Source organism: Sorghum bicolor, chromosome 2 (assembly GCF_000003195.3).
Source record: "Sorghum bicolor cultivar BTx623 chromosome 2, Sorghum_bicolor_NCBIv3, whole genome shotgun sequence".
Taxonomy (NCBI): Eukaryota; Viridiplantae; Streptophyta; class Magnoliopsida; order Poales; family Poaceae; genus Sorghum; species Sorghum bicolor.
In genome coordinates, this window is record NC_012871.2 from 52,316,216 (window position 1) to 52,388,304 (window position 72,089).

At 41.4% G+C, this 72,089-nt stretch overlaps 4 protein-coding genes across 4 annotated transcripts; 1 reads left to right on the plus strand and 3 right to left on the minus strand.

The window, feature by feature from the left end:
• Positions 23,938-27,206, plus strand: LOC8065479 (pentatricopeptide repeat-containing protein At4g02750). Its single transcript, XM_021454038.1, has 3 exons — positions 23,938-25,980; positions 26,239-26,295; positions 26,861-27,206. Exon 1 carries the CDS (start codon positions 24,046-24,048, stop codon positions 25,855-25,857), a length of 1,812 nt encoding a protein of 603 aa, XP_021309713.1. The 5' UTR covers positions 23,938-24,045; the 3' UTR covers positions 25,858-25,980; positions 26,239-26,295; positions 26,861-27,206.
• Positions 28,142-32,246, minus strand: LOC8065480 (rab3 GTPase-activating protein non-catalytic subunit). Its single transcript, XM_002462135.2, has 8 exons — positions 31,757-32,246; positions 30,824-30,958; positions 30,502-30,690; positions 30,263-30,324; positions 29,786-29,943; positions 29,563-29,711; positions 28,608-28,751; positions 28,142-28,453 (listed from the first exon to the last, which is right to left on the minus strand). The coding sequence occupies exons 1-8, from the start codon at positions 32,141-32,143 to the stop codon at positions 28,271-28,273; spliced, it is 1,407 nt and encodes a 468-aa protein (XP_002462180.1). The 5' UTR covers positions 32,144-32,246; the 3' UTR covers positions 28,142-28,270.
• On the minus strand, positions 36,275-38,907 carry LOC110432411 (plant cysteine oxidase 5-like). Its single transcript, XM_021452778.1, has 6 exons — positions 38,677-38,907; positions 37,661-37,919; positions 37,360-37,508; positions 37,048-37,195; positions 36,672-36,875; positions 36,275-36,577 (listed from the first exon to the last, which is right to left on the minus strand). The coding sequence occupies exons 2-6, from the start codon at positions 37,779-37,781 to the stop codon at positions 36,462-36,464; spliced, it is 738 nt and encodes a 245-aa protein (XP_021308453.1). The 5' UTR covers positions 37,782-37,919; positions 38,677-38,907; the 3' UTR covers positions 36,275-36,461.
• Positions 48,829-50,370, minus strand: LOC8071902. Its single transcript, XM_002462136.2, has 2 exons — positions 49,882-50,370; positions 48,829-49,326 (listed from the first exon to the last, which is right to left on the minus strand). Exons 1-2 carry the CDS (start codon positions 50,368-50,370, stop codon positions 48,829-48,831), a joined length of 987 nt encoding a protein of 328 aa, XP_002462181.2.

Genomic DNA, 72,089 nt, shown 5'->3' on the forward strand with positions numbered 1-72,089 from the left:
TATGATAGACCTAATCGGCAGTATCAGAATGATGGTCGGCGATTTAATGGGCCGATTAGGGGGAGAGCTTCAGTTCATGATCGGCTGGAGGGCAGACTCAGTGTGCATGACAGACTTGGTGACCGTGTCAGGTACTTTCCCCGGAACCAAGAGGAACTTGAGGAGATGGCAGATGCACGAGTTCCCGATGAGTTCATATTCTGCAGGGATGCTAATACTTATCGAGTGGAGTCAAGGAAAAATCATCATCCATCGGTGAGACAGCCGCAATGGTGTCCAGAGGGATTGACTAGAATGCAGAAAAGAAGGTTGCAGCGCGAAAGACGAGAAGATTTGAGCAGAGGAGAGGATTCTGGCAAATCTGGATATCAGCAGCAGCCGGATCCTAAAGGAAAAAGGCCATCGGTAGATGTTAACATGGTATTTATGTTGCCGATGGAGTTCCTTGCACCGTCCAGTGATGATGAGGAGTTGGATTTTTCCGACCAGATAGCTCAGTTGGCTCTAGATCCGATGACGGCTATCTTTGAAAAGCCTGCCGACAATAAAAGGCAGCATCTTAAGGCTCTATTCGTCAAAGGAAGGGTTGATGGACAGCATGTTGACACTAGCTAACACCACTTAGATACTAGGTTGTCATCCCCAGCATGGTGCCAGAGTGTACAAAGGTATTTATAAATGTAAAGGCTCTCTAGAAAATAATCTATTCTATCCGCAAGCGCACAGATAAAACACCTCATTGTAGCATTTCACCAGGTAAGTATTCCAGGTATCGTTATTTATAATTTTGCTCAGGAAAAAGGATGAAATGAAAATAAGGATAAATCTATCAAGGCATAGATTAGAGATAAACTTGCAATAACATGATTACTAATGAGAAACTCGTCACACAGTCACTTACTTTGGCAGGGGGTAAGCCATAATAATAATGATAATGAAATATAAGCTCATGGGTAAATAACACAGCGATTAGAAAATAGACTACTCCTCATATATGTAAGGTGACGTCGGATTAGCTAGAGAATGGATTCTAAGTTATCTACTATCTACTAAGTCACAATCTACTCTAGTTATCTACAAGATCATATATGGCATAAAAGACTCTTCATTCATGTATAAGGAACATTGCTAAAGTAAGTCAGAACATCGCAAGACTTACTCCGCAATACAAGTTCTGCCTATCCTATCAACGGAGGGTGGACTATATAAGAATCAATAAAGCTGTCACTATCGCGAACTACCACATGACCCGGCCAATAGGATACATTTGCAGGTAAACAACATCTAAGCACCATGCCCACATGTGATCTACCACTTAACTCCCTCGCGTCAAGAGCTAAGCGCTTTGCAAACTTATACATAAACTCATTATCAATCATAACTATATCAAATATAGAACTAGAGCAAACTAAGAGCATAATAAATAGAGACATAATACAATTAGAACAAAGTATTAGAGAAAGATATGAAATAACACCAATCTTTATTACCGAAGATCCGAATCCAGAGCGTAGTGCTCTACTTCTCTAATTGCTATCTAATCAATCCTCTAAACTTGAAGGATTTGGGAGTAGCTAATTCTAATTCTCTGTGGGAGAGATGTCTAAACCCTAACTTTGATGGCTACCTCTGATAATGATTTCTCCTCTTCTCTTCTCTCCCCCAATGGTGGAGAGGCCTTGGTTATATAGTCCTTTCAAGTGAATTTGGGCCGTCGGATCAAACCGACATTGATCGCACGGTTTTCCTTGATCCATTAGGTTGGTGGAGCACGATCCAAGAGTTTGCTTCGGATTGGCCCCGAGACCTGGGCGGGCGCCCTGCGCCCGAGCCCGTCCGGTCTCCCGTTCATTCCCGTGGCTTCTGGACTCTTCTAGATTGAGGAAAATTGCGCGGCACGTAATTATCTCGATGTAAACATGACATGTGGGCCTTCTCTCCATATTTTCTGATAACCCCCTGTAGAAATAGATAAACACTTGGGACACCCTAATTTTTTACTTTTTGGCTTTTTTTGAAAAAATTTTACATTTAGCTCCCTCTGGAACATAAACTCATGTTTGGACCTAGTGGATCGGCGCCAGGACTCGTGGCTCCGAGGTTACATATCTCGGCGCCATAGATCTTGGCTCCGAGATGGTTACTCACGTACAAAGTGGTGACGTGGCTGGTACCTCGGAGCCACAGATCTTGGCTCCGAGCTCGGAGCCACAGATCTTGGCGCCGAGCTCGGAGCCAAGATCTGTGGCTCCGAGCTCTAATTTAAGAATCACGCCTCAACTTTGTTGTCTGATCGTGGTCTTATTGTTATACCTCCTTTTGGGGTTCTTGCTCTCCTCTACTCGCCCAATCTCTACTAATCCATACATTTAGCGTTAAAACTTGGATTTGATCTGTAGATCTTTGCTAGCAAGGTAATCTCAGTTTCCTCCTTATTTTTTACGTATTGATTTGGTATATATTTCTTGTATTTTGCAACCCTAAATATATTTAGTCTTGACAGTGGTTATTTATTTTTGTATTATGTAACGGTAGAATGCTAAAGCATGGTAAAGCTAGTAACATAATACAAAAATAAATAACCATTGTCAAGACTAAATATATTTAGGGTTCTAAAATACAAGTAATATATACCAAATCAATGCGTAAAAAATAAGGAGGGAACTGAGATTACCTTGCTAGCAAAGATCTACGGATCAAATCTAAGTTTTTAAGCCTAAATTTATGGATTAGTAGAGATTGGGCGGGTAGAGGAGAGCAAGAACCCGAGAAGGATGTATAACAAAAAGATCACGGTTGGGCAGGGAAGCTGAGGGGTGATTCTTAAATCAGAGCTTGGAGCCACAGATCTTGGCTCCGAGCTCAGCGCCAAGATCTGTGGCTCCGAGCTTGGAGCCAAGATCTGTGGCTTCGAGGTACCAGCCACGTCATCGCCACATATGCTGCCACTTTGTACGCGAGTAACCACCTCGGAGCCAAGATTTGTGGCGCCGAGATGTGTAACCTCGGAGCCACAAATCCTGGCGGCGACCCACTGGGTCCAAACATGAGTTTAAGTTTCTGAAGAGGCTAAATGTGAGTTTTTTCAAAACAAAGGCTAAAAAGTAAAAAGTTAGGACACCAAAGCTCGTGGAATTCTGTCAGATAAAACCTTAATTCTAGATGTTTGTTTCATATTGATCCTTTTCCTTGTTTAATTGATGGTTAAATTTAGTACTTAAGGACCGTCAACAAACTCCCCCAAGCTTACCCTTTGCTCGTCCCTGAGCAAACAGGATGGATCAGGAGTTGCTTCGATGTTTTCTTTCCTGACAGACACACATGCTTATAAAAATTCTTCTAGATTAGAGTGAAGTGTTATGGAGCTTAGTACCTGCACTTAAGTCTTATGTAATTGAAAGACAAAATAATTAAGTCAAGCACTATTCCTCCTATCTATACTTCACTTTTCTTCCGGAGTTTTGCATAAGTTTTCAAAAATAAAACTCAAAGTTCCCAGCAATGATTCTCTCAAGTCTCTCTATATGTGGTATTTGTGGATCCTTACCAAAATGTCACTTACCTATAGCTAATGGAATATTTAAGTGGAGCTCATAGGAGTGAAAAACAGCTCATACATATGTTGTCTAATCGAGCCATGGATCCAAAGGAACTCAGCATATAATTAAATGTGCATGTGTGGTGGAGTAAATGATAGTAATGATAAAAAACGTATAAGTGATAATAAAACTTACTTCTCATTGCTCCTCATATTGTTATCTCTCCTCTTCTTTGATCTTTGCTTTGGGAGAACATGGGCTATCTCTTTTCTTTCTTTTTTTTCAGGTGGGTAGTAGATACCCCTAATTCCACTATCGGACACTTGTCCATTTTTTCCGCTCAAGTGGGCATCTTTGTACCCCCTAATTCTACTCCTGACACTTGTCCATTTTTACCTCTCGTCTCACTCTTTTTCTTTCTTTTTCGAGGTTCCGGGCACTTGCCCCTTTTTATTTCCTCATATACTTTTGTATAACCCATGCCTCTTCTGCATTGAATCTTATTGGAGAGAGAGAATAACAACACTTGGGACAGTGAGTGATAATATTTTTAGCAATTTTAATGAATGGTGGTGAATGGTGTAGTAGATGTGTGCAAGTGAATATCTTAATTTAACCACATGAAAAGCTCCTAAGGGTCTACACAGCTCGATCAAACTCAATGTGAATATAGTGAAAGATGTTATAGCAAGTATGGCTGTGGTAGGAGGTTTGTCATGCTAGGAACTCACCATGTGATTTGTAAGTTTTCAAAATAAATCTCCAGAACTTAGTGTAGTAGGAACATGATAAATAGTAGCTCAAACTTTATATTATGTCCTTCTCTTACCTAGACTTTAGTTTTATGCTTCCCACAGATAGTAATTTCAGTTTTAGTAATTCCTGGAAGAACTCTAATATAAAAGCTAGGTACTTGAAACAAAGCAACTGTTCATCATTTCCATCAAGCATCTTTTTGGTCTTTTATTTATTTTTCTAGAGATTAATATGAAAATAAAGCACACTTATCTACACACTCTTTTTATTTTGTTTTTATGTTTATAGAATGCAGTAAATTAAAGCAAGAAAATATTTATTGGGTTTTCTAAGTTTTTCTCTTTTAAGTAAAACACTAAAATAGAAAAGAATAAATAAGAAGAGCAAATAAAAACTTACTTGATAAATTGGGGAGGAACTCCCCCAAGCTGGATGTGGTTGTCGGTCTTACCCATTGTTCCAGAATCGCATCATGGTGGTGATGTTGTCGTTCATTGTTGTGGTATCTTGCCTCAGTTCTTGTAATGCAGTGGCGTGGTCCTGGTTCCATTTTTGTTGCTGTTCCAGGAGTCGTCCATGTTCTGCTTGCGTATTCTGGATGTCGAGGAGAGTGTTGTCGGTACGGGTGAAGAAAGCACCGGCCTCTTGGTAGTAGTCGTTCGTGAAAGTGTAGGAGGCGTCAGAGTATCGTCCTGCATCGAATTGGGGTGGAGGTCTGGATCCTGAAGCTCCATATAGATCAGTGGAGTACCTGCCCATATGAAAAGGTGGGTTTGTCCACTGGTGATCTTGACTCTCCGGCCATGTCTCCTGTGTTGGCTTTTGTGGTTGCGCATGTCGAACCCATAGGTCTCGAAGGACTCGAGGGTTGTAGTCGCAATAATGCAGGTGCGCTGCTTCTTCTGGTCCGGGATCAGCTTCATACCAGGTGCGTTCTCGATGGGTGGTCATCCTTTCAGATCCCACTCGTTGTGGAGCTCTCTGGTTTACCGATGTCACTGCAATCTCAATCAAAAAATTTTGAACAACATAGAGGCCAAGGTTCAGGTTAGGTAACCGAATCTTGCCTTTATCATCATATAGCATATACATTATGTCCCCTCTTTCTTTAACATCCAAGCTTGTCTAAATGTGTCATAGCCATGATAAATTCTTAACTCATCTATGAATTCCAGTGATGAATTTTCTAGTAAATGAAGATTAGAGGCTAGACGAGTGATAAGTGAAGTACACCCTACTGGTCTCTGAAGACTAGGTATACTAAGCCAATGAGAAACCAAAAGTGTAACAGGTGAAGTGGGTACTTTATTTATAGCAGCATATAGAAATTGTAAGTCTCCTACCCTTACTTTTCTAATATCATCACGATAGAAAAGATTGTACCCAAGCCATTTGTGGAACATCCTAAGAGTGGGGTGTTCCATGTCACTAGTTCGGGCTTGATTATAAAAATTATCTCTAGATATCTCTCTCCAGAACTGGTGTCTCTCAAAATTGGGTAGGTCGGAGTCAATGTTCAGGATGCATCTTGAAGAGAAACCGAGATGGTCGCTCAGTTCTCTCCAAGACAACAAAATCTCCTGTTTGAACATCCGAAAAACAATTCCCCCCTCATAATATTGTAAAGTGCAAAGAAATTCAAGGGTGAGAAGACGAGAACCCAGCTCAGTTATGTTCCAAAAATTTGTCCAACCTAACATCTGGAAAATTAAGTCGAATTCAGTATCCATACCTGTTTCTTGTAGCAAGATTGGATCAAGAGTAGGGGTGTGAATGAAATCTTTGTTCTTTAGCTGCTGGTAAACTTCTTTTTTCCTGCGGGTCTTCAGTCTAAGGTCTCCTATCTTGAGAAGGACCTTGACTTGCTGATTAGATGAAGATGACGGAGCTTGTGTAGGCGTTGGGTCGACGCTCATCTCTGACGAGTGTGAGGAGTGTCAGGATGAACTCCTTGTACCTATGTTCTTGAGAGCCTTCTCTGCGTTCTTCACCTTCTTGAACATCCTGTAGACAAAAGTTGACAGACACACAACTAGTGGAAAATGTAAGAGAAAATGTTAGTGCCTATCTGTCCGAAATGTCAGTAGTCCAAGGGTTAGTCGTTCAAGACAAGTTTTTATGTTGGCAGCACCTCCCCCTAAACAACTTTTACTTCTGCTTGGATAGCGGGATCACTACTTACTAGGTGAAACTCACTCTCTCACTCAAAAACTACCAACTTCTTTCCCACTCTTCTCTTCCTCTCTACTCCCTTCTTACTTCACTACAAGAGCTCCTTTTCTGGAAACTGAAACTTGCGTGGTTTTCTGGAATGCTGGTGTCAAGAAGATGGAGGTAGGAGGTGGCAATTTATAGGAGGAAGGAAGGGCAGGGCGGGCGCCCACTTGTGGTGGCCATCCTGGCTGCCTTTTCTCCACTCCCTCCTTTGCTTAACTCTTACGCAAAATAATAGATCATGGGTGGTGGTTGTTCGGTGGAAAAGTGTTGTGAGTGGAGTTATGTTGGTGGATCAAATAATGTGATGGGATGTGTGTGAGGTGTGGTGTATGACATGTGGGACCCAAGGAGTGTGGGTCAAGCTTCTAGAAGATTGCTATAATTAAATATAATGCAGGAAAATCTATGAGGATTAAAACTTATTTGAAATGATAAGGGAAAATATTTTTGTGCCTCCACAATAATTAATAAATATGGGTTGTTACACACCATAAATATTATTTATATGGGGATTTTTATTATTATAATAATGCTATGAATATATATGACTAATGCAGGAATTAAATATGCAGGAATTTACTGATGCAGATAAATACCGATTTACCTCCCGATGAGGGTTTGGGATTTTTGGGTCCCCCAAGCTGGACCTCCAAATCTTTTAATCTTCTGAATTACCTTCCTCTGGAGATGGTGTCTCCAGTGGTTCTTCTTCATGAACTTCCTTCACTATAGAGTCTGTCTCTGGTCTGGGCTTGAATGTGAAGTGTTCTTCTTTTCCGTTTATGTGGGCATTAGCAGTGCTCAGAAATGGCCTTCCAAGGATGATGGACACTTTTGAGTTAGGACTCATGTCCAGTACCACGAAGTCTACTAGCACAAGAAAATCTCTGATCTTGACAGGAATGTTTTCGGCGATGCCCAACGGGTGTCGAACTGATTGATCTGCTAGTTGTAGGCACATTGATGTTGGTTCTAGGATCATATGCTCAAGCTTCTTGTAGATTGATGCTGGCATCACACTGATACTTGCTCCAAGATCACAAAGTGCATTGTTGAAATGTTGGTTTCCGATCGAGCAATCAATAGTGGGACATCCTAGATCCTTCTTCTTGTTAAGAATATCTCTAATGTACTTTGCATATGTGGGTACCTGTATGGCATCAAGTAGAGGTATGTTGACATATAATTTTTGAATGACCTCTACAAACTTACCAAACTGCTCATCCGACTGCAGTCCTCTGTTTCTTCTGGGAAATGGCAAATAGTTGGTGTCGTAAAAATCTTTCCTCATTTCTCCAATTCTTGGTGGTTGTAGTAGATCTTCTGCTTCAACTGAGTTTTCTTATTCTATTACTGCTGGTTGCATTGGTGCTTATGTTCTCTGTTTCTCTTTTGGGTATGGGGGATCCCTGGTGGCTTTGCCTCCTCTAGTAGTTATATTCTTTACCTCCTCAATGTTAGTGGCAACAGGCAATGCAGCAGCTAGCTTTATTAATTTAAGCTCTACCCTTTTATTAAGAGTGTTTTGCTCATCAAAGGCAGTTAATAGAAAATCCATTTTATTGTGTATATCTTTTAGAGATGATTCATTTGTGTCTAGCCTTTGTTTAATTTCATCATTAGTTTTTGTTTGTTGAGCAATTATCTCTTTTAATGAAAGTTGCTTTGAAGTGTTACCTGAATTCATACCTTTGCTATTGGGTTGACTTGAGGTACGTTGATATTTGTATGTTGTCTCAATGGCCCTTTGATCTTCTTTGAACTTGGCCCTCTGGTCAATCCAATGGAGCAAATTTTCCATCTTGGTTGATAATGCATTTACTTCTTCTGGTATTTCTTCAGTTTGATGACATTGTTGAGCTTTATCTTGGAACCAGCGTTGGTTTTCTACTATCTTATCCAAAAGTATCTCTACTTTTCCAATTGTAAGCTCCAAGAATGATCCTTTAGCAGATGCATCTAGGCACTCACGAGCCTTCTGGGTTAATCCATGGTAGAAGGTCTGCATAAGTAACCATGTGGCCATTCCATGGTGAGGACAATCTGATATGTATCCTTGAAAATGCTCCCATGTTTCTTGAATGGTTTCTGTCTTCTGCTATTAGAAACTGACAATATTTCCTCTTAAGGCAGGTCTTTCCCATTGGGAAAAACTTTGATAGAAAGGCATCTGACAAGTTCGTCCAGTTGTTGATGTTATCTTGATGAGTGTAGAACCACTTCCTCGCTTTTCCTTCTAGTGAGAATGGAAAAAGGCGAAGTAGTATGACGTCTTTGTCGACTCCGTTGATGTGGATTGTGCTTCCAATCTCTAAGAAATTCTGTAAGTGTTCACAAGCATCTTCATGTGCCTTTCCACTTAATTGTGTAGCTTGTACCAAATTGATGAGGCTTGACTTGAGCTCGAACTCAGGTGCTCCTTCTTCTACTGCAAATCTTGGACCAGTTGGAATGTTCTCAAGGTTTGGAGCAGAGAATTCCCGTAGGGTCTTCTTTGCCATAGCTTCAGCAATTGGTTGATAGCTTCTTCTTTCTTTCTTGATTGCTTTGGTTCTGATGATGAAGAGTTGAATGTACCAAAGCCAATCCTAATATACCCTGTATAAAAATATAAACATAGAAAAAACAACAAGGTGAACCTACCAAAGCAGAGGTGCCTTGTTATGATTTCTCACTTAGTAGCTGTTTTTTATGCAATTATTTCTATATAGTCTAGTCTAATATTTTATGTGAATAACCTTGACTGTTTTCCTGACTTTCCTTACCGTTCCCATGTATCTCCCTTCTAATTCCCCAGCAATGGCGCCAGTAATGCTTGTTGACACTAGCTAACACCACTTAGATACTAGGTTGTCATCCCCAGCATGGTGCCAGAGTGTACAAAGATATTTATAAATGTAAAGGCTCTCTAGAAAATAATCTATTCTATCCGCAAGCACACAGATAAAACACCTCATTGTAGCATTTCACCAGGTAAGTATTCCAGGTATCGTTATTTATAATTTTGCTCAGGAAAAAGGATGAAATGAAAATAAGGATAAATCTATCAAGGCATAGATTAGAGATAAACTTGCAAGTGATTACTAATGAGAAACTCGTCACACAGTCACTTACTTTGGCAGGGGGTAAGCCATAATAATAATGATAATGAAATATAAGCTCATGGGTAAATAACACAGCGATTAGAAAATAGACTACTCCTCATATATGTAAGGTGACGTCGGATTAGCTAGAGAATGGATTCTAAGTTATCTACTATCTACTAAGTCACAATCTACTCTAGTTATCTACAAGATCATATATAGCATAAAAGACTCTTCATTCATGTATAAGGAACATTGCTAAAGTAAGTCAAAACATCGCAAGACTTACTCCGCAATACAAGTTCTGCTTGTCCTATCAACGGAGGGTGGACTATATAAGAATCAACGAAGTTGTCACTATCGCGAACTACCACATGACCCGGCCAATAGGATACATTTGCAGGTAAACAACATCTAAGCACCACGCCCACATGTGATCTACCACTTAACTCCCTCGCGTCAAGAGCTAAGTGCTTTGTAAACTTATACATAAACTCATTATCAATCATAACTATATCAAATATAGAACTAGAGCAAACTAAGAGCATAATAAATAGAGACATAATACAATTAGAACAACGTATTAGAGAAAGATATGAAATAACACCAATCTTTATTACCGAAGATCCGAATCCAGAGCGTAGTGCTCTACTTCTCTAATTGCTATCTAATCAATCCTCTAAACTTGAAGGATTGGGGAGTAGCTAATTCTAATTCTCTGTGGGAGAGATGTCTAAACCCTAACTTTGATGGCTACCTCTAATAATGATTTCTCCTCTTCTCTTCTCTCCCCCAAGGGTGGAGAGGCCTTGGTTATATAGTCCTTTCAAGTGAATTTGGGCCGTCGGATCAAACCGACATTGATCGCACGGTTTTTCTTGATCCATTAGGTCGGTGGAGCACGATCCAAGAGTTTGGTTCGGATTGGCCCCGAGACCTGGGCGGGCGTCCAAGGGGGGAGGGCGGGCGCCCTACCCCCGAGCCCGTCCGGTCTCCCGTTCATTCCCGTGGCTTCTGGACTCTTCTAGATTGAGGAAAATTATGCGGCACCATAATTAGCTCGATGTAAACATGACATATGGGCCTTCTCTCCATATTTTCTGATAACCCCCTGCAGAAATAGATAAACACCAAAGCTCGTGGAATTCGTTCAGATAAAACCTTAATTCTAGATGTTTGTTTCATATTGATCCTTTTCCATGTTTAATTGATGGTTAAATTTAGTACTTAAGGACCGTCAACAAGCCAATGACCAAAATATTAGTTGATGGTGGTGCTGCTATCAATATTATGTCGTATGCAGTCTATCGGAAGCTTGGGAAAGGAGATCAAGATTTAACCAAGACCGATATGATGCTAAAGGACTTTTGTAATACCCGATTTTAAGGACAAAACCGGATATACACCATATGTGAGTCTTAGAAGCCAAATCTCACATATAGCTACAAATAAGGGGTAATATCAAGAGACAATGCATAAATATATAACATACTTAGTATAAAAGAGATAACCTTTGATAGCAAACAACGGATAGACAACTCCAAACTTTGGGTGTTAACTTCACTCTATAGGATCCAACTGACTGGTTGATCACAAGCCTAAACTCCTCCTGAGGTTTGGGGGAAATAGCAAGAGTGAGTCCATGTCGAACTCCACAAGTATAACAACTAGATTGTATAGCTCCCACAATCTCATGATCAATATGACATAAATAATGTAGAGCATTAAACAATAAACAATGAGCATATTTAACACACAAGATTCATCACCCTTAATGTAGATGTCCCCAAGGCCGCTCCTGACCGTGAACTCGGCTAGTATACTAGTTTTTAACACTCTGCAGAGGTTGTACATCTTTACCCATGAGTCATGATTTACCCTTTCGCCCAAGGTGATCAGCCTCTTAACCCACTACCAAGGAGGGTCGGCAGGGATCACTATGAAGCCTTTCAAAAGTTCGTCTAACATGTTAGGGCCGCAAGATTTCCTTCGCGAGCAGATATAGATACCCCCCCTTCCGAATGGCATAATGACACGCAGCCTATACATATAGGGACAGGGGCTCGCACTATACCCGTGTCGGTTCAGCCCCTCTAGCGCCCTTTCGGGTAACCGCTAACAAGCTAGAAAAGGTCTTCATACTGAGCTAAAGCCAGAGCCATTATAGCCCTCATGGTTGCACTGTTGTCCCGGGTGATCACGTACAGATAAATCCTCAAGTTGCTAAAAAGTTATTTTTATCGTTTGTTGCGTAAACATTAATCAAGTCATAAGATCATGGTCACAGAAATAAAATCCAAATGCTATACTTGCCTTGATAAAAGCTTTCCTACTGCCCTTGTTGATTCTGCTAGTCCAAATCGCTCACTATTACCAACTCCGGTCCTTCTTGATCACCACATAAAACTCGCCGACTAGACATGATCATACCACACAAGCATCCAAACAAACATGCATAGCAAACATAATAAATTTAGAACAGTACACCAATCAATAAAAAAGTTTTAAAACTAATCTACGCATTACTACAAGCACAAAGACGTGAAAAGCACTCTAATCGGAGCTACGACGAAAGAGAAATAACTATCGTAAAATTTACTTTATAAGAGAAAAAGAAAACTACATGCTTCGTTGATTTCAATAGTTATATAAAATATCTATAAGATACTTTAGCAAAATACCTAGATTGAACTAAACTAAATTATACTTGAACAAAATCAAGTTAAAACTAATAATATTTTATTTATAAATGTTATCGTATAAATTAAACAAATTAGATCTAATTTTACAAAAGGAAGTAACGTGTGGAAATCTATTGGAATTATGTATGATCATGTTCAAGCTAAGTAGTTAAGATTGTGAAACATGATTATGTTTGTAATTAATTATATTAATGATTACCAAAGTTCGACACCTATATTGCTTTTAGTTATAAAACTATAGTTGTATGTATATTAATCAAATTAATATCTAAATTATAAGTTCTCAAGCACGTGCCATGTTAAGGATGCTACACAAACTAAATCGGAGCTAATATGATACAGATATCAGTATTGTATTATTTGACAAGAATAATATTTTTAGTACTTCACGGTGAAACGATAGATCAGAGATAGAAACAATTATTAACTTGGGCAAGGAACCGATGGAGCGGCTGACCTTTAGTCATGCATGCATGTTCTCTGTTCTTCATCAGGAAAAATAACTGCATTGCTTGCGTACTGCATAAGGCCCATTCTTGAATACAGTTGGACGTGAACGAGTCGGTATGCTGAACTTCATGGCTAGACGCAGATGGAGTGGTGCATGGCCGCCTTGTTACCTTGACGGAGGCACATAATCACAAATAGATGGAACTTTGGTGATGTCTAGAGGTGCCATGCATGGACGGACGCCACGAACAGTCAAAGTGGATGACGTGATTAGTTGAACCAGAGACGACGGCGTCATGATTCAACAGGCAGCAACTCTCGCTTCCTCACAGATGGCTATATGCTTGGCGTCCTTCTCCTTCATGGCCGGCTGCATTTTTATCTTTGGTTGGTTGATTGCTGATGGTGTTCTCTTCCATGGCCGAGAGGCAGCCATTCTGTCTGGTGCATGACAGCCCATCTCTCTTTCCAAGGCCTGATGGCCAGTAGGGAGCAACGACGACATCAACGGGGGCATCCAATAGCATGGCTTGTCTAGATTTTCGGCAGAGTCAGAGCGGAAGGGGGCGCACATGAGCGGTTGTGTCCACCAGCAAGGGATGAACGGATCTGGTGGTGGTGGCTCGTCGGGAAGCGAGGCGATCGAACTGCGGCGGCTTGCTAAGGCTTTGACAACATGGCAAAAAGATATAGCCACCGACGGTGTGCAGAGAGGCTTGCTGAGGCTTTCTGTGAAATTCCTCGAGAGGGATAATCGATGATGAATGCAAGGTTACCCGTTACAGTGATTTGTTCGTGCTTTGCTCAAAGGGTTGGCAGATATAAATAGGGAGAAGAACTCCCCACATCAACGTCAATTAGCAATATGGTACTAATTGATTTGCAACCTTTATTTTTACTAATAGACCTAATTAATTATTAAAGCCCATTAGTAAATAAAGACATTGGCCATTGAGATTATGGGCTTGAGCGTGGGATAAAATGAAAGATTTTATTATTTTCAAAATTAATTAATTTGGCAAATAAAATAATCCTTAAAAAAGTCTAGAATTATTATTTAAGTCATGAAAAATACTCCAAATACTCCAGAAATTCAAGGAAAAATCTCGGAGACATTATGGAACAAGAGAAAACCAATTAAAGTATTTGGATCTCATGATAAGATTATTTTGAGCATCTAAAAATTAGATCATGCTCATAGAAAAGTGAGAACAAAAGCTGGAAAAAAAATTCCTGAAAAGTTTGTAGAGATTGCTTGATGGATGAGGAACTAAAAGAAGTGCTTTGAGTGACAAAGAAAAGATTTTAGAAAGCTCCTAATAAAAACTTGAGCTTAGAAACAAGGAATTTGGTTGTAGATAAAGATAAAGATATACTTACCCGGAAGATCGTTCTACTAAACGTAATTTTAAAAACTTTGCTTAGTCTCAACACACAAAGGAGCAACAAATAAACATCACTTAAAACATATGTACCAGCATGTATGCACAACAATGTTGCTAAACCCTATGATGAATTTTAATTTAAGGAAAATTTTCATTTTACTATATTTTCATGAGCACAGAAATACAAAATAAATTATTTTAGCTCTATTTTCAAATTGCAAAATTTAGGGTATTATAACTTTGAAGGGAATGTGTCTCCGGTTAAGGGGGCAATATGCGTCGAGTTGACCATCTGCAGCAAAACCTTGCCGACAACTTTTTTCGTGATCAGTGGAAAGGGTGCTTATAATCTGCTACTAGGGAGAGATTGGATCCATGCCAATTGTTGCATCCCGTCAACAATGCACCAATGCTTGGTTCAGTGGGTAGGTGACAAGATTGAGATTGTCCCGGGAGATTCTTCTTATGTCATCGCATCGGCAGAAGCGGATACTTATGAAAGGACCAGGTGCATCTCAGGAGAAGTTTGGGAGAAGGATTTTCTCAAAGTTGCCGATTATGAAATTCCACCGATCCAAGCAGTTGGTTCTGATGAGGAATTTTAATGGATATGTTCGCCGATGATGGAAAATTAGGCCAGGGGTTTACATCGGCCGATGATTTAGTAGAGGTAGATATAGGGCAATTTCTTGGTTTCATGGTGCATCAGAGAGGAATTGAGATTAGTAGGAGATCTATTGATGCCATCAATAAAATAGTTGCTCCTACCAACAAAACTGAACTCCAGTCTTTGATCGGCAAGGTAAATTTTATCAGACGGTTTATATCTAATTTATCTGGTAGAATTCGTGCTTTCAGTCCTTTACTCAAATTGAAAGCCGATCAAGAGTTTATGTGGGGAGAAGAGCAGCAGTTGGCCTTGGATGAAATCAAGAATTATTTGACAAATTCTCCAATTTTAATTCCACCTCGGCAAGGAAAACCTTTCAGATTATATTTGTCTATCGATGGGTTAGTCATCGGTTCGGCTTTGATTCAAGAATTTGAAGGGAAGGAGCGTGTAATTTATTATTTAAGTAGAAGACTGGTTGATGCTGAGACCAGGTATTCGGCAATAGAAAAATTATGTTTATGCCTATATTTTTCATGCATTAAGTTGAGACACTATTTGCTATCGGCCGAATGCACTGTTATATGCAAAGATGATGTAGTCTGATACATGTTGTCCATGCCGATTATGAGTGGGCGAATCGGGAAATGGATTTTGGCGCTGTCGGAATTCGATCTACGTTACGAATCGGCTAAAGCAGTTAAAGGGCAAATTATGGCCAATTTTGTGACTCAACATTGCAGTGTAGTGGAGGCTTTGGAAATTGTGCCTTTGACGCTCTTCTTTGATAGATCTACGTGTGACCGGGGGGCAGGAATCGTCATAGTATTAATTTCCCCTCAGTGAAGGAAGTATGAATTCTTTTTGCCGATTATTGCCACGTCAACGAATAATCAAGCCGAGTATCAAGCTTTGATCAAGGGGTTAGAATTGTTAAAAGAGGTTCATGCTGATGCTATTGAAATTTTCGGGGATTCTATGTTGGTCATAAATCAGTTGGCTAGAAGTTATGAATGCCGAAGCGAAGTCTTGATAACTTATTATGAAAAAAGTATACAACTATTAAAGGAATTCAAGGATTTTTGATTAGAGCATGTTCCTCGATTACATAATGAGGAGGCTAATCGGTTGGTTCAACATGCCTCGGGATGTCAACCCATATTGAATGCGTTATCGGCAATTAGTGCCGATGATTGGAGAAAAGAGATTATTGATTATTTAAAGAATCCATCTAAGAAGGTTGAGAGATGTATCCGGTTTCAAGCTACCAAATATGTGCTCCTCGAGGATGAGCTTTATTATCAAACAATAGATGGGGTTCTTCTCAGATCCTTAGGCGATGATGAAGCTAAAAGTTTGATGGGAGAAATCCATAAAGGGGTGTGTGGAGCACATCAGTCGGCCTTTAAGATGAAATGGATGATCAGGAGAAATGGGTATTATTGGCCAACCATACTTGAAGATTGCTTTAAATATTTCAAAGGATGTCAGGGATGTCAGAAATTTGGTAATATTCAAAGGGCACCCGCATCGGCCATGAATCCCATTATTAAACCTTGGCTGTTCCGGGGATGGGCTATTAATCTAATCGGCCAGATTTACCCACCATCGAGTAAAGGGCATAAATTCATCTTAGTCGCCACTGATTATTTCACTAAGTGGGTTGAGGCTATTCCTTTGAAGAAAGTTACGTCGGCCAATATGATTGATTTTGTGAAAGAACATATTATTTACCGATTTGGTATTCCTCAAACAATTACTACCGATCAGGGTACTATGTTTACATCGGGAGAGTTTGATGAATTTGCAATCGGTATGGGAATTAAAGTGTTGAATTCTTCTCCTTATTATGCTCAAGCCAATGGGCAGGCCGAGGCATCTAACAAAGGAATTATTAAACTTATCAAACGGAAGATTGAGGAAAATCCTAGGAGGTGGCATACATTGTTGAATGAAGCTTTATGGTCATATCGGATGGCTTGTCATGGGTCGACCAAAGTTTCACCTTATCAGTTGGTGTATGGGCACGATGCAGTACTACCATTAGAAATTAAGGCTGGGTCTAGGCGATTATCTTTTCAGGATCAGTTGACTGCCGATGACTATGCTACTTTGATGAAAGATGAGTTAGATGATTTAGTAGGGCATCGGCTCAAAGCTTTGGCAAGTATAGAAGAAAATAAAAAGAGAGTTGTCAGGTGGTATGATAAAAAGGTAAAGGCTAAGGAGTTTACCGATGGAGATTTGGTCTGGAAGCTGATATTGCCGATTGGGAATAAAAGTTCAAAGTTTGGCAAGTGGTCTCCCAATTGGGAAGGTCCTTATCGGATAAGTCGGTCTGCTTCTGGTAATGCCTATATTCTGGAAACTCTCGAAGGAGTTGAATTTCTCAAAGCATTGAATGGAAAATATTTAAAGAAATATTACCCAAGTATATGGGTCGATGCATAAAAGTTTAAGTGCCGATAACACTCCTATCGGCTGGATTGAAATGTATCTGGGACTAAAGATGATGTTTCAAAAGGGTGCCGATAACAATCCTATTGGCTAGACTAAAATAATTAGCAGTCTTTGAAGAAAGAGCAAAACACGCCACCGATGAAAAGATCATACATTTAGCAGAGCTTGGATCGCCGATATAGCGCGCAGACGGACTTGATCGGCTTCTTCTATCTCCTTGATGTCTTCATCGGCAGAACCCTCCGCTGGCTTCAGCTTCTTCTTCATCTGCAATGCCTTGCGGGCTTGAATGTTTCGCTCTTGTTCGAGGGTCTTGATCATTTCAGGCAGCTGACTTTCTTCTTGTTGAGCTTGGGACAGAGCCTCTTCTACTTGCTTAAGCTCTGCCAATAGGGCTTCCCTTTTTGCCGATAGATCAGAGATCTTTTGTTTCAGCGTATCTCTAGAGGATTTTAGAATGCCGATGCTCTTGTACTTCTCATCGGCAAGATGCTTCACTTTCATTACCTCCTCTGAGAGCTGGGCATGAGTGGCTCTATCGGCAAGGCGTTGGGCAGCTTTTTGATACTGAAGCTGGCGGCTCTCTAAGTGCGCAGCCTGAAAAAGAGTCTCCTCGGCATCGGCGGGGATTTGGCCTTTGAGAGCCCTAAACAGAGCCTTGGCTGGATCAGAGTCATCAACCAGTTGGGTTGTATCCTGATGAAGCAGGGTCAGCAAATCTTCCAGCTTTGCTCTGATTTCTGCCGATGAAATCCCGATTGCTTAAGAAGAGCTTGCTTCCTCACCTTCATTGTCGAAAATTTCGATGGCAAAGGAGAACAGGCTGTCGGGAGAATCTTGTTCCTAAAAAGAAGATAAAATAAGTTATTTGATGATCAAGTACTAGTGATGGAAAATAGAAATCAGGTGACTTACTTGTTTCAGGGCAATTTCTTGCCTCTGGCTAGCTGAAGCCGATGGCATAATGGGTTGATCGGCTGGAGTTGCCGATGGAATGATGTCAGCTGAAAATGATATAATAATAATGAGTGTTACAAGTTAAAAAAATCCATCGACAAATAATCTTATGGACAGAACCTTACCTTGAGGGGGTGCAATACTTGTCTGAATCGAAGAGACTACCGATGATATGATTGAACTCACTGGATCAGCGGTCTGCTCATGTCCATCGGTTGATGTCTCTTCTGGCTGAGGTGCTTCTTGTGGCTGAGATGGAGACAGTGCTTGTTGTGTCTGAGCTCCTGGTGAAGAAGGGGATGATTCTACATTAATCGGCGACCCTGGAGGAGGAGGAGGAGGCGCTGCTGTCTTCTGACGCTTTGCTTGTGACTTAGTGCTCTTGGGGCCCTTTCTCTTTACTTGACTGGACTGGGGGCATCGGCAGTTTTCTTGGTACTTTTGGTCTTTGCCGATTTGCCCGTTTGCTGATACAACGATAAAAGTTTCATCAGAACAAGTGTAACAGGGTATTAATGGAATTTTGGTTGAGAAAGTGAAAGTTACCGATGAGGTGCCCATGGCGGCCGATGTATCCTAAAAAGGTCGTGTAAGTGTGGAATGGAATCAGTATAATTTGAAGAGATAAAAACTTTCTACCTTGAAAACTTGCGCCATAGCAGCAGCAGCGACCGATGGAGATGTCTTGGTCCGCTTGGTGGTGATTTTCTTGAAACGTGCGCCCCGGTGCATTAAGGCCGCTAAGCTTGGGGCATTGTTGCCGATCAAAGAGATCGGACCTAATGGGAGGAGTTCGATTGGCTTGCCACTTCTGCTGACTGATGGGGGTGTGTCGTCGATCTATATAAAACAAAAGAAGTAAGTTGCCGATAAGAACGAAAATAAAAGAATTGAGACATCGGTTGAAGACTTACAGTGTTTTCGGGGACTTTGTATGTGGAGTCGATCATACCGCGGTATGTGAGAGCCGATCTACAGAACAAATGCTCCTTCCATTCTGCCCACCATTGTTTGTACGCCTGAGTGATGAAGAGAGCTGGGATCCAAGCCGATAGGTCGATATTTGATGTATCGGCATTTGGTGGGAGTTGGGCTATTCTGATCCACTCAAGACCACTGGTGATGATCTCCCTTGGTTTCACTACATTGGCATAACAGAGCGGAATCGGCAGCTGTCCAAAAGCCAATTGACGGGCTAATGTCGATGGATTGTAGAACTCGTAAGTGAGATTGGAAGCTTTCCCACTACCAAAGAAGTTCACTGGTATAGCTCTCGGAGTGATGATTGCCATCATCAGATCATGGTCTTTGTTGAGAGCGTTGTCGAAGCGATGAAAAGTCAGGGGAGATCTGGTGTCTGGATCCTCATAAGGCAACCATGCCCACTGTTCTTTGGCCAAACCCTCATAAAGGGTCTGAAAGAATTGGCTAACCTGATCTTCATTGCCACCGGTACCAGGGAGAACTATGGCAGCTTCACCATAGTTCAGAGGGGGGCGAGTTGCCGATTCTTCCTCGTCTAGCTCATGATCTTCGGCTATATCTCTGGGGAAGCGCTGTGCAAAAAGGTCAAATTCAAGACGTTTGTGCATGTGGACACTAAGCCACATGTTGATGAACCACCAAGGTCCCCCTAAGTTGCCGATGGGTTGGCCTAGCAGGAGTTTCTTAGCTACCTGATGGAGAAGGTGGTAAACAGAACCGAGCAAGTATCGGCCACCATTGGCCAGTCTCTCTGCTGCCGATAGGTAGACAGAGGTTGGTCCTGCTGATCGGCCACAAAATACAAACTTATCCGGCCACATATTCAAGAAAATGGCCTGTTCTCTTTCCCCGACAGATCCTGTTTTTCGGTACTTCTGAATATATCCAGACCAACCGCCGAAAGCATGAGTCTCTACCTTAGAACTGGGCTTGGTGTCAAACAGATGACTATTATCGGCAGTTGATATGTCTAAACCAGTGAGCATGAGTACATCGGCAAGAGTAGGTGAAGCAGGGCCATGGCCGAATACAAAGGCGTTGAGTGTGTCGGACCAAAAGTACGAGGCAGCTATCAATAGTGACTCGTTCCTCTCCATATCGGCAATGGATAATCTGATGCATTGGTCTAATTTTCGCTCGCCCCATTGGACTTCATTTGAGTGGCTGACTCTCAGAAACCAGACTTTCCATCCCTTGGTAGGACTGGGCCAGGAACGGAAGGCATCTTTCCACAGATCTAAAGAAAAGTTTTCGGCTCTAAAAGGGATTCTATTTGTTTCTGCGTTTATCAGATCGGTAGGATCTGGGTTTCCCAATGGACCGAGGCATTGAAAGTGAGGTTGATCGGTAGGGATAATGATTTTATCAGCCAACTCCTAAAGAGATAGAGGATGAAAGAATAGAAAAAGAAGAAAAAAGTACTCAGTAACCAGATTTGCGGATGAACAGGAGTACGGTAAAAGTATAAAAAAAGGGGATGATAGGCTGACCTTAGGAACGATGAAGTTGATGGCCATTTCTTCTCGAGGAAGAGGAGATATCGAGGGCTTGGAAGATTGATGGAGGAAGCCCTTGCTGGAGTTCTTGGAGATCTCAGGCAATGCCGCCGTCAGGAAAGTGGACTTGAGGCTGTGGAATGATAAGATGGAGAAAGAGTACCGGAGAAGGAAGTATTTATAGGACAAAACAGACAGGGGCAAATCTAACTTATCTCTTTGCCGCATCCGTGAAATCTGAGGGTGTTCAGATAGATATGGTAACTGTTCGCACGATAATCAAAGGATTGCGCAGGTGATTTGACAGTGAGCGGTCATAATTTTGAAGATATTTTACTGTGCAAGATCGCTTGGTCGGTTCAACGGCAACTTTCTCCAACGGTAATATTGCCGATGAGCGCATGAGTAGGGAGGTTCGGTTCGAGAGGTTGAGAAATTTGAGGAACCTGTAGGAGAATCTGGCTAAGGTTGTTTAGATTTGGTGGCTGATTACCAAATTGGGAGAAGTAATTGTGGAAAGGCGTCATTACTGCAGAGAATTTCGGAGCATTAATAATTTTATACTCTGAAATTGGGGGGCATGTGTTGACACCGTTTTTGGACACGTATCTTTTGATGCGCATCTGGAGTTAATGAGATGTAGATCGGCAGATGAAGCAGTGATAACTAGTCTACGGAGGAGTTGCCGATGAAGGTGGTTGTCGATGGGAATACAACCGAATATGATCAAATCCAGAAGTGGTGACGTGTTCGTGCCGATGACCAGTATCGGTGTCTGCCGATGGCTGTGATAGGTGGTCTGCCGATGACTCTGAAGAAAGGGACGGAGGCTGCCGATTGATGCGTGGCAGTGTCCCGATCGGTTACGGGGGTAGTCTAATGTTTTCCTTAGTTATTAGAGTTTGTTTTTGTTTAATTTGGAATTCGAGTCCTAGTCGTGTCTTGTTGTAATTCCTTTGAACAGGGTATAAATGTTAATTTGGAATTTGAGTCCTAGTCATGTCTGGTTGTAATTCCTTTGAACAGGGTATAAATGTAGACCCTAAGGCAATGTAATAAAAAATATATCAATCAATCTAACACAAGTTTTTACTCATACTACAGCATCTACTTTTTCGACGACTTCGTCATATTTTCTTTTTACTACGAGTTCTTAGGAATTCGTCGAGTCAAACTCGGCGTGTTCTCGAGTTCCGCGTGATCACCTCTTGGCCGTGACATCCGGACGCATCGCTGTTGTCGGGACCAAAGTGTTCAAGTTATCACCTTTGTCGATTATAAGGTCAAATCGGCTGGCACGCCTTAACGTTTGAATCGGGTATTAGCCCTTTGTGTTTGCAGATCAGCTTTTGCACCAACACATCTTAATAGAGATGACTTTATTATAATTTGATTGTGACCTAGAGATCTAGGTATATACATCATTATCATTGTCGCTATGGCATGGCATCCAAGATTAGCCATATATCAACCTCCGCCCCTAAAAAAGTGGTACATAGCACAAATTATGAAGTATCCATGAATCTTTTTATGTTTTGATAGTGCCGATAGCCCCTTCTATAATTCGATTATAACACATAGATCTATGTTTTTATGGCATCCATATTACTTGTGATTCATCATGTGCACGGTCATTATAGCCTTTATGGTTTTATTAAGCCATAGATACATAGTCATTCATTTAATTTACATTTTTAATTCATGGCTGAGTAACTTAGGTTCGCAAAAAAAGATGTTATTTCCTCAAGACAAATTTTGAATAAAAAATTTGGAAACCCAAATTTCTTAAAACCTAAATTATTCAACCCGATTTTTGTTATTTTTATAACGGAGTGCCTGCACCCCAGTTATTGTGGACAACTGGACATGCTCTTGTTCACTCCAATGTTTCATTTTGCGTATCAAATACAGTACATATAGGGTGTGTTTGGTTCATCGGTTTCTTGGAGCCTGGTCAGAAAACTTAGCCTGGGCAGGTCAGGCCTGGTCCCAACTAGCCAACCAGCGCGTGTTTGGTTGTGTGCAAACATGAGACGTGCTTCAGGAAGTTTTTGTTTGGTTAGTTGGGTTTCTTAGATAGAATCACCACATCTGAGGTTAGGTAAGTTTAGCAATTCCTCAAACACCTTCTATGCCTGGCCCTCCTCAGCTCCCTCGCCGCCTACATCATCCTCTGCCTGGCCCTGGATGCCACACTGAGCCTCGCCGCCGCCACCGCCTTCCACCCTCCCAAGCGCTACCGCGCGCCGCTCGCCGTCCCACTAGGTCCACATCATCAGCCATCTTTGTGGGGACGCTGCTATCAGTGGTAGTCGAGATACGCGACACGTAGTGGTCGTGGCGCGGGCGGAGCCGCACCACCTCGCTATGGTGGCTCCTCTGCTTCCCTCCGGGCACCCGCTCCTCCGGCCGTGTCTTTTCCTGGTCCTACGCCTACTACCTCTCCTGGTACCTCCACGCGGCGCGTGGCATGTTTGTGGTGCTCCGACCGCGCATGGCACCACGGCGCGGGTGTTCGCGCACGCTGCCTCCGTCGCCATGGCGTTCCTGTGGCTCGAGTTCTCGTAGTCATTCCAGGTGCTCGTCATCCTAGCGTCCACGCTCACAAACGCCGTCACGCTCGGGTACAGGTTCGGGTACCGGCGGGAAGGTCGCCGCGGTGGGGGAGACGCAGCGGTTCGTCGTCCTCGCCGAGCTGCTCCACCTTCTATGCGCAGGAGTATGGCTACACACGCTCCCAGGGAGAGAGGAGAGACCGGAGGAGCCTTGCCTCAGATCCGACCGCCCCTGCTGTGTGTTCCATTGGTGCTGGTGGCGAGTTTCCAGGAAGAAAGCAGAGAGCAGAGAGAGAGAAGTCGTCGGTGCCAGTGGCGTCATCAGCCACCGAGCGCGAGCGCGACGACTTGTTTCGTTGCGAAGAGGTGATGGGAACAGCACAGCGAGCTGGTGCAAGCCTAGCTCCCAAAAAAACAAACATGTTCAACCTAGCCCAATCTCTATCACGTTCTTCTGGAGCCTGGCTAACGGACCGATTTTGCCTTACCATGCCTTGGCTATAGGCCTTGTTTAGATTAAATTTTTTTTTGGATTTTGACACTGTAGTACTTTTGTTTTTATTTGACAAACATTGTCTAATTATGCAGTAACTAGGCTTAAAAGATTCGTCTCGTGATCTACGGACAAACTGTGCAATTAGTTTTTATTTTTATCTATATTTAATGCTCTATGTATGTGTCGCAAAGATTACGGAGAATCTTGAAAAGATTTTGTTTTTTTGAGTGAAATAAACAAGACCTAAGAGGTAAGTCAAGCAACCAAACATGTTCAACCTAGCCCTGTGGAGCCTGGTCAGGGTGGAGGCAGGGAGCAAATACATTCCGAGCTCCGATTCCCGCCACAACGTCCGATGCCTTCCCCAACACCGGGCCACACGCGCCGCCGCTCACCGCCGGCGATCACCGCCCTGCTGCCGCGTCTCCGCGCCGCCGCTGGGCCGACCACGCCGCGCCGCCTGCTCCTCCAGTCCATGGCAGTGGTCCTCACCTCCGGGCTCTCTTCCTCCCACCCCGCGCTCGCCTCCCGCCTCCTCAACTCCCTCCTCCCGCACGTCCACGCCCGCCGCCTCCCGGCCCTCCTCCGCCTCCTCCCGCCCGACCACCTCACGCTCCTGCTCCTCTCCTCCGCCAAGCACCACCGCGCCCACTCCCTCCCCGCCGCCTGCGCGCTCCACGCCCTCGCCGTGTCCTCTGGCCACCTCCCCTCTGACCTCCGCCTCGCCAACTCCCTCCTCTCTCTCTACCTCTCCAACGGCTCCACGGCCTCCGCGCGCCGCCTCCTCGCCGACATCCCCCGCCCCGACACCGTGACCTGGAACACTCTCCTCCGCTCCTGCCTCCGCATGGGCCTCCTCCCGGCGGCGCGGCGCCTGTTCGACGAAATGCCGGAGCGGGATCTCGTCACGTACAATTCCATGTTGTCTGGGTACGCGGTGGAGGGAGATATGGCCAACGCCAGGGAGCTATTTGATGGAATGCCCGAGAGGGACGTGGTTACATGGAACTCAATGCTTGCTGGGTATGCGCAGCATGGGGACATGGAGAACGCCAAGAAGATGTTTGATGTAATGCCTGTGAGGGATGTTGTGTCATGGAACTCGATGCTGGATGGGTATGCCCAGACTGGGGACATTGAGATGGCAAGAATGGTTTTCGATGGCATGCCGAGAAGGAGCACTGTGTCATGGAATGTCATTGTTGCGCTATACGCAAAGGTGAAGGACTGGCGTGAGTGTTTGAATCTGTTTGATGCGATGATGGCTGTGGGGGAATGCAAACCAAATGAGAAGACATTTGTGAGCGTTTTCACAGCCTGTGGGAACCTGGGTGATCTTGAGAGGGGAAGATGGGTGCATCGCTTGGTTCGTGAGAGGTGGGAGAGACTTATTCCTGACGTACTACTGCTTACTGCTATGCTGACAATGTATGCCAAGTGTGGGGTGATGGGGACAGCAAAGGAGATATTTGATTCTATGACCGAAAAGAGTGTTGCATCCTGGAACTCAATGATCATCGGGTATGGGTTGCATGGGCTCAGTGAGAAGGCCCTTGAGTTGTTCATGGAGATGGAGAAGAATGGGCCTCAGCCAAATGAGACGACTTTCATCTGCATCTTGAGCTCCTGTGCCCATGGAGGCTTGGTGCTTGAAGGCTGGTGGTGTTTTGATAGGATGGTCAGGTTCTACAATATTGAGCCCAAGGCTGAGCACTTTGGCTGTATGATGGACCTCCTTGGTCGTGCTGGACTGCTCAGAGACTCAGAGAAGCTCATCAAGAATTTGCAGGCAAAGGTGTCACCTGCATTATGGGGTGCCCTAATATCAGCCTCTCGAACTCAGGACAGCTCCAAACTTGGAGAATTTATTGGAACTAAGCTGATTGAAATGAGGCCAACAGAGTTCAGCTCCTACGTGCTTCTGTCAAACATTTATGCCGCGGAAGGAAGATGGGATGATGTTGAAAAAGTGAGGAAGGTGATGAAGGAGAAAGTAGTGGATAAAGATGTGGGGATGAGCCTTGTAAGATCAAGTGAGCCTGGTCATGTTGCTGAAGATGATATTTCATATCAACAGAATTATGTGATGTTTTCGCTGCTGGGTGAGATGGGTGTGCATGTGAAACAACCATCTGAAGTGTTCAACTATAGGAGGGAACCTAATTAGTTGTTCCATGAGATTTCCAACAGAGTTATGCATTATTTCGCTAGGCGTATTTAGGAAGATAGATGCCAAGTGGAGATGCTTCCATGTGAATACCTCATGTTTGCTGATAGTTGGGCAACTGAAGTAAGTCAGCCAGGCCAGTACACAGTTTGTTAACATTTTTTTTTAAAAAAAGTTTGTTAACATTTCTTCATTTTCATGTACATTGCTGGTATTTAACTATTAATGAAAGGAAATCTTTGTTTTCGTGTGCGAGTTAGAGGGTTTTTTGCTAGTGGATTGGATTCAAGGAGCATTTAGGATGGTTAATGTTTGATATCACCTGTCAGGAAGATATTTCATTCTCAGAAGCTCATCCTGATTTCTGTGTGTACTTTTCAGGATTCTGGGGAGAGCATACCCAGCCATGGTGGACTTACTGATAAGCTGGATCGCCATGTAAGTACTTTGAACTTGATATGTTACCAAAATTGTAAAGGTTTGTTAGTGTTGAAATTTTATGAGTTAAAGCTACCTGCTAGTGTACTTCTAGTGCATGCTTTGTTCCACTTTAGGTGTGAATTGATGTTGATTCAAACATAATGCTCAACTAGGGTTTTATTGTTGGGAAGTCTAGGCTTGCTGCCAGTTCCTGAACTTAAGCAAATCATAGTTAAGTTTTTCCCTGTATGTTGTCTTTTTTCATGACAATTTAAACAGTAATGTAGTTCAGATTCCAATTCTGTTTTCATGCTGTGTATACTATGCAGTGCGAGAGCTGATAGTTTGCAATATCCCTCCTTTTGAAAAAAAAAAAACCTCTACAATATCTGGATCTGCAGTTCAGATTTCAACTGTGTTTTTCATGCTGTGTATACCATGCAATGCAAGAACTGATAAGTCTACAATATCAAAACATGTAATTCAGACTTGAACTGATTTCACCGTGTATGCTTTATAATATGCAGCTTATGTTAGGGTATCCCTTAGAATGCTTTGTGCTAAGCAACTTCTGTTGATGCAGCAAATGGTCATCGCTATCATTGTGAAAAGGCAGCAGATGCTAGAATGCTTTGTGCGGAAAATTAGAAACAATGATTAATTTGGTGAGAATAGGTGCAAATGGCATTCTAGCGTGGCACCAATTTGAGAATGGAAATTGGGCTAATCCCAATTGTGCGGGATGGCAAACAGGCGAAACTTAAGTTTGAGAATGGCAAAAACCCAATTATCTCTTTGGTTTGAATTGTGTGTAAAAAAAAAATTGTGAGTTCTGCTGTTGTTCAGGAGGTGCACAGTTGTGCATTGGCTAATGTTCTTGTAAACTGCAATGAACCAGAGCAATGCAATAAATCAATTTTGTGAACCAATGTCTCTCAGTTTTGTGCAAAAGAATGAGATGATCAATAATGAAATGAAAATGTCACAAGTGTAAACTATGTGCAACATTTGTAATAATGAAATTTTACCATTTCTGCACAAACAGTATAATAAGCATCGGTAATAAGAGCATATACAATTTTTAGGTAATAGAACTAATTACCATTTCTCCAGAAACAGTATAAGCATCGGTAATAAGAGCATGTGCAGTTTTTACGTAATGGAACTAAGTTACAGCCACAGCATGTACAATGAACGGCGAATGCAACAGAACAGTTCTTTCGTAGCATCCATACAAGGCTCTTACATACATGCATCATCGAGGCAAATAAGCCTTACTGGTAGAACGCCAAACAAGTTTATGTTCCCTGACTACATATACAAAAACTTCCACGAATTAAAAGTAGCATTTAATTGTGTCTTCGTTGGGAGAGCTTTTTCTTCACATCCCTCTTTGCTAGAGAATTTCTTGGCCTTGGTAGGAAACTCATTTGCTCACTTGTTCCTGCTCCACCTTTCATTCTTAGTCCCAAATGACTTCTTCACCACTGGACCAGGGCTTCCATTGCTCCCCACCCTCCATGATCAATTGAATTTGGCCAAAAAAAACTATCCGACAGTCATTCAGTAGTGTTTTTCTCTCACAATAAATTAGCAAATTGTATTTTTAGTCATGGTTTTTCAGCCAAGTGATAAGAGTATTAAAGTGTTCCATGTGGGGGGAAGAGAAATGTAACGACCAATTGAATGGGAAAGAGAAGGGACGTCCGATCAGGCTGTTCCGGTAGCCCACAAGTGCCCCGGCGATGGTAAAATTCCCAGTTCCCACGGGCTAGAAATAAGAAAGTTTTCTCTCCTATTATTTTTTTTCTTCATCCCTCCCCTCCCAGCGTTCATGTCTGCTTCCGGTTTTTTCATCCACCCGTTGCTGGTTCCTCAGACTGAGGCACCCTTTTTTTTCTTGATTAACAAAATCGTAAACACTATCACAAAACAAGTATTTCTGTACAGCACTTGGCAGTAACAATTTAATACAACAAAAGAAACAAACAATTCATCCAATGTGTCTATTCAAAACTGACAATTGCCCAGAGTCTCCATTGAACAAGTAAACCTCCAGCGGGGAATAGGAAGATGAGAATGACTGTGTTGAGAGCCTCGCTGAGGGTTGCAAGATTCTGCTTCCTTTGGGGCATGGGATGGTTAGGACGCGTGATCCGGTCCGCATCTTCCAAACCTGACAATACATAAGGCCAAAATACCATAAGGCTTTACCAGAAAGTAAATACCCTTAGAACAAAATATGTAATTAATTCCATATTCTTCTAAGTGATTAAATACCAACAGAAAATCAAACCACCCCAAGAATGTCAGTCAACAATGACACTTACCTCTATTATTCCTTTCCGCGGGGCATGAATTGCTAAACACAAACAATAGTCACTCTTTGTGTATTCTATGTGCATCGACCTTAACAAAGCCTTGTCTTTGTTCAGAAGCATTTCCACGAATAGACATGAAGCGTCACGATAGCCCTATAAAATTGTACAGTAAAATAATAGAAAATAAAAAATGACAATCCAAAAGGTAGACTGGTTTTGAGATATATGCAAAAGGTAACACTCTGCATTATCAAGGTTCTGGTGCAAATGACTTGTACTGGGCTCTGGTGCTAAGCAATGAACTTCAACCATTTAGGCACAAAGTAAAATGAAAGTGGATGAAAACATCATAGTCCTTGGCTACACTTTATCCTTTTTTGAGGATTCGGTAACAATTTATTTATCAACACAACTTGAAATCAGATATTCATGTGCTTATGGCAATTTATTATCCAAATACCATTAACAGCTACTTAAAGATTGGTTGCAACAGTGATCAGAGAACTGCACATGATTGCTATGGTTTGCTACTCTCACAATATCCATTGCAAATCATGCTCAATTGGATCAGATGTGAGAATGGCATTTATACCACAGTATTTTCTATGTGCATTTTCCTGATCCTACCATGATTTACAACTATTATAGGACAGTACCGCCCAGCAATTCAAAAAATATTAATCCCAGCATGGCAGACAAGTTCTTTACACTATTTGAAAAGGGATAAGCCCATTTTACTGTCCCATCTTTGCCTTTTTCTTTTTCTCATGCATGTTGTTTTGTTGGGTTTAAGTTCAAGTTCCACAAGGTGATAGATGAAACATTTACAAGAAACTAATCCAAAACTAAAAACCACACAACAACACTTTAGTCTTACTATTGGAAACTATATATTACTCAGTGGTTCATTATTTCTTTTAGATTAATTATTAAGAATAAAATAAGATTTAACTCAGGAGATCACCTTCCATAACCGTACAGCCACAAGGGCCTGGGTGTCCAGCAGTAGTATCCGCCCAAGTGAATCAGTTATAGCAGCCAGTGTACCACTCGGAGAGAGTGTAAGCCGTTCTCCCTTCCTTGGGGAGTCTTTCAAGCAGGTGAGGGGCGATGCTGTAGTTTATGTGACAGTTAGTAATAAATTTCAGTATATATTTTAAGGATATTGAAACTTATTCAGCCATTACTTTTTGCAAAGGACTGAGGCTTTGGCCGTGACTTTTTAGGTGGTGATGGCTCACTCCGCCATAGTATTCTGGACAAAGATGATATTGTCGAAAATGTTGCAGCTACACCTCTTGACAAAATAGCTCCAACAATTGACCTGCTTCTATCTTCTGATAGCCTACAGAATAACAAGTAAGAAGATGTGTGAAACTAATAATATGGCAACATCATCCGCTAACTTTCCAAAGCCAACATCTAGAGAAACAATAGTATGGATTCATTGCAATTCAAATGTGAATGGAAGCTATCATAGCTAGTTTTCTGTTGCAAACTTGCAATATAATTGAACTGTGAAACATAATACACAAAGTACAGTTGCACATGAATAATACAGGCACTGTCATGTCTTGGACACACCATATCCATAGAACTCATAATGTAAGTTCACATGATCACCTCAAATAGAAATGTGGAACCCATTGCGTAGTGAAACTCACCTATATGCTGAAACTACAGCATCCTCTCCAACTGTGATGGCACAGTAGTGGCGCTGACTTGACTGCCCAGCAATATAAAAGCAGCTGAATTCAATATAATCGTGGCTTCAGAAAACTTCCACTAAAGGTAGCTTTTAAGAGAATCAGGATATGATAAAACCAAATGGTAAAGGCAAAATAACAAGTTCATGTAACAGTTATATCTAACAACAATAGAAGAATGATGCGCCGTAAGTCACCTGAAGTTCTAACAAGGGAGGTGGCATCAGACCAACAATTGCAGCATCAGCACATGAACTGAACTTGCTTACATTCCAAATCTGGAAGGGTATCCGTCCAAAAGTTTCCTCATCCTCAGCATCTTGCTCTTCAAACTTATCTTTCCACAGGCGTGATTTCACATCTTGAAATGTTTTTTTAAGAATGCTCTGTGAGCAACCAAGAAATCAGTTATTATCATTGAACATGCACAGAGAGCCTGACCATCATTGGTAACTGAGCAGTGAGCACCAAATTCTCTAGTTCTTATACAGAAATAGAGGGTGAGGGTTTCACACAAACCTGAAGATCAGCACCATCAAAGCGTGCAATAACACCAGGAAACACTGCAGAAAGTTCATCTGAGCCTGAATCTTCCCAAGCGTTCTCCTTCCTCTCACGAAAGTTGAGTTTCAGTATCTTTGCAGGATATATACTCTGAAATAAACAAATTCAAGGACTGCAATTATTACCATCAAGGGAAAAAACAAAACGAATATTCATGTTTGCTAAAGGTTAGAGATAGACAGCATAGTCAAGAAAAGTAGAAGGCATCTAAGCAGAGCATCTTCTGTTTGCACTACGATGCATGTTTTTCCTACATAATAAACTGTATCAATAGACAAAGCATCGTGTTTTCCTGTACAATAATGTCTTGGACTCTTAGTATTACTATTACCGAAGAAAACATACAGTTATGTTGTACTGAACTGAACACATTGGATTAGAAATAATAACCAAACATAAGTGTACTGTGTATATAAAAGAAAAATAGTGCCTGTGAAATCATCTAAGCTTATCGCTTCTTTGTGCCTATAATATAATAATTTCAATAATACCATAGGAACTAGGAAGCCTTCATTGTGCATTCTAATATCACCGAAAAACACATAAATGCTAATGAAACCAATTTCTCAGGGAAACAAAACTATTGTGGCAGTTTACACAGCCACCTGGAGACTGAAACTACATTCGGAAATGTACTGCTAAAATCTCACATATTAGAATAATATCTTTGGAACTTATGTGATACTAGTAAGAGTATTTTGTCACGTGAACAATAAATTATTGAAGTTTTTCACCCGAGCATGATATAGCAAAACTGGAAGGGAAAAAAACAGCCTGACATTCTGAAAAATTATACGAATGCCACATCAAAAATAGCACCGAAATCAGAAAAATTTCTCAGAACTCTGTATGCACGGAGATCCAGATGGATGGGATAATATGGGCGACCTGCTTGTGCAGTAGATCGCCGGCGAGAGAGTAGAACAGTAGCCACCCAGCGTCTGTGCCGACCGCCACGGCCACCCCCTCGTCCCCATCTGCGTCGTCCTCCCCGGCGAGCGGGACCCACTCAACGGCGGAGATTCGGCCCTCGTCGGGCCCCAACGCAGGCTTCACCGTGACCCCGCCGCCTCCACCTCCTACTACCGGGACGATCACGAGCACGGACCGCGCCGCGCTGGCTACGGCGAGGGCGCGCGCGCGGGGCCCGAGCGACGGGAGGACGGCGGGGTCGTCCAGCCACCCCTCCCTCTCGCCGGCGCCTGTGGCTGCGAGGTCCGCCGAGGCGGAGGCGAGGAGGGCCACCTCCGCCAGGTGGTGGCCCCGCGGCGCCATAGTGATAGGCAGAGGCAGAGGCGAGACGAGATCCCGCCCGAGCTTCAGAAAATCAAGAAGGTTGTGGAGCAGAGATACGCGCGATTCGACGAGGAAGAAGAGACGTGCGCGTGTGGGTTTTTGCAGATACACCCTTGGCTGAACCGCGGATTTGTGGTTAAAGCCTTGTTTGGATGCAAAGTATTCTCAAAATATTGGAGAAATGCTGAAATTTTGCAAAATGTTTTGATTTTCAAGTTGTAGGGTGCTTCGATATAACAAATCATATTTGTTTATATAAAGATGGTTTTGTCTTTGTCAAAATACTTTTTTGAAGTTTTAGAAACTTAATTCACGACCTCTTTTTTATTATAGTTTTGTATCTCTTTAGCTTATCAAAATTATAATTTTGTGACATCATATTTTTGAAAAACTATGTATCCTAAGACTAGAAATTTTGCTTGTGTTAGGGCTTGTTTAGATCTAAAAAGTTTTTAGATTTTAATACGGTAGCACTTTTGTTTTTATTTGACAAACATTGTCCAATCATAGCGTAACTAAGCTTGAAAGATACATCTCGCGATTTATAGGCAAATTGTGCAATTAGTTTTTGTTTTCATCTATATTTAATGCTCCATGCATATGTCGTAAGATTCGATGTGACGGAGAATCTTTATTTTTTTTATTTTTGGGGTGAACTAAACAAGGCCTTAGTACTCCCTCCATGCCCATAAAAAAAGTCGTTTAGAACAATGACACGGTCTTCAAAACCTAACTTTGACTTCTTGTTTTATAAAAATATTTATCAAAAAATGATACATGTATATTTTTATGAAAGTATTTTCAAGACAAATATATTCATATAGTTTTCACATTTTCAAACTCAACAACTTAAAAGTTATTCATGATTTACATTCTCATGTTTGACCCAAACCTTGTCCAAAACGACTTCATTTATAGGTATAAAGGGAGTATATTATAAGAAAAATCCTATAAATTCTACAAGAAGCAAGAAAATTTGACAAAATAACTATAGAACCATATGAGCCTAATCCATACAATTAAATTGAAAAAAACAGCCCAAATTAATATCAAAATGGGAAATTAACCATCCTACCTCTCTAGATGAAAACCTAATTAAGTTACAAATATATCCAGTGGCGGAACCAACGATTCTGATTAAGGGTGTCGAACAAATATGATCGTATTTTTTAGTGTGATAAAATATACATAATGATATGTTTGAAGAATTTTTTTTAAAAAAATTACACTATTTCTTACCAAAATCATCATATTTTACAAAAAAAGGTAAAATTGTTATTTTTTGTATTATAAACATCAATATCTATATAAGTATTTAAATGAATCACTATACTTGGGGGAGGGCACTGCCCCTGCTAGCCCCCTTGTTTTCTCCAGTGTATAAGTCAAATTTAAAAAGACATTAGAGATGGCATAATCTTACCTCTTAAAGACAGCTCTTTCAAAGAATTTAAAAGGCAAAACCTTCCACTTTATTATCGGATTTTTTTTTTGTCTCCAATTGAGCTTAAGGATGGAGGGGCTTTTGTGGGTTGAGAGTGTATTGTGTACATTCACGAGCTCAAGGATGGAGGGGCTTGCGGATTGGGAGCGTACGGTGAACATTTGATAGGTAGAAAAAAGTTTTATATTGAGTATTTTTCGGGGTAATTCGTCCTAAATAATTTTCCATGAGGCGGTTCTTTAAGACTACCACCTTGAGAAATGAGAGATTGCTAGGATCAAACTACTTAAGAATATTGTTCCTGAAAAAAGATACACTTTTAGTGAGTGGTTTGTTCAAGAGAACCGTACCATCGCTGAAAAATAGATTTCTATATATGAGGTTCAAAAGTTGTAGTGCTCTCCGTCCTACTAGTAAGTGTTTCGGAAATCACCTAAAAATGATAGGCAACAGTAAAATTCATGTGTCTACTAGCGCTTCTAGGACGTTGCTCTTGTAAGCCTTACCGAACTATTACTACATGCCTTTATAATTGTAACCCATACCTGTTAGGCTTTAAATTTTTTATTTAATCTTACAAACCTTGTTCCAATCTCTCCGGTTGTGCTCAACGCTAGCCACAAGCATCTTCTGCAATCGAACTCGGATTCATGCATGCATGGCTATCTCCCAAACTTTACATAATCTATCACTACTAACCCCAAATTTATTTCCTCAAGTTCATTGCTTACAGTAATTCCAAGAGAGAATGGCGCAATACCTTTTTTGGCGGGACACATATGGATGGGTAATACTCCTCTAAAGGAGTTGTATATACCCTGAGCTATATAGAATATGAGATAGACCGATGGCTATGGTAGCTGCATATTGATTTGAAGAAGGCGAGGGTTGGCTGGTTAACTTTAGAAGATCGTTAATTGAGAGTGAAAAGAATGCATGGAAGCAATTAATGGAACAATTGGAAGACATGATCATGGATTCTAACAGAGAGGATGAAATAAGTTGGAGTGCGGAGAAACCACACTTGTTTTCGACAAGATCATTGCACATGGCAGTTGTTGAAGCTAGCGGAAGTGCAGGAGCATGAAGCATATGTATTTTTTTTAGAAAGATCCGGAAAAACTCCGGCTTTGATTAATATTAAGGAAGAAGCATAATATTAGCGTACACGTGCGAGGAGCGTTCCCTGAAAAACAGCCTAAGCTGCCTCAGGGCAAGGAAACAGAAAAGGGATTACTCACTACCTAGAGAACCAACTGCAGGTGGAGCAGCCGTCTGGAGTCGAGCTAAAGCTCAGCAGCTTGCTGTGTCTTTGATGTCCCTCAGGACGTCTGACGGCGACCTCTCCTGTCCTTTGAAAACGACCCTGTTTCTTTGGATCCATAGGCTATGTAGGATTCCTATGAAAATCAAAGTGTTTCTATGGCAATTCTTTGACAACAAACTACAAGCTGCAACAGTTCTAAAGAAGGGCTACAAAGGACACATATGAATTGTTGTTTATGTTGCAAGCATGAACATTGAGAGAGGCATGCAATTGGTAGGCTAGACTTAATTCACTTGAAGTTAATTAGATCCACAGCAAGCTTCATCTCCCTCAAACAACATTGCTCTTTCTTTTTGCATGTCTAGCCTGGGCTGTTTGGAGCAGACGCAAAAAGTTGGCGATCGAGAAGATCTTTCCTAGTAAGTAGTAACCCTTCTAATGTGATGTTTTTGTCTTTATTATTTTTGCAGAAGCGGTCTGTTGTACTCAAGCCAAAGGAGAAGGAAAGGGTAGATGAGATCAGGGAGATCAAGTCATCAAGCTATGGTTCCATCTGTCGGTTTTGAACACAGTGAACACAAGTGGATCACTGCATCAGTACTGGCGAAAACGCAGGAGAAAGGTGGACAAAAATCAAAGACGGAAGTTTGATGGGATAATAATCTACTTTTGGTGGAATATTTAGAAGGAAAGAAACTGACGAACTATCCAGCAAAGAGCTTTGAATCCAAGCAGGTAGCGGGTTTGTGTAAAGATGATATCAATCAAGGGCAGTGGAGGTGCAGTTTCAGCAGGAGGCACTGGGCTGACTGAAGTGTGGATACAGGCTTTCTTTTTCTTCAGGTCCCCAGCTTATCTGCTGAGCAGATGTGTGGGTAGAGACACCACCAACTTATTACGCTAAGTAGAGTCGACGTTTGGGGTCATGATGTCCGAGTTATAAATTGTTTTGTTTTTGCTTTGCTTGTACAGTTTCATTTTATTTTCTATTGTCTAATAAAATTTGCGACAAAGCTTTTGCCGTCCTTTAAAAAAAAAGAGATCAGAGAGATCATCCTCGACTGGATGGAATGGACAGCGACCTTGCTCTATCTCAGACATTGGGGAAATTTAATTGTAATAGAACAGTTTCAGTGTGTGATTGAGGCCTAAAATGCCATCTTGTAAGCTGGTGTTGCAATCAGTACCCCTGATACCTTGTAAACTTTACAGCTTTCACAAAAGCAGAGGAAACTCCTTTCTAAAAAAAACAGTAATTCCAAGAGAGAGGTCTGTATCCAAAGGAAGGCTCAAAATGCCTTTCACTTTTCATATAATTATATAAATAATGTTCTGTCAGTGAGTTACATCATGAAATGTACAATAACATTATCTTAAAATACATACACCAGACCGTACGTGCATAATAGTTAACTGTCTGTAATATAAATAAAAGTGCAAAGCAGTAAGGGGAAATGAAATGCTTTGCACAACTAAAGGCCTCTCAATCGATAACTTAAGAAGCTAATTAAGGGAAGCATATATATATATATATATATATATATATATATATATATATATTGTTGGGAGCATGATCTTCTTTCTCATCATAACTTTAAAGCAGGTCCCGTGTACAGGTCCCTTCTAATGATAAAGTTATCATGTGGCTGGTATTCTTCCAGCCACACAAACTCAGATCCCTTTCTTCGGTTCAATAAAACGCCTGGAAAAAAAAACCACAGCAAAGACAACAATCAGTGAAATGCAGCAATGCAGTGTCAATATACATATTCGGACAAGATCTGAAACTAACTAACCCGATGGGTCTGATCTTGGGCATCTACGGAAGTAGGAGCAGTGCCTCCCATCCTCTGAAGAGTATGGGGGCGTCAAAATGTCCAGGATGGCGCAGGGAGTAATGGCTCTCAAGGCGTGGATGTTGCCACCGCCTTCTGGATGAAGAACCATCGCTCCACAAGGCGCAGACATTTCACCGTCTCTTACAACCTTGGCAGGTCTCACTGTGATTACAAAAAAAGAGAAGTGTGCAGTCAGTTGGTAGAAAACATATACCAGAGGACTTAATGCAGGTTTAAATCCAAACAATAAAAACCATGTTATTGAGACAGGTAAATGCAGTACTTGATTCAGATTCATCTTTAAAAATTTCATCATGGTTTAAGAAAATTCTACCTTTTGATAAGTTAAGAGATTCAGCTGTGTCAATCCAGTCATATGATTTGACATGCGCCGTGCCATATAAAATTTTGCTGAGTACAGTCATTCCAGGATGGTTGTGGAGTGGGATGATGGATGATGCTGGTATGCAAAATATTCCAATCTGCAGGCCGGTATAATGTGGGAGTAAATCTTACATCAGTGTCGTATGTATGCAATAATATAGTAATGGTGGAGATCTGACAAACACTTCAATGCTGCAGTGTGATGTGAAAACCAAATACAGTATTTGGCAGTGGAAATGCAAAATCTTTTTATTGGGCTTACTGAGAAGCTTTTGCACTCGTAAATATGACGGTATCTGATGGCCGGGCTGGAATGAAAAACTCTTTTCCTACTCAGGGCCCGTGGACTCCTCCAAACACGCACAGCTTCAGCTTCGCACTCAAGGCCAACATCTGCCGGGGTAATCATGTCTGCCAGAAAGATTTATATATAACCAATAGTAAGAAAAACAATAACAACACCAGATTTTTCTTGGTTCATATCGATTTTGCATCCTTTATGTGGGATGTTCCTAAGCTTATGTAATCATCAGAACCAAAAAGGAATTGAAGGCAGTTCATACCTAATACAGCACGGACATTGTCGACAGATTCAGAAGATAGAGGCCCTTTCTCAGATAATGATACTTTACAGACCTCATAGAGCTTCTGGATTGCATTTGCATCCATCGTAGTGGAAGGCATTTGTTATAACTTAACAACTAAGCCAAAACGTTTTAACCACTCTCAGATAAAATCCTTATCTATACAAAATAAAAGGAATTACTTCGACAGCAGTTGTCTTCAAGTCAGTGTGAGACTGAGCTTCCCTTTCACTAGAGCCTGAGTAGATGAGAAATGAATTCATTATAAAGGTATATATGCCAAGCAGGGTATATATAATTTGTAAGAACAATCGGCAGATGCGCGCGCGCACACACACACACAACGATCTAGCGTCAGGGTTGTTGGTTCTTAAAGAAGGTTGAAGTTGTCTTGTCCCCTGCTCTTTCACTAGGATCAGGTAGTAGTGAACAACCATAAGTTTTGTTTTGTTTTCTTGGAACCAATACCACTTATCACAAGACTGCCTTATCAATTTCATTGAAACGAAAGCAGGAAGAACAACCTCAATATATAAGTTTTACTAGTACACGCAGAACTAAAACACGGTCATTGTGGAGCATGTTACATGCACACCATCTAGAAATTAATTTTCTAGAAATCACAATTGAAAACCTGTGCCTAAGTTACCGATGATTACACACTCTCTCTTCTAGTAACAAAAAGTCAGTGAGTTGAAGCTACAACCACAATACATACAGACACAGAAGAGCCATATATATATGTATGCTATCGTTTATAAATTGTACTAGTGATTTCTTTAGATAATGCAACAAGATTTCATCTGCAACTGTACAACTTCAAACTCCCAAAACACGACCAAAAAAAGGTAGCAACCTCAGACCAAAACGAGATGCGAGGACCAAGAAACTAAAAACTGTAGAGAAAACTGCTGAATTCAATTGAATTGAATTGAACTGAACCAGGAAGCTAGCACTAGCACTATCTGAGGCGATGGATGCATGGGGATACCTACCTGGTGTTCTTGGAAGGAAAAGAAGGGGCGACGCCAGAGGAGGAGGAGGGTCGGTCCTGATGAGACCTAGCTCATCTCATGAGCTCCAGCAGTGGCCCCCCATCTTGTACTCTCATCGATCTCATGACCGGTCCGGTTGGTTGGTGGCCAATAGGGACATCAGCGCCAACTTAACCAATGGACATGGACGGCGTTGAGTTTTGCTGCAACTCTAGTCTCTAGAAGAGGACCGAATGAAAGATATATATACATGTTGTGACAGGTTTGATGCCTTTTGTTTTCTCTTCGCAACAAAAAAATGTAGGCCTATTAACAGGGCTGAAATTCGCCTGAAACTTATTCTGTTTATTTGTCATGATGGTTGCAATTTGTTCTCTCTTGAGAGTTTTCAGGTAAAAAGCAGTCATCCGTGTTGTGTACACACAAACTTCCTCAGCTACGACTATGTATAATTTAGAAACGGTTGGTGGCACATCTTCTCCTTCGACATGCGTAGATATATGCACAGATTATTTAGAAACTTAGGCTACCTATTCATCTTTTGTTTTCAGATTTCTGTTACTTTTGACATGATGGATATGTGCTATATATATATATATATATATATATATCTCCACAGAGCACAGCTGTGATTGTACCCCACTCTTGATTTCCATAAAAGCTGAGTGTATAATCTATCTCTAAAACAATCTTTCAGCTAGGCTGCTAGGGAGAGAGACTCATTCTCAAGCTTTGAATTCCAATAGCTTCAACTTTCAAAGCTGGGAGTATCAATAAACAAATCACTTGTTGTTCTCGTGCTGTCCAGAGAATGGGTTTGTTGGTGTAACAGGTGAAGAATCTGATTGCATTTTATTAGTGGAGATGGAGTAGCCTGCCGCACTACTAATGGCTTCCCTGCGAAAGAACTTGTGACATCTCGTCTACCTAGCTTGATCCTCACAGAGAGTGTTGTCTAAGAAAACACCTTTTCAAGCAAGGCCGGCCCAAAGTAATTATTCTGCGCTTGCCATCTCTTTCTGCGCGTCTTTTCACTGATTTCATATATATGCACTTTGCGCTGCACTGGATGGGACATGCTTTTCTACAATATTGTATGCTCTTCCCAGCAAAACTTTTTGATAGTAGCTTGTTTATTTGCAATATGTATCGCTCCTTGATACCGCAAGGTTTTAAGCGAACAATGGGCCATGCATGATGCATGTATGGGTACAACTTGATAGGGATATGTTTCTGAAGATAGCATGCCGGCATCTAGACCTCTCTGCTTCAGATTTTTATTTTATGCCATTTGGTGGGTCCTGACCCTGGCAACTGATCGAGCATTTAGATAAATAAAGTAAAATCGTTTAAGTGAGCCCAAATTTTTTAAAGGGGAACATATTCGGTGCAAACACAGATAACTTTCTAAGTGGAAAAGTAAAAAACACACTTCAAAGTTTGGAAAGAAAATTGAAACAATGCACATTCATAGATGTACTTTATCGCAAAAGTTAGGATTCAAAATTCATAAATATTCACACGAGAATTTGTCTTCTAGTGGACATGCAATTGAAATTTATCAATTTTTTATGAGTTTTTACAAAACAATTTACATTATGCATGATGATATGCATTGCATATTATAACTTCTAAGCATGTTTTTAGTTTTTTTGGTTACCTTAGAGCATCCCCAACCGTTTTGCAAATAAGCTTTGCATTCATGTATTTGCAAAAAAGTCTTAAAAACACTTATCCAACGGTTTGACATTTAGACTTTGCAATTTTGTTAACTTGGCAAAAAGAGAGGAAGGATTGGCATATATGCCAAACCTGTTCACACTTGGCATTGGGAAATTGGCGCGAAGTGATTAATGCCAAACCATTGGAGATTGCCTCTTTTCACCTTTGCCATATTATTTTGAGACTTGGCAAACTCTCTCATTTGCCAAACCAATTATGCAAAACGGTTGGGGATGCTCTTACCACAAAGAATGTGGTTGGCACCAAACATTTTCTTATTTATAGTACCTATTACTTGATATCATATATTCATATTTGTTTTCATATTTCTGGTCGAATTCGGATTCGAATACGGATAATATCAACCATGTCGGATAAGATAGGATTGGATGTTATACGATTTAAGTATTTGAATACGGATACGGAATCGGATGTTGAATATTCAGACTCGAATACGAACAGATCTGAATCCATCTAAACGAATTCGGTCTCGAATGCGGTCGGAAAATATCCATACCGTTTTCATCCCTATCTGTATCCATATGCTGTACAGTACTGTTTCATTCAACTACTATCTTAGCTGCCATTTAGGTGTCCCTCTTATTTATTCTTTAATCTTTTTTTAACACTACTAAAAGTTTCATCAGTTCAAAGAGATCCACTCGTAATCAATTCTAGCTTAGAAGAGTCTGCCCATGAATGGGAGCCACAATACTCTGTTTATTAAGGTATACCCTTTACCTTCCTGGAGAGCCGTTCATTTTTTCAAATTTTATAAATTATTTAATAAATTAAATAATATAAAAAACAAAAAACTTCCTCTGCATGCCCCTAATAACAGGAGGCGGAAATCATGCATGCCTCCCAAAATGGAAATGTCCATCTATTCCCTAATCATGTTCATTTCCTTATACAAATGACATTTTTCTATTGCATATTGTATTATACATTGTGTAAGGTTTGAAGAGAGAATAGTTCAATATCAATGTGTTTTTCTTTTTTTTATATGATCGATAACCTGGTTCAAACCATTTGTGTGCGGGAAAAATTTGTGGCACTGTGCAAATATTGAGCAGGAATTTGACCTCACTGTCAACTCAAAACAATTTTTTGTTCTTCTTCTATGTCTATGAGCACTATAGAAATATTACAAGAGATTACTCCCTCGGTCAAGAAAAATATTGTCACTTCTTGGAGAATCAAATAAATCTAAACTTGATTAAATTTGTACACAAAAAATAAAATATTTATGATGTTGAGTAAGTATCATCAGAATAACTATAAAATATGTTTTCATATTAAATCTATTTCAACAAATAATTATTCATACTATTTTGTATAAACATGATCGAACTTAAGAAAGTTTAACTTGTCGGATCAAAAGACTTGTTGTATCTAAAAGTTACAAATAATAAAATGTTACCTGCACTAACACGTTATCCACTAAAGTTACCCATGTCAATCAAACATGCATGTATACACTAGCCACATACACACACGCAGATCACGTACACGAACATACACCCTAACCCCTCAACAACCATGCAAGCACACCCTAAAATAAAAATGGAGTTACTATATCAATGAGATCATGCATGCATCAATCAAATCTAGGAAAATATTTTTTATATCTAAAACTTTTCTTATTTATCCTATTTTCTAAAACAAGAAAATAAATAAATATACATTTCATCTATTACCTTCTAAAAGGTAACAAGTGACTCTGAAATAAATAGACAACTCACAATTATTTAGGAGTATCGCAGCAAAGCCCTTATCTACATGTGTAGAGAATAATATGCTGATTCAGGATATGCTTGGGAGGCAACAGGAATTGAAAATGGATGTGTTGGAGTAAAGAGTAGTATGGACTTGTGTGATATTGATGTTTTTCTCTACAAAGTTGGTCAAATTTTAAAAAATGACTTAAGATGGCTCTACATGTTCAAATACTTGAGGACAGAGGGAGTACTACAAACTACATATTTTATCTTTTTCTAGAGCAACATTCTTTTAAATGTCAACAAAGAAAATAATATTAATATAAATATTTGCTTTCACTAGTGTTTTCAGGCACATGCCTCCATTAAAACAAGTAAGGCATATAGTTGCCTTTTCTAGTAAGTTATATGGTCGCCTTTAGATATGGTTTTGATGTTATGATTTAATAATATTCAGCTATATGGTTGCCTTTTCTAGTAAGCATGTACATAAGAAGAAATTTACTTCATTGGAGCAGTTGGACAGTCACAAATGATCAAATCTTCATGCACACATACAACAATTGAATGCAATTCGATCATCACGATAGATTTTGCTTTGGTTGGAACAAAAAAGGTCTACCCCTAGCTAATAGGGTCATGCATGGCTAAAAGCTCAATTGTAATTTTGTTATTTTCTTTGTTTCTTGATCTCTTCTTTAAAACACTTTCTTTAAATTTTGATTTTGTTTTAGTATGTAGAAAGGTACCAGAGAATACCACACACCCATTGGGGGATGACTTTCACATATATAGCCATGTACACAAAAGAATACTACAACAAGGTTAGGCTATACATAATGCCTAATACCCTCAAGAAATCATAGCAGTAGGACCACATAACACACGTATTGGATCTAAAGTCAGTAAATAACCATATAAGTCGCCCTTCCATCATCATATCTGCAGATTATTTGGTGTGCTAACAAGACATGAAGGACTAGGAAGTGGCCCAAGGAAACCTTTCCACGGATTAAGTGAATGTCAATCTCGATGTGCTTCGTGCGATGGTGATGGATGGGGTTGACTATCATATAGACAACACACTCACTTTCTCACGATAGATGATCATCGCCGAAGTAATCGAGATGTGGATCTCCTGATGTACCTATCACAACCAGCAACACTTGGCAATGGCATTGGCAGCTGTGCAGTACTCCGCTTCCACACTAGAGCAGGAGACAATGGTATGGCATTTGATAGACCAAGACACACTAGATTGTTGTTGAGGAAGATGCAAAAACTTGAACTAGAATGCCACAAGTCAGGACAACTAGCCTAATCATCTTCGAAGTGCATTGCTAGGAGTTGGTATGACTAACAACAATGTGAAAGCTGATGGAGAGGGTGCCCTTGGCATAGTCGCATAGAGGAGGATCCTCTTAATCAATGCAAGGTGCCGCTTGCAAGGATCATGCAAGATGAGGTAGATGTATTGAACTACATATGCTAGGTTCGGACACATCACAATGAGGCAGTGGAGTGCCCTAGTGAGGCTCCAGTACTACAAAGGGTGACAATGTCTGTGGTGACAGCTTGGCCTGAGTTCAATGGTGTTATGGTGGAGTGATACTTGGCCATGCCAGCATGCTAGAGAAGGCTGATGTCATACTCGCGCTAGAACATGAGGAGGTCACCGCTAGAGTGGGTCATCATGAAGATGCTACGAAAGTGGCACCAATATTGGTTCTACAATCATGTTCCCTCTAATTTCTTGAGCTTCTCTGTTGGGTGGTCCATGCCTTGCAAGGGGAGTGGAGTTCATCAAGTTTGTCTGGACAAAATGGGATGGCGGACCTTCCTCTTATTGTGTGCAATGAGTGTAATATAACATGGTGGTGAAGGTGTTGAAGGAAATGACCACCGAGAACTGTTGTCGCTACTTCTATGTCTGTCCTAGCTCCAAGGTGAGTTCCTATTCCATTTGGTTTTGTGCTTTGGTTGGGACTTATAGTTCAACTATTTTGTCTTTGTATATATAGCCTAGCGGCTAGCTCTTCTATGAAATCATCGAACTAGTGTAGTGGCTAAGTGTCAACCTCACAATGATCAAACCATGACACCTTCTCATTTACATGCATCCTTAGATGATCGGAGCACTGCCACCTACACAATTTATCATGTCCAGAGCATCAAATTCTCTAATCAACAACCATGAACAAACAAATGATACATTTCAATTCATCAACTTCAACAACCCACCATAACTATGTGGTTCACATTGATCTCACACATGATTAACAAAGAACCTTAAGAGAAAATCCCAAATTCTCCAACATGACATCCCAAAACTAAAGATGGCAAAGGGGCCCTGATCCTCGATTCCCCACAAGGAATTCTCCTAATAGAGGACAGGGATGAGGTCGTTTTAGTCCCCACTTAAATGCGGGGGGGGGGATCAATTCTATATGGTTTTGCAGGGACATGACAAGGATGGCGAACCACCTATTCGCCTCGCGAAACGCTCTTACTCTAAATTATGCTCTTACTCTATTAAAATCCCACAAAAGATCAATGCATAGCCTAGTATAAATAGGAAATTATACCCTAAACTAGGTGTCTCTTGTGATATAGAATCTTTGCTTGTTTGATTTATATTGATTTGACACCATGGATTAGCTTTTTCTCTTCAAATGTTGTATTTCATAACAAGGACGGGTTCCCTCAGGAATAAATTCCCTAGAAGGGGACGGGACATGAAATTTTCTCTTCACAGGGATTAGGATGGAGAGCTGTCCCCTGAGGGACTTCCCATTGACATCTCTACCCCAAACCCACAAATTCGCAAATCCTAGACACCAAAGCTAAGTTTCATCACCATGTCATCTATATATGCACACTACGACCAACATCATACTACACTACACATCCATAATCCAAGATTGAATGAACTATAACCATATGTTAGAGTGGGCCTCCCTTCTCCTACAATCTTGGTGCCATCATCAACCATGCCAATGATGTACAACTAGCAACACCACCAGTAACTACGGGCACACCGCCTCTCTGTCTGCCTTTCATCTCTTTGTCTATCACTGATGATCAAGTATGGCCCAAGTGAATATTTATATCAATCATGAGTCAAAAAAATGCATTTTAGGTCTTGCAGGATCTCAATAACACCACCTAATAATTCTAAGGATTGCTAACGAATTTTAAACTATAATTAAAATAGCTTAGAGCGAGCATCTAAAGTGTATAAGACCTCAACCAACCTTAAAAGTTAGTCCCATATACATTTATCCTTGTACTATGAAATCCTTATCTCTAATGGCTCTTAACTCTGATTTTTGAGCTAACAATATCGCTGGCTGCATGTAGATGCTAAGTACGGGTAGTTTGACCAAAAGTCCTAGGCTCAGATGGCCTCTCTTTTCTTTTCTACCAAAAATTTTGGAATCTAGTTAAGACTGACCTGCTAGCTATGTTTGAAGGTTTTCATAAAGTTGAATTAGATCTCAGTAGATTGAATTTTTCCCTAGTTACTCTAATTCCTAAAGTAGGTGATGCAACAAACATGAAACTATTTAGGCATATTAGTTTGTTAAACTGTAGTTTTAAAATATTTTCCAAACTGCTGACCGGTACATTAAGTCCTGTTTCTCAGATAATTCTGAGCAACAATCAATCTGCCTTTATTAAAGGTAGATGTATCCTAGAGAGTGTGGTAGTGGCCCATGAGTTAGTGCATAGTATACATAAGAGTGGTGAACCAGGGGTCATTCTAAAGTTGGACTTTGAAAAAGCATATGATAGGGTCAGATGGCAATTCTTCTTTGATATGTTGCAGGATAGGAATTTCGACCTCCTTTGGATAAAGTGGATCAAACAAATAGTGATAGGAGGCTCATTAGATATTTGGGAAGAAAGTTCCTTCTTTAAACTAGGAAAAGGTTTGAGGCAAGGGGATCCTTTATCTCTCCTTTGCTCTTCAATCTTGTAGGAGATGGCCTATCAAGGATGACAGATAGAGCTATTAATAGGGGCTTAGTCAAGGGCCTGTTAGATGATTTTAGCATGGGAGGGATTGTCTCACTGCAATATGCAGATGACACAATCCTATTTTCTAAAGCTAAGGATTCAGCTCTCAGAAACCTTAAGTGTATCTTAATGTGGTATGGACAATTATCAGAAATGAGAGTCAATTTCCACAAGAGTGAGGTAGTCTTTATGAATTTAGAAGTAGATGAAGCAAATAGGTTTGCACACATTTTATCCTGCTGTGGGGTCTCTACCTATGAAATACTTAGGTGTTCCTTTACATTATAAAAACCTATCTAGGGAGGACATACAACCCTTAGTAGCTAAAGTTCTCAAAAGAATAGCAGTATGGAGGGGGAAACTCATATCCCTTGCTGCTAGAGCCATGCTCATTCAAACCTATCTTGCTAGTATCCCTGTTTATTTGCTCTCTTTTATTATGTTTCTAAAATAGGCAATGAAATTGCTAAATACTCATATGGCCAATTTCTTGTGGAATGATTCAGTAGAAGAAGACAGAGGCTGATATGTGAAGGATTTCAGAGCTATTAGCCTAGTTCTCAGCTTTGCTAAGTTGGTGACTAAAATCCTTGCAAATAGATTGGCAAGTCACCTTGATCACATGGTCTCCCCTAATCAAAGTGCTTTTATCAAGAATCGATTCATACAAGATAACTTATGTTGGTCCAACAAACGGTAAGATTCTTGGACTCCCAAAAAGGAGCCTAGAATCCTACTTAAATTGGACATTACTAAGGCTTTTTGATTCGGCAAATTGGTCGTTCCTTCTAGAGGTGCTTGGTAAATTGGGTTTTGGATCGAGATGGCGTGACATTATGAGTGGCCTCTTGGCATCTTCTTCAACTCAGGTACTTCTTAATGGTACCCTTGGAGAGTTCATCCAACATAAAAGAGGACTCCATCAGGGGGATCCCCTCTCTCCGATACTCTTCATTCTGGTCATTGATGCCTTAAATTGGATGGTTACAACTTACAAGGGCTTCTGAGGCAGGTCTGTTGTAGCCCCTATCTAGTAGACCAATTCAGCCCAGAATTTCCCTCTACATAGATGATGTGGTTCTATTTCTCAGACCGGCGGTAGAGGACATCTCTTTGACACTAAGCATGCTCCAACTTTATGGGGATGCTTCCGGGCTCAGGACCAATGTTCAAAAGAGTAGTATGATGCCAATCTAGTGCTCAGATGCTAATATGGCTGTGATACAGAGTTTGCTGCCCTGTGGAATTATGAACTTTCCATGCAAATACCGGGGATTGCCCTTGTCTCTCAAAGGAACAATTCCAGCTAATAATTGACAGAATAGCGGATCAATTACCGGGTTGGAAGGCAGACTTGATGACACGAGCTGGTAGGGTAGTGCATGTGCAATTTGTCCTAATAGCCATGATGATCTACCTAGCCATGGCAATGGACTTACCTCCTTGGGCAATTAAGGTCATTGATAATTGTTTTTGTGATCACGCCCGTCCCCTAGGGCATGTATTTCATTAAGCAGAAAAGAGTCCAACCCTAAACAAAAATAGCTAAGGCAACCACGGTTACCTTCACAAAACACCTCACTCCTCCACTCGCTAAGGCGAACATATTACATTTCAACAGATTTGCTACCCTTAAGTACAACCGATGAGCCAATCAATAAGCTAGAAGCGCCGCCAAGCGTCTGTTGCCAGCCAAGCACCACAACTCCGCTTCCTCCTAGATCTCCTAAGTTAGCTAGATTGCCTGTGTAGCAATACCATTGAAAGTTCTCTTGTTCCTCTCTTTCTAGAGCCTCCACCGTACCAGGAAGAAGAGGGAATCAAAGTCTTTACGGCGTTCTCGCGAGATCAGCTTCCTTGTCGCCAGCCACCAAGGAATGGCGTGCCCAGCAGGGGTGAAGTGAGAGCCATACAAGTGTGCCCAGCGAAAGCAACGATGCCAAACCTCTCTACTAAAGACACAGCCCAAAAGGATATGGTCCATGGACTTGGTTTCTAGATCACACATAATGCAAGTATCCGTCGCCTGTAAGCTGTGATGGAAACGGCGCTCCACCGTCCAGCACCGGCCATGCAGGATGAGCAAGAAGAAGAAGCGAACTCTTGGCGGTGCAGTAGTCCTCCAAATTTGCTTTGCACCGAGTGGTATGGTCGAGCCTAAGAACATGGCACCATAAGCAGAGGCAGCCGAATAGTTGCCATCAGGCGAGAGGGTCCACATGAAAATATCCGGCCTGTCCTGCAGTTGAACTTGCTCCAGCATATCATACAGGGCAGCTGCCTCGATGACCATCTACAAGGTGATCGTCCCAGTCAGGTGCAGCACCCAGGCGTGCAGCGGCAAGGCCTCAGCCACCGTCGCTCTCTTCTTCCGTTGGCGCACAGCGAGAAATAGCATCGGTGCGAGGCTGCATATACTCCTACCATTGAGCCATCGTTCAGTCTAGAAGAGCACGGACCTACAATCCCCAAGAGTGATCGCCATGGCTGGCTAGGCTAAGGCCATAACCCCACGCTCGGTCGTTCTCGTCGGTCATCCGTGCCACCTGTCTTGCCAAACCTAGTGTGTTCTGAAGGCCATGCCCGCCTGCATAAGGTCATTGATGCCGAGACCACCGAGCTCCTTTGGCATGCAGACCCTGAGCCAAGCAACTTTGCACCTCCCTCCCACCACCGCTGTCGTCCCAGCCTAGATGAAACCATGCCTGAGCTTATCGATTGCCTGGATCGCCCAAGGCGAGAGTACCAGCGCGATGGTAGTGTGAACTGGAATAGCAGATAGCGTTGCCTTGAAGAATGTCGTGCGCCCAACTATGTTGAGGAGACCTCCTTTCCAAGTGGGCAGGCGCACCGCAACCTTGTCAACAAGAGGTTGCTCATCAGCGCACTTCAGCTTGTAGACGGATAGCGGAATCCCCAAGTAATGAATAGGGAATTCGGCCACCCCGCAAGCGAGAATCTCCTGCACACGTAGCATGTCCGACTCAGTGCAGTGCATTGGGGTCACTACACTTTTCTCCAGGCTGGAAAACAAGCCTGAAGCACACCCAAAGACCTCGAGGATAGCCTTAATCGTGTGTAGGTTGGCCTCCAATTGCGTGACGAAGACTACCACATCATCCGCATACATGCTCACCCAGAAGCCCTCGGCAGCTGGGATCAGCGCTAGCAGGCCATTGGATTCTGCCTAGCCCAGACATTTGTTGAGCACCTCCATGGCCAAAATGAACAAAAGCAGCAACAAGGGGTCCCCTTGTCTTAGTCCACGAGCATGGCAAATGCGACGCCCTGGGTTGCCATTGAGAAGGATTCTCATGCGTGCAGTTGACAGTAAAGCACAAAACCAATTACGCCACCTTCTCGGGAAGCCCATGTGCTGAAGGACCTCGAGCAAAAAGCACCATGCAACGCTGTCAAACGCCTTAGCGATATCAATCTTCAAGAGTAAGCATGGTAGTCGAGCCCTGTGAATAGCCATGCAACTTAGCTGAACTGATCTTAAGTTCTCATGGATACTCCAGCCTCGGATGAAGGCGCTCTAGTTTGTCTGCACAAGCTGGTGTAGCACAGGTGCCAACCTTTGAGCCATGCATCTGGTTAGCAGTTTGCCAAAACTGTGAATCAGGCTAATGGGCCTATAATCGTGGATTTGTGATGGTTGTTCCTTCTTCTTTATGAGGATCATAAAGGCCTCATTTAGATGGTGGAGACTCCTATAGTCCTGCGCCCAGAAGGCGTTTACAGCGTGCATGATGTCTACCTTCATTATGTACCAGCAGCGCTTGTAGAATAAGCCCGTGAAACCATCAAGGCCTGGTGCTTTGTCGCTAGGCATCTGCTGTATGGCAGCCCAAACTACATCCTCCGAGAACAGCAGCTCTAAGTCATGGAGATCCTCCACAGGCAGACCAAGTGCATGGAAGTCGAAGCGTCTTGAGCGCTCAAAATTTGTGCCCATGATGCCGTTGAAGTAGTCATATAGTGCCAAATCCTTTCCTTCGTCATGAACCAGCTGCACCCCTTGCACCTCAAGGCTGTCAATGCGATTTCTGCGGTTCCTATGACATGCCTGCAGGTGGTAAAATTTCATGTTTGCATCCCCTTCACGCAAGAACAGCACCCGTGCATGTTGTTGTGCAATACACCTGGATAAGGACGCGAGCCCCAGCATGCGCATCTTTAGGGATCTACGAGAGTCCGCTTCATGCGGCAGCAGCGGTCTCCTCTCCATCTCTTCATCCAGTATAAGAATGGCCTCCCATGCAAGAAGCAGCTGCAGCCGCACATTGCCAATCTGGACGCTACTTCATCTCTTTAGCTCTTTCGCCATGTTCCTAAACTTGTGGTCAAGCCTGCGGAAAGGATCAGCCTGTGGGATCGTTGAGGCCCAAGCCGCAGCCACGACGTCATAAAAGCCGTGTATCTTAGCCCAGAACGCCTCAAAACGGAAACAACGTTTAGTTCGACCCAGTACATCGAAGTTCAGGAGTAGGGGACAGTGATCAGAGCAGTCGGAAGAAAGCGACTTCAAAAGATGGTTGAGGAACTGGGTTAGCCAATCCGCCGTGACGAAGACACGATCAAGAAGCTCCAGCATCGAAAGCTCCGTTCCACTGGACCAAGTAAAGCGGCGTCCAGCGAGGCTAACCTCATCAAGCTGTGCCGAATTAACAAACGCCCGAAATCTTGCCATGCCTCTTCTATCAATCCTGTCGTTGTTCTTTTCAGCCCTGTTAAGAATCATGTTAAAATCACCACAGACACACCAGGGTCCATCCACACCATTTCTAAAGGCGAGGAGCTCATCCAGGAACTCCACCTTGTCTTGGTCGAGCTGAGGTCCATAGACGACCGTCAACCAAAATGGCTCAACGCTCTCGCTCTCTAGTTTGATCTTGGCGGAGACCGAGTGATGCCCTCGGGTGATGTCAGATACCAAAACACGCTCGTGGTGCCAACGAAGCAAGACACCCCCCGCAGTGCCGATCGCAGGCAGGAACACATAGCCAAAGGTAGGGACTAGAGTTTCATTAGCAAGCACAGCACGTACATCATTGAGTTTAGTTTCTTGGAGGCAGACAAGTAGTGGACGTTCCTGGAGAACGAACTCGCGCACCATTTAGACCACGCACATTGCAGATAAAACACTTGGCTTCTTGCGTCATAGGAAACAATTTGGCTTAGAGCTTGCAAGCCTCCTGACGACTAAGCATCCTCCTCCTCGAGCCCATCCAGCTCGAGCTCCACTGCAGAGAAGTCAATATTGCCAAACATAATACGATGTAGGAACTATTTTTTGCTTTTAGGCATATCACCACAGAGGATCGACCTGAATTTCTCCTTAATGTCAGCATCAGGTGCATTCTCGTTCACCTTGATCCCTGCTTTCTTGAGCATCACCACCTGGGCCTGCTAGACAGCATTAACGGCTCTCGGCTTAGCCGCCAGTCTTCCGCTCCTCCTCAGGCCAGCGGGTGATGCAGGTGTCCGTGACCACCGCAAGCGCGGTGCCTTGAGTAGAGGTGTTTGTAGGGGCACGCAGACAACTTCTTTGAAAGTCTGGTGGATCGAGCGTTCATCCTCAGAGGAAGAAGAGGGCGCACCGGGAGCTGCAGAGTCATTCATCACAGTAGACTGGGACAGTTGTTCTAGAATAGAGGAATGAAGAGGCGAGGGGGGTAGAAGAATTGACCAGTTCCCCCGTTGAAATTACAGCATCAGTTATTGTTGACACTTCTAACGTTATTACTAAAAATAGAGATAAACTCTATCCTCGGCAACGGCGCCAAAAATGCTTATTGGTATAAATTAACTATACTCTTTTAAATAAGATTTAAGTAAGATTATCCGCAAGCGCAAAGATATCGTACCAACGTCACATTTTACCCGGAGGGTTTAAATATCGAATCCACAGGGAAGGTCTATATGTAGGACTTATAACTATAATTTATACTATTGATGTGAACGGTAACCAATAACTAGAATCCTACTCTTAACAGGGATAAGTCACTTGATAAAAGATACGAGATAAATAATGATCAGTCATCATAAATAGATAAATATTAGAGCTCTTCTAGTCAAAGTAATAGCTAGCCATTGGATAAACTCAAAAATAAATACTAAGGTAATTCTATAACTACGTCAATGAATAACTCTAATTAGTGCAATTACATCTATAAATCATTGTTAAGTCAACCCTATATCATAATCACATGCAAAGAGGCATCAACTAATGAGGGTTTTAGGATACAACCGTCACCTTCTTCGCGACCACGCCCAAGCTAGTCCTACGTACGGGGGGTGCACCACAGAGAAACCAACACAGCTGTCACCTGCGTGGACTACCACACGACCCGGCACATCAGGGTGCCCTCGCAGATAAACAAGATATCTAGACACCACGTCTACATGTTGTCTACCATCTACCCACCCATGGATTGGGTAAATGCTATACGAGCAATTATATGGATTCAATAAGATCAAACCAACTATTCTAGACATATAATCAAAGTAGACAATGACTATTACGATTAAGAATATATAAGAGATTAAGAACAATATTGCCAGAATCATAATATTGAATACAATAAGAGAAAGGTACTAGAGCTATACCAAACTTAGCGCTCCAGACAGACGCTAGGGGCTCTGAATCCCACTGAAGAACTAGAACTCTTCTACTTCTAATCTAACTAGGCTAAAACTATGAATTAGAGAGGCTCTGATGAAATAGAGAAGGCTCTTAATGAATGGATCTCCAAATGACTTGATGCCTACAGGGAGGGGGGTCTGCCCCTCTATTTATAGCCTGTTGGGATCGACGTGCGCCGTAGGCTCAAACCAACTTAACCAAGAGCCAAGATGACTCCTCAGAGGTAGTGGGGGAAGCTTCCAGAAGGGGGGCCAAAACCCTAATAGGGGAGCGCCGGCCGGCGCCATGGTGGGGCCGGCCAGCCCCACCTGGCGGCCTGTGGCCCCCGGTTTCTTCCGGTGTCTTCCACAGTCTTCCCCCGTCCCATTCATGATATTTTTCGTGGCGGATAAGTTTCGTGTTTATTTTGCACTTGAATCCCTCTTTTTAGCTTTTCTAGAAATAGACCCTGGAAAATATAGAATATACAAAACTCGTGGAAATTGTTAGTTTAAATCCTAAACTAGTGTGTTTTCATGTTTTCTTTTAGGTTTAAAGTTCTAATAAAAGTTGATGTTATCGACCGTCAACAATTCCCCCAAGCTTACCTTTTGCCAATCCCTTGGCAAACCAAGCCCAAGCCTAAGCAGTATATGTATTTGGATCAAGAGTTGCTACAATGTTTTTATTCTTTCCAAGTACACATGCTCTCAAATAAAGATTCTCCTCCGGATTAGTTAATAATTGCTCTAATCTTCAAAATTACCTATTTTACCTTTAACCATGGGGCTTTACAGCTTTTGCATGAGTCTTGAGCAATCAGAAGACAGAACAATCAGGTCAAGCACTATTGTAATACCCGATTTTAAGAACAAAACCAGATATGCATCATATGTGAGTCTTAGAAGTCAAATCTCACATATAGCTACAAATAAGAGGTAATATCAAAAGACAATGCATAAATTATATAACGTACATAATAAATCAGAGATAACCTTAGGCAGCAAACAATGGAAGATACTACAAACTTCGGGTATTAACTTCACTCTGCAGGATCCAACTGACTGGTTGATCACAAGCCTAAAACACCTCCTGAAGTGTGGGGGAAATAGCAAGAGTAAGTCCATGTCGAACTCCACAAGTATAGCAACTAGATTGTATAGCTCCAATAATCTCATGACCAATATGACATAAATAATGTAGAGCATTAAACAGTAATAATGAACATATTAACACACAAGAATCATCGTCCTTAATGTAGATGTCTCCAAAGCCGCTTCTGACTGTGAGCTCGGCTAGTATACTAGTTTTAACACTCTGTAGAGGTTGTACATCTTTACCCATGAGTCATGATTTACCCTTTCACCCGAGACCCGTCGACCTCTTAACCCACTACCAAGGAAGGTCGGCAGGGATCACTATGAAGCCTTTCAAAAGTTCGTCTAACATATTAGGGCCGCAAGGTTTCCTTTGCGCGCAGATATAGAGCCCCCCTTCCGATGACACAATGACGCGCAGCCTATACACATACAGATAGAGGCCACACTATACCCAAAACGGTTCAGCCCCTCCGCCCTTTCGGGTAACCTCTAACAAGCTAGAAAAGGTCTTCATACTGAGCTAAAGCCAGAGCCATTATAGCCCTCATGGTTGCACTGTTGTCCCAGGTGATCACGTACAAACAAATCATCAAGTTGCTAAAAAGTCATTTTTATCGTTTATTACTTAACATTAATCTAGTCACAGGATCATGGTCACAGAAATAAAATCCAAATGCTATACTTGCCTTAATCCAATTGCTCTTGCTTATCCTTTTGGTTCTGCTGGTCTTACTGGTTGCCAAAGCTTTGATCTTGATCACCAAAAACTGCTCTCTGTCTAAACTCGATCATCGATCACACAAACAATCGGAGAAAGCACACACGAGCAAACAAAGCTACAATTAGAATAGTACCAATCATATAAAAATAATATGAAAAGTTTATAAAATGATTATACGCATCGCTACGATCTCACAGTTGTAAAGATCACAAAAATCAGAATTAAAACGGAGAAGATATGAATTTTCTAATGTTTTGTTTAGAAAAGTAATTGATTAAATAGAGTCACGAAATTAAAAAGTTTCAAACTGATAAAACAGCGAGATTAACATGTAGAGCTCGTGATTATGAATCCAACGCAATTTGAATGGGTCAAATCAGAGTTAAAATAAATATTTTATGGCCAAAACAAACTCAGTGGCAATTTCGTGAATAAACCAAACTTATTTTCAAAATAAAACAATTCCAAATTAGAAATTAAAATCTGGTCAGGGAGGGCGGGCATAAATTGCAAGAAATTCGGGGTCTCTTTAGCAAAACAAACATGAAGGGGTATGTTCTAATCTGGACCTTAGATCTCAGATCGGACGGCTCAGGATGATTGTTTGTTTGTATGTATTTCCATTGTATTTTGAGATTTGTTTTTTGAAGGAAAACGGCGAGAAAACATGTCATGACCTCACGTGATGTCATCATGCTAGCAAAGCGCATATAGGGAGATGGGACACAGGACTACCGGCTTAGCAGATATGTGAAAGACAGAGTGGATCACGACAAAATTACCTAGAGCTTAACGTGAACGGAGAGGGCTCGGAGAAGACGCAGGGATTAGTGGAGCGTACGGTGAACCTTCCTGCAATGTTTGGCTGCAATGTGAGATAGACTGCGACCAAAGGAGAGGGCACGAGCAATACCTGCGGCTTCTTTATCGGCTTCCGAAGCATGGCAGCGAAACAAGCAGCGGCAGCGGCAGGTAGGTCTTGGGCGACGTAACGCTGGTTGATGAAGATCACATTGTAGAGAAAGAAAGAAAAAATATAATTTTATTTTACTATCTTAGAAATTCTCAAATTAGAGGCTTCCTATATGGTAGTCTTTGGTGTGTTTTGCCTAAGGGGTTGGTATAAATATATAGGGAGAGAAACTTCCCACCTCCACGTCAACTAGCTACTAATTGATTTGCAATCTTCATCTTTACTAATAGTCCTAATTAATTATTAAAGCCCATTAGTAAATAAAGACATTGACCATTAAGATCATGGGCTTGAGCGTGGGCTAAAATGAAAGATTTTATTAGTTTCGAAATTAATTAATTTGACGAATAAAATAATCCTAGAAAAGTCCAGAATTATTATTCAAGCCACGAAAAATACTCCGAAAGCTCAGAAAATTTGGGAAAAATTATCAGAGATATTATAGAACATGGGATCCCGAATAAAGTTTTTGGAGCTCATGATAAGATTGTTTGGAGCATCTAAAAATTAGATCATGCTCACAGCAAAGTGAGAACAAAAGCTGGAAAAATTCATAAAAAGTTCGTAGAGATTGCTTAATGGACGAGGAACTAAAAGAAGTGATTTGAGTGACAAAGAAAAGATTTTTGGAAGCTCCTAATAAAAACTTGAGCTTAGAAACAAAGAATTTGGTTGTAGATAAAGATAAAGATGTAGTGACCAAGGAAGATCGATCTACTAAACGCATTTTAAAAACTTTGCTCACTCAACACATAAAGGAGCAACAAGCATCACATCAAAACATATGCACCAGCATGTATGTATAATAATATTGCTAAGCCTTATGATAAATTTTAATTTAATAAAAAAAATATTATTTTTTCTATATTTTTATGAGCACAAAAATGCAAAATTAAATAATTTTATCTATATTTCAAAAGGAGTAAATTTTAGGATGTTACAATTCTACCCCATGTATCTCGTCCTCGAGATACGAAAGACGGTTATCAAAGAGACATATATTTTAAATCTTGTTCGCTTCCTTGAGTAGTCATATCTTCATAGCAATGATTCCACTACCTTACTCCAAGTAGCCTCTTTATTTAGGCTATCCCCCTTAAGAAAGGTCAACTAGGGGACACAAGAAAGGTAGCTTGCACTTTTTCCAGACAAGTTGACTAACACTGAGACCTTTTGACATCCCAAAGAACTTATGTGCAAGATAACAATCAGGTATCCTGAATTTTTCCTCATGGTATTTAAACACCGGCGTAGTAAAACAGGTATAACTCTTATTGTGTTAATCCAATAGAGTTGTAGCTTATACCGTTAGAAAAATTATGAAATTCCCTACAACTTTCATATACAAGCCTTCCTTGGGTTCTGTCTTTAAGCTTAGGTAAAATAGCCAAACTTAAAATCCATCCTGACAATGTCTCAGCAAAGGTGCATTAACTTCCAGAAGTTATATCTTGAGCTACTTAACTCATCTGGAGATAATCCTTACATTTTTGAAAAGCTTAGGAAATCCTTTTCAACTTTCGTATACATCTTTTTCCCAGATTCTGAAGTTAAGTTATCGGAAATTAGGGAATACCAGATCTGTCCAGACTTTGAAACAGAACAGAAACATCCAGGTGTAAATATCTTATCTCAGGTTCTACTTATCCAAATAAGTTCCAGCTTATACCGTTGGAAAGCTTAGGAAATAGTCTACAACGTTTCTATAGAACACGTTTCCAAATTCTATAGTTATATATGTCTAAACAGTAAGCAACCGAAACTGGTCTAGATTCTTGACAACCCATTTGTATCATCTTGTGATTTTTGTAACTTCCAAACTATAATAGCTATGAGGGTGATTCTTGCGGTCAGAGAAATATCTTGAAGTCTAGTTGTTCCCAGAAAAATTTGATAAACTTTGCATGATCAGAACTTGAGATACATTAGCATTATTGCAGACTGCTCCAGAAAACAGAAAGGGATAGAAACCGGATATAACCAAACTCAACTACTTATTTCACTACTCCTTATGCCTTAGGCCTATAAACTAAATGATATTTTAGAGAAACCCCACAAAATCATTGCACTCATTACAAAGATCCAAATCAAGCATAAACATAATAACAAACCAATTAAGCATTGATGGTTCACACTTCACTCAACTTGCGATACTATCGTTCTCTTCATATTAAGGGTAAGGATCCTAAGATTCTCTTTCAACTACGTAAGCAGGTGGCAAGAGAAGATTCTAAAAGCATACCAAATGAAGGAGTAAAGTTGAGAACAAAGACTTTTAAAATAAGCAACAAGGTAGAGACAAATAGCAAGGATAGGAATATAGTATGGATGAAAATACCAAGGTTTATAGAGCAAGGATTTTATGACAATTCTAAAACCTTAAGACGACCAATTTCTAACTAGACTTGCATCCTACAGTCAGCATTGCTTTGATACCACTTTGTAATACCCAATTTTAAGAACAAAACCAGATATACACCATATGTGAGTCTTAGAAGTCAAATCTCACATATAGCTACAAATAAGAGGTAATATCAAAAGACAATGCATAAATTATATAACATACATAATAAATCAGAGATAACCTTAGGCAGCAAACAATGGAAGATACTCCAAACTTCGGGTATTAACTTCACTCTACAGGATCCAACTGACTGGTTGATCACAAGCCTAAAACACCTCCTGAAGTGTGGGGGAAATAGCGAGAGTGAGTCCATGTCGAACTCCACAAGTATAACAACTAGATTGTATAGCTCCAACAATCTCATGATCAATGTGACATAAATAATATAGAGCATTAAACAGTAATAATGAACATATTAACACACAAGAATCATCGTCCTTAATGTAGATGTCCCCAAGGCCGCTCCTGACCGTGAGCTCGGCCAGTATATTAGTTTTAACACTCTGCAGAGGTTGTACATCTTTACCCATGAGTCATGATTTACCCTTTCGCCCAAGGCCCGTCGACCTCTTAACCCACTACCAAGGAAGGTCGGCAGGGATCACTATGAAGCCTTTTAAAAGTTCGTCTAACATGTTAGGGCCGCAAGGTTTCCTTTGCGCGCAGATATAGAGCCCCCTTTCGATGGCACAATGACGCGCAACCTATACACATACAGACAGAGGCCACACTATACCCAAAACGGTTCAACCCCTCCGCCCTTTCGGGTAACCTCTAACAAGCTAGAAAAGGTCTTCATACTAAGCTAAAGCCAGAGCCATTATAGCCCTCATGGTTGCACTGTTGTCCCGGGTGATCACGTACAAACAAATCATCAAGTTGCTAAAAATTCATTTTTATCGTTTATTACTTAACATTAATCTAGTCACAGGATCATGGTCACAGAAATAAAATCCAAATGCTATACTTGCCTTAATCTAATTGCTCTTGCTTATCCTTTTGGTTCTGCTGGTCTTACTGGTTGCCAAAGCTTTGATCTTGATCACCAAAATCTGCTCTCTGTCTAAACTCGATCATCGATCACACAAACAATCGGAGAAAGCATACACGAGCAAACAAAGCTACAATTAGAACAATACACCAATCATATAAAAACAATATGAAAAGTTTATAAAATGATTATACGCATCGCTACGATCTCATAGTTGTAAAGATCACAAAAATCAGAATTAAAACGGAGAAGATATGAATTTTCTAATGTTTTGTTTAGAAAAGTAAGTGATTAAATAGGGTCACGAAATTAAAAAGTTTCAAACTGATAAAACAGCAAGATTAACATGTAGAGCTCATGATTATGAATCCAATGCAATTTGAATGGGTCAAATCGGAGTTAAAATAAATATTTTATAGCCAAAACAAACTCAGTGGCAATTTCGTGAATAAACCGAACTTATTTTCGAAATAAAACAATTCCAAATTAGAAATTAAAATCTGGTCAGGGAGGGCGGGCATAAATTGCAAGAAATTCGGGGTCTCTTTAGCAAAACGAACATGAATGGGTAAGTTCTAATCTGGACCTTAGATCTCAGATCGAACGGCTCGGGATGATTGTTTGTTTGTATGTATTTCCATTGTATTTTGAGATTTGTTTTTTGAAGGAAAACGGCCAGAAAACATGTCATGACCTCACGTGATGTCATCATGCTAGCAAAGCTCAAGCAGTGCGCATATAGGGAGATGGGACGCAGGACTACCGGCTTAGCAGATATGTGAAAGACAGAGTGGATCACGACAAAATTACCTAGAGCTTAGGCCCTGTTTAGTTCCTATCCAAAATTTTTTCATCCATCCCATCGAATCTTTTGACACATGCATGGAACATTAAACGTAGATAAAAAAATAAACTAATTACACAGTTTAGTTGAGAATCACGAGACGAATCTTTTAAGCCTAGTTACTCCATGATTAGCCTTAAGTGCTACAGTAACCCACATATGCTAATGACAGATTAATTATGCTTAATAAATTTGTCTTCCAGTTTATTAGTTTCTAAAAACCCCTCCCGACATCCTTCCGACACATCCGATGTGACACCCAAAAAATTTTCGTTCTCAATCTAAACGGGCCCTTAACGTAAACGGAGAGGGCTCGGAGAAGACGCATGAATTAGTGGAGCGGACGGTGAACCTTCATGCAATGTTTGGCTGCAACGTGAGATAGACTGAGACCAAAGGAGAGGGCACGAGCAATACCTGCGGCTTCTTCCGAAGCATGGCAGCGAAACAAGCAGCGGCAGGTAGGGCTTGGGCGACGTAACGCTGGTTGATGGAGATTTAGAGAAAGAAAGAGAAAATATAATTTTATTTTACTAATTTAGGAATTTTTAAATTAGAGGCTTCCCATATGTTAGTCTTTGGTGTGCTTTGCCTAAGGCGTTGGTACATATATATATATATATATATATATATATATAGGGAGAGAAACTTCCCACCTCCACGTTAACTAGCTACTAATTGATTTGCAATCTTCGTCTTTACTAATAGTCCTAATTAATTATTAAAACCCATTAGTAAATAAAGACATTGACCATTGAGATCATGGGCTTGAGCGTGGGCTAAAATGAAAGATTTTATTATTTTCGAAATTAATTAATTTGACGAATAAAATAATCCTAGAAAAGTCTAGAATTATTATTTAAGCCACGAAAAATACTCCGAAAGCTCAGAAAATTTGGGAAAAATTCTCAGAGATATTATAGAACATGGGGAACCTGAATAAAGTTTTTGGAGCTCATGATAAGATTGTTTGGAGCATCTAAAAATTAGATCATGCTCACAGCAAAGTGAGAACAAAAGCTGGAAAAATTCATAAAAAGTTCGTAGAGATTGCTTAATGGACGAGGAACTAAAAGAAGTGATTTAAGTGACAAAGAAAAGATTTTTGGAAGCTCCTAATAAAAACTTGAGCTTAGAAACAAGGAATTTGGTTGTAGATAAAGATAAAGATGTACTGACCAAGGAAGATCGATCTACTAAACGCATTTTAAAAACTTTGCTCACTCAACACATAAAGGAGCAACAAACATCACATCAAAACATATGCACCAGCATGTATGCATAATAATATTGCTAAGCCTTATGATAAATTTTAATTTAATAAAAAAAATATTATTTTTTTCTATATTTTTATGAGCACAAAAATGCAAAATTAAATAATTTTATCTATATTTCAAAAGGAGTAAATTTTAGGATGTTACAACTATGTCTCAAATTCTTTACAGAACGATTATTCTGGAGTTTTTATAAGTTTTCAGAATAAAACTCAGAGCTTAATTGTATGACACCTTCAAGTCTCTCCATGTATGTGGTATTTATAGTTCTCTCTTGAGGCATACTTGCAATGCATGTATTGTAAAATCAACTAATGAGATCCATAGAGAATCGAGGCATACAATCAAACCAAGATGTGCATGTGTATGGAATATGGTGGATAGGTGCTTTTGTGGCATTTGTGGCTAAATTCTATTTCTACTTTTGCTCCTTGAAGATAAATCTCTCTTTTGATCTTGGAACTTTTCGCGGGAAAAACATGGGCTACCTTATTAATATTATTTATTTATTTATTTATTTATTCAGGGCGGCGGGCATCTAGTACCCATTGTTTTAATTACTGGGACACTTGTCTATCATTTACTCCCCTTTTTTTATTTTATATTTTTGCATAGCCACATGTTTCCTTTGAATACAATAAATGATCAGAGAGGTAATAATAAGAACTTAGAGCATTTATGATGAGCTTTATCCTATGGGTATGGTTTATGTTGGTTTTGATTGGTGAACATAGAATGAAAATGATTGCGATTACTCCTCGTGTGGGAATAATGCATATGTGAACTGAAGTGTGTATGTGATCTTGGTTTTAAAAGCATGACAAGACTCTCGTAAGGTATACTACAAAGTTTGACTGAACTCAATGCAAAGCAAGCAGCATAAATGTCAAAAGTTTTCCTAACTCTAAATGTATATTATATATGGTTTTGGTAGGAATTCAAACTTGTCATATAAGAGCTCATCATGTAAATTTTAAATTTTCGAAATAAATCTCCAGAACTTAGTAATGCTAGGAATAAGATAAATAGCAGCTCAGACTTTCAATGATCATATCAACCAACTACCTAGACTTAGCGCAAACTTATGCCTCCACAAGCTGCAAGTTCAGAGTAAACCTTTAAATTAAACCAGTCATGTCCAAAACTCGAGAGAATCTAACGTTGGAATCTAGGTACTTGTAAAGAATTATAACAGAGCAACTATTCATCATCTCCAAGACAAAATTTTAATGTTCATCAATTTTTGTTTAGCTCTAGCCTAGACACACTCTAATATAATTAATACTAACTAAGACTTCTTTTTATTGGGTTTTTAGATTTTATTTAATAACAGACTCATAAAAGACTCTATGACTTCTGGACCTTCATGTGCCCACATATTTTTGGTATTTTTATGACTATATAGACTCAAAATCACTTAGGTATTATTACCTAATAACTAGGGGATGCTCCTCCCCCAAGCTGGATGGTTGCAATACTTGATGTAGATGTCCTTTAAAGTGAGCTACCAGTAGGGGACCTGGTGGGTGCCACTGATAGACTCTCTCCTTGCTATGATGTTATTCTTGCATAAATACTCTCTACAAAGAGAAACCAAAACTCGAGGCTTGAATTTGTTAATGGGTTAGTGGTCAGCCAAAAAGTAGTTGATCTTCTTTATGAGCTAGTTTTAATGTTGTCTAATTTAAATAGGATTTCAATTTTCTCTTATTTTTTTTGAATTTTCTATTTATGATGTAGGAATTTAAATATGAGTGCTATATTTTTATCATTTTTTTATTTTATGCCATCACAGCAGATGTTCCTTCAGAAAATACCATAGGATATCCACATGGGGCTTGTGATGCCATGAGTAATGCTGTAAATATTTGTACCATTTTATATTTTAGTATGTAAACAAAATTATGCAAATGTATTTAAAGAGATAACTACCATTCTAACCTTATGGCTAGGGTACAGAATTTAAAGTCTACCGACAGAACTTAGATAGAGGAGAACACTTACTCAGTTGGTTCATCGTCTGAGGTAACCTCATTCAACTCTCCGTTTCATGGTGATGCCGCGCGTGCCTTCTTCCATCTTGTTTCTGTCTCTTTTGCTTCTTTCTTTTTTGGCTCCAGCTCTTCAACTTTGTTATCTTTCTCCCATGCTTCTAACCGTGCTGATAGCTAGGGGATGTTCTCCCCCAAGCTAGATGTTTACTTATGGTTAATCGTTGAAGCTAAGTTTTCCTCATGGAAGAGCTCATGATTATAAGAGCAAGTGTTGCCTGGAATACTTCAATCTCATCACCCAAGAAGTTACTTCGTTCATACAGGGGTTAGCTGTATGTCAGAAAGGTGTACTTCTAGTGATGAAGATGAAGATTCTATTGGTAAGCTGGCTCTTGGAGTCATCCTACAGAAAGCTCTCACAAAACACCAAAACTCGTGGAACGGTATTAGGATAAAATGTTAATGATTATCGTTTTTGGAGGATTAGGTGTTATGGTGGTTTCAAAGTATTTTTAAGATAGCAGTATTGTAGCAGGATGCTTAGTTAATATTTTTTTGGATTTTATGGTTTATATGCATAAAGTGCAAATGCATGATATATATTTTTATTCTATAGGCCACCACAGTGAGAACTCCTACAACTTTTACACTACAAGAGTTTCACATGGAGCTTAATATTTTTTCTAGATGCATGAATGTAGCCTAATGCAAGACTATTTATTTTGTTATTTCTATGCATTGCCAATATAGAAAAGTAAACATACTAAAGAGAAATTAACTCATGCAATGTAAGGAAGTAAATATAGATAACTACCGATGTTACCTCACGGCGAGAGTTCAATGTTTTTAGTCCTTCGAACTGGACTTATCCTTGCAGTGGTTCATTGAGTACTTTGAGTTACTCTTGATGGTAAGGATTGAGGTGGTGCCTCTACTAATGGCTCCCAATAGCGGTGCCACCTTATTTCTTTCTGTTGTAGGCGTCTCATAGCTAATCTTATGTTCCTCATTATAACTAGTTGAAAATCTTCATAAAGACAAGGTAGAGATCAAGTGCACGGGCTCTGTTGGTGGGAAAACACCAACAAAACTAGAAATTTATTTATCCTCTAACCTTGGGCACAATAAGATTGATATTATTCATATTGTTCATTTCTATCATGGGTGAGAGGACCAAAAGTATAAATATGATATTTAAACTTGTGAGATAATATTCATCTTTATAATATATCAAGAATGATAGACGAAGTATTTCTAGCTTACTCGGTTAAGACCGGGATTACAAGAATAGCGCTATGAACAAACTCAGATAACAAATCATGTTGAGTTTAATAAGGTTGATCAATTTAAGTTGTAACTCTAACATGGTTGTATTTTCATTTATTGCATACCAAGATCAAGAGGAAATTAATGACCACTTATCTTAAGATGTTACCTCCATTAGAGCATGATGAAGGGTAAATGAATTTCAATGGTCTCTCTCTTTTTTTTCTCCTTGTATCATTGGGTATTCATTAGCATCTTGTCTCGTATGTTGTACTCCTTTCTCACTCTTCAGACCTTCTGTTTCTCTCATTATGTCTTTTCTGCAAGGGGTTAAAGGACAATACATACCCGAAGGAATATACTGTTGGTGCAAAAGCTGATCTGCAAACACAAAGGGCTAATACCCGATTCAAACGTTAAGGCGTGCCAGCCGATTTGACCTTACTATCGGCAAAGGTGGTAGCTCGAATACTTTGGTCCTGACAACAGCGATGCGCCCGGATGTCACGGCCAAGAGGTACTCACGCGGAACTCGAGAACACACCGAGCTTAAGTCGACGAATTCCTGAGAACTCGTAATGAAAAAGAAAAAAAGTATGACGAAGTCGTCGAAAAGTAGATGCTGGAATATGAGTAAAAACTTGTGTTTGATTGATTGATAGATGTCTCATTACAAGGCCCTAGGGTCTATATTTATACCCTGCTCGAAGAGTTACAACCAGACATGACTAGAATTTAAATTCCAAACTACATAGAATCCGTATACAAAACGATTTAAATAACTAAGGAAAACATAAAGCTATCCTTCCGTGACGAACTCGAACAACTCCACAAGCCGATCGGCAGCCTCCAGGCTCTCCCTCCATATCATCGGCATACTCCCCTGTCATCGGCAGACTTCCTTGTCGTAGCTATCGGCACAGACATGTCACCACTTATGGACTTAATCACGTCCGTTCACCCTTCCGCCGGCAACCATCTCTATCGGCAACTCTCCCTGCAGACCAAACACCACCGCCTTATTCTGCCGATCTATACTTTTACCGATTATGGACACGTGCCCAAAAACGGTGTCAACACATGCCCCCCAATTTCGGAGTATGGAATTAATGCTCTGAAATTCTCTGCAGTAATGATGCCTTTTTTCCACAATTACCGCTCCTAACCTGGCAACTGACCGCCTTAATCTGAACAACTCATCCTATCCTTCCGCAGATCCCTCAAAGTCCTCAACTTCCCTAAACGGATACTTCCATCTGAACCGTGTATCGGCAATATTATCGTTACAGGGGACTTACCGATGTACTGACCAGGACACCTGTATCTTATCTTTCCAAACGGCTATCTCCACATTTTTCTCCCATCGGCAATATGACCGTTACCAGGCACCGCTAATGGATTGACCAGGAGATCCCGCACAGTAAAATATCTTTAGATAATGACCGCTTCCTGTCAAATCACCTGCACAATCCCTTGATTACCGTGCGAACAGTTACCATATCTACCTGAGTACCCTCGGATTTCGCGGATGCGGCAAAGAGATAAGTCAGATTTGCCCTTGCCCGTTTTGTCCTATAAATAGTTCCTTCTCGGGTACTCCTTCCCTATCACATCATTCTAGAACCCCAACTTCTTATTTCCAGCGGCGGCGCTGTCCAAAAGCTCCAAGATTTTCGACGAAGCCCCTTCTTCACCAACTCCGAAGTCCTCACTCATCTTCTTCACGACAAGATGGCCGTCAACTTCATCATTCCTGAGGTCAGTTCTTCACGCCACCCCTCGTACTTTTCTCGCACCCCTGTTCATCAGTAATCTATTTTACTGAACATTTTCTTTTCCTTTCTTTGTGTCTTTCTTTTCTACCTCCAATATCACTAGGAATCAGCTAACAAAATTGTCATCCCCACCGATCAACCACACCTCCAATGCCTTGGCCCACTAGGGGATCCAGATCCAACCGATCTCATAAACGCGGAGACCAACAGAATCCCTTTTAGAATAGAAAATTTTTCTTTGGATCTATGGAAGGATGCTTTTCGTTCCTGGCCCAGCCCTACCGCGGGATGGAAGGATTGGTTCCTGAGGGTCAGCAACTCTAATGAAGTTCAGTGGGGTGAGAGAAAGCTAGACCAATGCATCAGGTTATCCATTGCCGATATGCATAGGAACGAATCACTGTTGATAGCTGCATCTTATTTCTAGTCAGACACCCTCAATGCTTTTATCTTTGGCCATGGCCCTGCTTCCCCTACACTTGCCGATGTAGCTATGCTTACTGGCCTGGATGTGTCCTCTGCCGATAGCACTCACTTCTTTGATACCAAACCCAGTGCTAAGGTAGAAACCCGCACCATCGGCGGCTGGTCGGGGTATATCCAAAAATACCGCAAAACAAGCACTGTTGACAAAAAAGAGCAGACCTGCTTTCTGAACATGTGGCTAGACAAGTTCGTGTTTTGTGGCCGATCGGCAGGACCAACTTCTGTTTATCTAGCAGCGGTAGAAAATCTGGCCAATGGTGGCCGATTTCCCCTCGGCCGATACCTGCTTGGTGCAGCCTATCACCTTCTCCACCAAGTAACCAGGAAGCTCTTGCTTGGCTAGTCCATCGGTAATCTAGGAGGTCCCTGGTGGTTCATTAACATGTGGCTCAACCTCCACATGCACAAGCGTTTGGAGTTTAATCTTTTTGCACAGCACTTTCCAAGAGACATAGCAGAGAACCATGTGCTGGGTGAAGAAGAATCGGCAACACGCGCTCCCTCAAACTTTGGTGAAGCTGTCATAGTTCTGCCTGGTTCAGGGGGTAATACAGATCAGTTCAGCCGATTCTTTCAAACCTTATACGAGGGTTTGACCAGAGATGAGCGAGCATGGTTGGCTTATGATGACCCAGACACCGTGTTTCCTCTGGTTTTCAACCCGTTTGACGAAGCTCTTGACAAGGACAACAAAGTAATGATGGCATTGGTGACCCCCAGAGCTATACTGGTGAATTTCTTTGGCAGTGGGAAAACATCTCCCCAAACTTATGAGTTCTATAATCCATCGGCACTAGCTCGCCAATTAGCTTTCGGCCAGCTGCTGATTGCACCCTGTTACGCCGATGTGATAAAGCCCAGGGAAACCATCACCAGTCTTCTTGAATGGATTCGAGTAGTTCAGCTGCCATCAAGTGCTGATACCAATGTAGACCTATCAGAGTGGGTCCCAGCCGCCTTTATCACTCAGGCATACAAGCAGTGGTGGGCAGAATGGAAGGAGCATCTATTCTGCAAATTGGCCCTCACATACCGCGGCATGATCGACCTCGAATACGAAGTTCCTAGTGATGCCGTAAGTACTTTCAAACCGATGTTTCAATTTTCTCAATTTTATTTCTATCGGTAACTGACCCTTTGTGTGATTTTTCAGGTCGATGACACTCCTCCGTCGGTCAGCAGGAGTGGCAAGCCGATTGACTTGTTTGCATCAGGTCCAGTTTCCTCAATCGGCCACAAGGCTCCTACTCTGGCTGCTATCGTGCATCGGGGTATACGCCTCAAGAAGGTCACCACCAAGAGAACTCAGACATCGCCATCGGTAGCCGCTTCTGCCCTAGCGCAGGCTTTTAAGGTAACTGCTAAACCTTCTCACCTATACCTTCAATCTTACTTTAACATTGGCTGCATTGGTACTGACAAATCCATTTTCTGTAACAGCAAACTAGTGCATCGGCAAGAACTAAAAGCCAAGGTGCCGATGCCCCCCATTCCAGCCAGCAGAAAAGAAAAGGTGCCAAGAGTACCAGGGCACAAACCAAGCGTCAGAAAGTTGCAACTCCTTCTCCTCCTTCGGTATCTCCAATCCCGGTGGAGTCTTCCCCTTCTTCTCCAGAAGTTCAAACGCAACAAGTACCCTCTACCCCACTAATGCAAGAAACACCACCAGTGGAAGAACCCCAACAAGAAGAACCTCAGCTAGAAGCACCCCAACCAGAAGACACACCGGCCGATGTGGGCGAACAAACTACCGACCCAGCAGGTTCAATCATATCATCGGTAGTTTCTTCAATTCAGACAAGCATTGTCCTCCCTCAAGGTAGCACATTTTTGTATTATTGCCAATAAATCTGTTCCTTTTCAGCTTCATAACTCTCTCTATTAATTTTCAGCTGACGTAGTTCCATCGGCAGTTCTAACCGATCAACCCATGGTTCCATCGGCATCTTCAAGTCAAAGGCGAGAGATTGCCTTGAAGCAAGTAAGCTATCCAATCTTCCACCAGTATCATTTGCCGATGCTTTAACCACGGAATGACTCATTTTGTCTCGTTTTCTTCCTCAGGAACAAGACTCCCCCGACAGCCTATTTTCCTTCGCCATTGATATCTCCGAAGACGAAGGTGAGGAGGCAAGTTCTTCCCGAGCAATTGGGATTGTATCGGCAGAGATCAGGGCTAAGTTGGAAGAGCTATCGGCTATCCTTCATCAAGATACAACTCAACTGGTCAATGACTCCGACCCGGCCAAGGTTCTGTTCAAGACCCTCAGAGGCCAGATTCCTGCCGACGCTGAAGAAACCCTCTTCCAGGCTGCGCATCTAGAGAGTCGCCAGCTGCAGTACCAGAGAGCCACTCGACGCCTTGCCGATAGAGCTGCTCAGACCCAGCTCTCCGAGGAGATGATGAAAGAGAAACTCTTAGCCGATGAGAAGCACAAGAACATCGACACCTTGAAATCCTCAGGCGATGCATTGAAGCAGAAGATCTCCGATCTATCGGCGAAACGAGAGGCCCTATTGGCAGAACTCAAGCAAGTGGAGGATGCCCTGTCCCACGCCCAACAGGAGGAAAATCAACTGCCAGAGACCATCAAATACCTCGAGCAAGAGCGAAACACCCATGGTCGTAAAGCCCTGCAGCTGAAGAAGAAATTGAAGCCAATAGAAGGTTCTGCCGATGAAGATGTCAAGGAGATAGAAGCAGCCGACCAGATCCGCCTACGCGCTATATCGGCTATCCAAACGCTGCTAAGTATGTAAGTTCTTCATCGGCAACATACTTGCCTCTGCCTGCTCTTCAGCTGTTTTGATGTTCAGTCTAGCCGATAGGACTGTTATCGGCATCTTTTGAAACATTAAGTTCTGCTCCAAACATTTTAATCCAGCCGATAGGAGTGTTATCGGCATTTAAACTTCATGCATCGACCCATATGCTGGGGTAATACTTCTTTAAATACTTGCCATTTAATGCTCTGGGAAATTCAACTCCTTCGAGAGTCTCTAAAATATAGGCATTACCAGGAGCCGATCGACTTATCCGATAAGGACCCTCCCAATTAGGAGACCATTTTCCAAACTTCGAACTTTTAGTCCCGATCGGTAAAATTAATTTCCATACCAAGTCCCCATCAGCAAACTCCTTAGCTTTTACTTTCTTGTCATACCATCTAGCAACTCTCTTCTTATTTTCTTCTATACTCATCAAAGCCTTTAACCGATGCCCTGCTAGATCATCTAACTCATCGGTCATCAAAGTGGCATAATTATCGGCAGCCAATTGATCTTGAAAAGATAATCGCCTAGATCCAGCCTTAACCTCCCAAGGTAACACTGCATCATGTCCATACACCAACTGATAGGGTGACACCTTGGTTGATCCATGACAAGCCATCCGATAGGACCACAACGCTTCATTTAATAATGTATGCCACCGCTTAGGATTTTCTTCAATCTTTCGTTTGATAAGCTTGATAATTCCTTTGTTAGACGCCTCGGCCTGCCCATTGGCTTGAGCATAATAAGGAGACGAATTCAACACTTTAATCCCCAATCCCCCTTTGAGGCACCATGAAACCAAGAAATTGTCCCGCCGATACGCCGAATGCACACTTATTGGGATTCATTTTCAAACCATGCTTCCTTGTGCACTCTAACACCTTTCGCAAATCGGCAAGATGTTTTGCGAAGTCTCCAGACTTAACCACCACATCATCAATATAAATCTCCACCAGCTTACCGATGAACTCATGGAAAATAAAATTCATGGCCCTTTGATATGTAGCACCAACATTCTTTAGGCCAAAAGTCATGACTATCCATTCAAATAATCCAACATGACCAGGGCACCTAAACGCAGTCTTCAGGATATCTTCTTCAGCCATGAATATTTGATTGTATCCTACATTGCCATCCATAAAGCTAATGATCCGATGCCCAGCCGCGGCGTCAACCAACAGATCGGCAACTGGCATTGGGTATCCATCCATCGGCGTAGCTTTATTGAGATTCCTGAAATCAATGCAGACCCGAAGCTTCCCGTTCTTCTTGTAGACCAGAACAACGTTGGAAATCCATTCGGCATACCGACACTGCCGAATAAACTTAGCTTCAATAAGTTTGGTGATTTCGGCCTTAATATCAGGGAGGATGTTAGGATTACATCGGCGAGCTGGCTGTTGATGTGGCCGAAATCCAGACTTGATAGGCAACCGATGTTCAACAATTGATCGGTCCAAACCAGGCATCTCAGTATAATCCCAAGCAAAGCAATCTTTATATTCCTTTAACAAATCGGTTAACTGTTGCTTACACTCAGAATCTAACTTAGCACTAATAAAAGTGGGTCTAGGTTTATCACCATTACCTATATCTACTTCTACCAAATCATCGGCCGATGTGAATCCCTGGCCTAACTTTCCATCATCGGCGAACCTATCCATTAAAAACCTTCGTCAGAACCGACTGCTTGGATCGGTGGAATTTCGTAATCGGCAACCTTGAGAAAATCTTTCTCCCAAACTTCTACTGAAATACACCTAGTCCTCTCATAGGTGTCGGCCTCCGCCGATGCAATGACATAAGAAGAATCTCCTGGGACAATCTCAATTCTGTCTCCTACCCACTGAACCAAGCATTGGTGCATTGTAGACGGGATGCAACAATTAGCGTGAATCCAGTCTCTCCCTAGTAGCAAGTTGTAAGCACCTTTTCCACTGATCACAAAGAAGGTTGTCGGCAAGGTTTTGCTGCCGATGGTCAATTCTACACATATTGCCCCCTTGACTGGAGACACGTTCCCTTCAAAGTCTTTAAGCATCATATCGGTCTTGGTCAAATCCTGATTCCCTCTCCCAAGCTTCCGATATACTGCATACGGCATGATGTTGATAGCAGCCCCTCCATCAACTAGGATCTTGGTCATCGGCTGCCCATCAACCCTTCCTTTGACAAACAGAGCCTTGAGATGTTGTCTTTCATCATCAGCTGGTTTCTTGAAGATAGCTGTCATCGGATCCAGAGCCAATTGAGCTATTTAATCAGAAAATTCCAACTCATCATCGCTGGATGGTGCAAGAAACTCTATTAGCAACATAAAGACCATGTTGACTTCTGCCGATGGACCTTCCCCCTTCGGATCTGATTGTTGCTGATCTCCAGACTGACCAGAGTTCTCACCCTTCCTTAGCCCTTCTCGCCTTTCGCGCTGCAACCTCCTTTTCTGTGTCTTGGTCAACCCCTCGGGACACCATGGACGAAGCGGCCTCTGCCTAGCTGCTGAGCGATGATTTTCCCTTGACTCCATCCGATGCGTATTGGCATCCCTGCAAAATATGAACTCGTCGGGAACTCGTGCATTAGCCATCTCCTCAAGTTCTTCCTGGTTCCTGGGAAAATACTGGACGCGATCACCAAGCCTGTCGTGTACACTGAGTTTGCCCCCAAGCCGATCATGGACGGATGCTCTCCCTCTAATCGGCCCATCGAAGCGCCGATC

What these genes read in the sequence shown, in the direction of transcription:
- LOC8065479 (XM_021454038.1), top strand. Translation starts at nt 24,046, where the DNA reads ATGCCTTCCCCAACACCGGGCCACACGCGCCGCCGCTCACCGCCGGCG.
- LOC8071902 (XM_002462136.2), bottom strand. Translation starts at nt 50,370, where the DNA reads ATGGAGAGGAGACCGCTGCTGCCGCATGAAGCGGACTCTCGTAGATCC. An exon ending in AGGTAGACATCATGCACGCT is followed by an intron (nt 49,327 to 49,881) that starts GTAAACGCCTTC and finishes TGTCTGGGCTAG; the next exon opens with GCAGAATCCAATGGCCTGCT.
- LOC8065480 (XM_002462135.2), bottom strand. Translation starts at nt 32,143, where the DNA reads ATGGCGCCGCGGGGCCACCACCTGGCGGAGGTGGCCCTCCTCGCCTCC. An exon ending in CTCCCTTGTTAGAACTTCAG is followed by an intron (nt 30,325 to 30,501) that starts GTGACTTACGGC and finishes ATTGCTGGGCAG; the next exon opens with TCAAGTCAGCGCCACTACTG. An exon ending in GCTGTAGTTTCAGCATATAG is followed by an intron (nt 29,944 to 30,262) that starts GTGAGTTTCACT and finishes GTTATTCTGTAG; the next exon opens with GCTATCAGAAGATAGAAGCA.
- LOC110432411 (XM_021452778.1), bottom strand. Translation starts at nt 37,781, where the DNA reads ATGCCTTCCACTACGATGGATGCAAATGCAATCCAGAAGCTCTATGAG. An exon ending in ACGAGTGCAAAAGCTTCTCA is followed by an intron (nt 37,196 to 37,359) that starts GTAAGCCCAATA and finishes ACCGGCCTGCAG; the next exon opens with ATTGGAATATTTTGCATACC. An exon ending in ATCTCTTAACTTATCAAAAG is followed by an intron (nt 36,876 to 37,047) that starts GTAGAATTTTCT and finishes TTGTAATCACAG; the next exon opens with TGAGACCTGCCAAGGTTGTA.